The 72,089-nt window shown below is 45.2% G+C and overlaps 1 protein-coding gene across 2 annotated transcripts; it reads right to left on the bottom strand.

The window, feature by feature from the left end:
* Window positions 1–24,042: 24,042 nt before the first annotated feature.
* VSIG2 (V-set and immunoglobulin domain containing 2) lies at window positions 24,043–62,009 on the bottom strand. Of its 2 annotated transcripts, XM_030221276.1 has the most exons (7): window positions 61,923–62,009; window positions 52,638–52,801; window positions 45,736–45,943; window positions 42,877–43,032; window positions 39,082–39,201; window positions 28,172–28,319; window positions 24,043–25,466 (listed from the first exon to the last, which is right to left on the bottom strand). In XM_030221276.1, exons 1-7 carry the CDS (start codon window positions 61,987–61,989, stop codon window positions 25,322–25,324), a joined length of 1,008 nt encoding a protein of 335 aa, XP_030077136.1. In that variant the 5' UTR covers window positions 61,990–62,009; the 3' UTR covers window positions 24,043–25,321. The 2 variants fall into 2 exon arrangements, with proteins under 2 accessions (XP_030077136.1, XP_030077137.1); XM_030221277.1 differs by lacking the exon at window positions 24,043–25,466 and having other exon boundaries at window positions 28,202–28,319; window positions 39,074–39,201.
* Between the last annotated feature and the right edge of the window lie 10,080 nt (window positions 62,010–72,089).

The raw sequence follows: 72,089 nt of genomic DNA, 5'->3' as shown, positions 1-72,089 counted from the left end.
ACTTATGTCCATTGGGGTTGTTTCTTTTAATGGTGCAACTGGTGTGGAAATACCGGACAGCTGGTTCCGGTTCTGCAGTCATTAAAGAACGCCACCGCCATGTTGTAGGGTAAGAGAGAAGGAACACACAGACACTGCAGTCAGTAAGTTTGGAAGCCAGGAACATTTTCTGTAAGTAAATGAGGACGCGAGAAAGTGACATAGAGATTGATTGCATACTTTCCTTGTATTAGGGGTGTAAGAGCACACCAATACGAACAGATAAGTGTTGTGTGACTAGAAAGTTACTATGAAGTTGTAATTATACACAATTTGAAAAAGATAGTGGTAGGTGGGGGTAGAGTCAATGATTAAAACGTTTACACGAGCAGAGATTCACCGTGGAGTGAAATGAAAACAGCCATGTTAACTATATGAGACTCCACCTCACATAGGATATCTATAAGGCTAACTCATTTCATATCCTCTGCCATTTTGTATTTGTTTGGACTATTTCTAGGCTAAGCAGCATAAAATGTCTTGTACTGTTTTGGGATCTTGCCAGGTACTTGTAACCTGGTTTGTCCACTTTTGGAAACGGGATGCTAGGTTGATGGACCTTCGGTCTTTCCCAGTGTAATCTGCCTTGGGAAGCCTGATGTTATAAAGATGGAATATACTGAAATTAAATGGAAGTAAAATTAAACTCTCCTTTCACTGGAGCACATGGAATTCCCATCTGCATCTGGGAGAGGTGGGGCAAGGAAAGGAGCAGAAGATGGATGGGTCGGGGAGGCGTGGTGAGCAGAGGGAAGAGCAGGAGATGGATGGGACTGTGGGGGGGTGGGAGAGAGGAAGAAGCAGAATGTGAAATGAGGGATATGAGAAGAAGGGCAAGAAAAGGGGTTGATGTGGGGAAAGGCTGAGACATAATGTGAATGACATGGAAGACTGGAGAGAGAATAAGAGGCATTGAAAAGGGATTGGGGTACTGGTGAGGGATATAGGAGAAGGGGATGAGTCTCTGAAGGGGGTTGAGTTAGGGTGGAAAGGGGTTAAAAAGATGGCCAAAGAGAAGCTATTGAGCATGGGGTACAGGGTAACTGACAGAAGAGTGACCTTGGAGGCAAGGGAGGGAAGGAGACATGGATGGAGCTGGGACCGATAGAGTGATGAGATGCAGTGGAGGGTAGATGAGGGCAAAGAGGGTGAGTACAGAGTATGGGAATGGGAGACTAATGAAGTGGGTGAAAGATGGGAGAGGAATTTAGGAAACTGGGTAAGGGAGAGACAGAGTGGGGAATGGGAGTGCTGGAGAGAGAATGAGAGGGAGATGGTCAAAGCCAGTATGGGGATGGACTAAAGAGTGAGAGAAAAGTGAGAAAAAAATGTAAAATGAAAGATCAGTGCCAGACAGATGCAGAGAAGGACAAGAAGAAGACGAGAGAAGAGCGAAGAAATGGAAAAGCCAACCTGGAAAAGAATTTAGGAGAAGACTGACACATGGAAAGTGGAAAAGAGACTGGGACCAGCCCAACTAGAAAAATCGAATGCTCAGACAACAAAGGTAGAAAAGAAAATATTCTTTTTACTTAATGCTTTTTAAGGACTTAGGGGTCCTTTTACAAAGCCGCGTAAGCATCTGCGCTTGCCCAACGTGTGCCAAAATGGCGTTACCGCCTGACTACCATGTGGCTCTTGTGGTAATCTCATTTTGGTGTGCATCCACTATGCACATCTGAAAAATATTTTTTTATTTTCGGGTGCATGTAATGGACACGTGCCAAGTGGCATTTGGCACACATAGGTCACTACTGCCCCGTTACCACGTGAGTCTTTACCGCTAGGTCAATGGCTGGCAGTAAGGTCTCAGACCCAAAATGGACGTGCAGCAATTTTCATTTTGCCGCATGTCTATTTTTGGCAAAAAAGGCCTTTTTAACAGGCGCACTAAAAAATGGATCAGTGCGCGCCCAAAACCCACACCTACACTACCGCAAGCCATTTTTCAGCGCACTTTTGTAAAAGGACCCCTAAGATGTTGCTGCTTTGTGAAATGTACATTATTTTTCTATTGTATTTTGCAGAGTACAGGAGAAAATACATTTCTGTTTCTCTTTTACCAGTATTTGCACTGCTGACTGAGTCTGGCTTTCTTGAAGAGATCTATATTTCAGTTTTTGTGGGCATGTTTTTTGTGGTTCCCTATCTTGTATCACATGAGGGTCTGTCTGTGTTCTGCATATGTGACTGAGGTAACGGATTCTGCTAGCATGCAGTGTTTGTATAGGAATGTTTAACAGTCCGGCTCGTTCCAGTTTTCCACGAGCAGGTATATTGGTGCTCTAGGGTCCAGTGTAACATTTATAGCACTGTCTTTTCATAGGTGAGTTAGGGCTGTTGTGTGTTAAGTTTCCTGTGTAGGTTTTGAGTGTCTTTTTGTAGGGTTTTGTGTTATTTCATAAAGTGTCTGGCCCTATTGTTTTTGATATGCTGGCTTCATATTCAGCATTTTAGTCTGGTGCATGTGTTTGTTGTTTTTTTTTAACTAGCCATAATGAATATGTATGATATAGATAGATAGATATACAAATGAATATGGCTGTGTGGTCATATTTTTGAAAATTATGCCAGAGACGTTCATGTCCTTGTTTTTGTCATTCAAAAGTTGGAAGTTTCACTTTGGGAAAAATGGCTATTCATTTTGGATGTTTTCAGCGCAAACATGTCCATCTCACAGCCATAATCGAAAAGGAAATCTAGATGTTTTTCCTGTTTGATTAAGTTCAAAAAAACTCCCTATCCTGCTTAAAACATTAAAAACAGCTATCTCTTTTTTAAAAATGCCTCTGTCCATCTAGCCCAGTAATCTGATTCTGTCAGTGGCCAGTCCAGGTCACATGTCCCTGGCAGCGTTAAATCCTGCTTCTTCCACCAACTCTCTTCATGATCACGGACAAGTTCTTCAACTCTCTGTTGCCTCAAGTACAACTTCAATTGGAGATACCTTGGGTACCTGAACTTTGATTTGGAAAGGTGAGTTAATTCATTTTAAATCCATGTAAGCCACTACCAATACCTTCTCAATCATCTCTTCCTGGAGCTGAAAAGGCTTAAGGGAGCTGATATAGCATTTATCATTTTTGTTGTCCGTGAACTTACCTTTTCTAGTGCTGTTACGTTTTCTCTGAAATGTGGTAGCCAGTACTGCACACTGGCCACACCATGGTTTTGTGCACATGTATTCTATTTTCAGCTTTATTTCGTCTTCTTTTCTACATAAATTCCTAACATTCTAGTTGTGTTTTTAACTGTTATGCTCCACTAAGCTGAGGATGTCAATGTATTGCGACCAATGACTTCAAGGTCCTTTTTCTGAGTAGCAACAACTAATGTAAAACTCAGCATTTTGTGCATGATAGAGCTGGGATGGTTTTTCACACATGCATTACTTTGCCCCTGCCCAAATTACATTTCATTTGCTATCTAATTGCTAAATTTCATTTGCTATTTAATTGCTCAGTTCCCATCTAACAAGTTGCTTCTACAATCCCTCACGATTGCCATGTTTTAACTAAATCAGCAGCCTGAAGAGGAGACAGAGTATGAAAAAGATTTGCATGTAATGGAGGTGGTGTATGCAAATGAAGTTCATTCATATTCATTGTGGATATCTAAAAACCTGCCTGGAAAGGGGTATGGGTGACTCAGAGTCAGGTCGGTGAGGGACCGGATCCGGAGGGAGGGAGGAAGGAGGGAGGAGAGCTGGCTCACGCTTTTTAACAACTGGCTCGCAAGTTGGAAAAAGATTTAACAACCGGCTCTTGTGAGCCGGTGCAAGATGGCTCCAGCACACCACTGGGTACACTGCCCTAGACCACCAAGGATTCATAGAGAAGGGCCTGGGGTGGGGGGTGACCTATAGGAAATGTGAATCTTCTCAGAAAGGGGAGGTAGAACACTGTTCAACTTTTTGGAGTCAGACACAAGGAGTGAGGAACATCAGTAGTCCATTTATTAGGTTGCGGGGCTCAGCATCCCTGCCAGAAAAGGAATACCTAGCGCACCTGCATGGGGGGGGGATGCATTGCCCCCCAGTCCACCCCTGGATCTTCCCCCTCCCCCTTCAAATTGCAGGGCTGGCTGGGTTAACCTTTTCTTTATAACAGGCAGTGGTGTGCGGTAAATTTTTAACAACGGGCGTACTCAGCCCTGCAAGTTGAAGGGGGAGGAGGAAGATCCAGGGGTGGACTAGGGGGCAATGCATTCCTCCCCCCCCCCCCCCCCAATGCAGGTGTGCTAGGCTTCTTTCACTCTCTCTTACTGATGATCATTTCTTTGAGAGCTAGAATTCCATATGCAGTGAAACTCTTGATAACCTGGCTCCGGTTAAAAACAGACTGAAAGTCCATAGAAACTCAGAGAAATGGTTTGACCTGGATCTTATGCTACTGAATGATCCTGCAGGAGATTAGAACATTTGTGGAGACGTTCTCCCACTCCAGAAAACAAAAGTACCTGGCGATCTAAGATCCACGAATACATTTTATTTATTTATTGGGATTTATTGACCGCCTTTATGAAGAGATTCACCCAAGGTGGTGTACAGCAGGTACATTTTAACAATTTCGTTAACAGCAGGGGCGTAGCCAGACTTTGGTGGGAGGGGAGTCCAGAGCCTGAGGTGAGAGGGCACATTTTAGCCCCCCCCTGGTGCCAGCGCTGACCCCGCCGCCATTGCCGACACCCACCCCACCCTGCCCCGCCATTGCCGACTTTGCCCCCCTCTGCCGCCAACCCTCTCGACCCTCTCGTTGTACGTGCAGGATGTCAGAAACAAAAGGAAGCCTTTTGCGAGCAGAAGAGGACCTCGGCTGGCGGGGGTTGGGGTCCCCCGCCAGCAAAGGCAGGCGACGGCAACGGCAGGTCGACGGCGGGAGGGGGGTTGAGCAGGTCGTCGGCAGGGGGGGTCCAGGGTCAAATCTACGGGGGCCCTGGCCCCACTTAGCTAAGCCACTGGTTAACAGTATAGGAATAGTATTCCTGGGCCTAAGAATAAACCTGTTTCCAGATATTTCGAAGAAGACCCAGAAAAAGCGTAAACAATTTTAGTTATTAAAACCCGCTGTTCTCCAACTCAGAGGAGTATTTCATTTAAGGTTTCCTTGTAAATGTATCATTCAACTTAATTCATTTAAGTATGTTTTTATGGACCCTTCACATTTGTCATCATTTATAACCTCTAAAAGAACTGAAGGCGTTTAATTTAATTTAATTTATTATTGTCTGTCGTCTACTAGATGCTGATTAACCTTTGTAAATTTTCTTTTTAATTTCCTGTATTAGGAATCCTGGATCTACTTATTAGTGGACTTGAGTGTTAGAATTATGTTAATTATGTCCATTATATTTTTCTTGTTAAATGATGATTTATATTAACACTTTGCCGGATCAAGAGTATAACATTGAGACATATTGTAAAATTGCAAAAATAAAATAAAAAAACAGTATATGATTTACTTGGGGGAAAGAGCTCTAGAGCACTCGCTACTGTTTATAATTTACGAGCAGGTGCTGTATTTATAAGTTTTAGGATATTAATTTCTCCACCAATCACCAAAGGTGATAATTGCAATAAATTAAATAAATTAAGTATATATAAAAGATACCATATACTCAGAACACAAAGAGACCGTATTTTTAGCTTCAAAAAGGTTGATTTAATATACAAAAATTAGGAAAGAAAAAAGAGGTTCTGTTGATGGGAGATTTCAATCTGCCGGATGTAGATTGGAAGGTTCCGTCTGCCAAATCGGAAAGAAGTAGAGAGATCGTAGATGCTTTCCAAAGTGCTCTGCTCAGACAGATGGTGACGGAACCCACGAGGGAGGGAGCGATGCTGGATCTGGTGCTCACAAATGGGGATAGTGTGTCAAATGTGCGAGTGTGTGCACATCTGGGAAACAGTGACCATCAAACGGTTTGGTTTGATATAACAGCTGAAGTGGAGGGCGGCCACTCTAAACTCAAAGTCCTGGATTTCAAGCGTGCTGACTTTAGTAAAATGGGGGAATACCTGAGGAAGGAGATGATGGGCTGGGAGGACGAACAGGAAGTGGAAGGGCAGTGGTCCAGGCTGAAAGAAGCAATAAATAGGGCCACAGACCTTTATGTAAGGAGAGTAAATAAAAGCAAGAGGAAAAGGACACCAATATGGTTCTCCAAGCAAGTGGCTGAGAAAATAAAGGCTAAAGAGTTGGCGTTCCAGAAATATAGAAAATCTCAAGAAGAGGAACACGGGGAGGAATACCGGATGAAACTGAAAGAAGCCAAGAGAGAGGTACGTCTGGCGAAGGCGCAAGCGGAAGAACAAATGGCTAGAAATGTAAGGAGGGGCGACAAAAATTTCTTCAGGTATATTAGTGAAAGAAGAAGGACTAAAAAGGGAATTGTAAGACTAAAAGATACAGCGAACCGCTATGTAGATAATGATGAAGAAAAAGCCAATTTACTAAATAGATACTTTTGTTCGGTTTTCACTGAAGAAAATCCTGGAGAAGGACCGCGAGGGACTGGCAAAAGTACACCTGAGAATGGAATGGATATAGCACCGTTCATGGAAGAGAGTGTGTATCAACAACTTGGAAAGCTAAAGGTGGACAAAGCCATGGGACCGGACGGGATCCACCCCAGAATATTGAGGGAGCTCAGAGAGGTCCTGGCGGGTCCTCTTAAAGATTTGTTTAATAAATCCTTGGAGACTGGAGAGGTTCCAAGGGACTGGAGAACGGCGGAGGTGGTACCTCTTCACAAAAGTGGTGATAGGGAAGAAGCTGGAAACTACAGGCCGGTAAGCCTCACTTCGGTTATTGGAAAAGTAATGGAATCCATGCTGAAGGAAAGGATAGTGAATTTCCTGGAAGCCAACAAGCTGCAAGATCCGAGACAACATGGTTTTACCAGTGGGAAATCGTGCCAAACGAATCTCATTGAATTCTTTGATTGGGTAACTGGAGAATTGAATCATCGACGTGCTATAGACGTAATCTACTTAGATTTTAGCAAAGCTTTTGACACGGTTCCTCACAGGAGGCTCTTAAATAAACTAGATGGGCTGAAGATAGGTCCCGAAGTGGTGAACTGGATTAGGAACTGGTTGACGGATAGACGACAGAGGGTGGTGGTAAATGGAGTTCGCTCGGAGGAGGGAAAGGTGAGTAGTGGAGTGCCTCAGGGATCGGTGCTGGGGCCAATTCTGTTCAATATATTTGTGAGTGACATTGCCGAAGGTAAAGTTTGCCTATTTGCGGATGATACTAAGATTTGCAACAGAGTGGATGCCCGGGAGGGAGTGGAAAGCATGAAAAGGGATCTGAGGAAGCTAGAAGAATGGTCTGAGGTTTGGCAAATAAAATTCAATGCGAAGAAATGCAAAGTGATGCATTTAGGGAGTAGAAACCCACGAGAGACGTACAGTATGTGTTAGGCGGGGAGAGTCTGATAGGTACTGAGGGGGAGAGGGATCTTGGGGTGATAGTATCCGAGGATCTGAAGGCGACGAAACAGTGTTACAAGGCGGTGGCCGTAGCGAGAAGGTTGCTAGGCTGTATAGAGAGAGGTGTGATCAGCAGAAGAAAGGAAGTGTTGATGCCCCTGTACAAGTCATTGGTGAGGCCCCACCTGGAGTATTGTGTTCAGTTTTGGAGGCCGTACCTTGCGAAGGATGTTAAAAAAAAATGGAAGCGGTGCAAAGAAAAGCTACGAGAATGGTATGGGATTTGCATTCCAAGACGTATGACCAAAGACTTGCTGACCTGAACATGTATACCCTGGAGGAAAGGAGGAACAGGGGTATGCATAAAGGAATCCTGTGCAGCAGGAATGGATCCTCAGAAGCTTAGCTGAAATTGGGTGGCGGAGCAGGTGGGGGGAAGAGGGGTTGGTGGTTGGGAGGCTAGGATAGGGGAGGGCAGACTTATACGGTCTGTACCAGAGCCGGTGATGGGAGACGGGACTGGTGGTTGGGAGGCGGGAAATACTGCTGGGCAGACTTATACGGTCTGTGCCCTGAAAAAGACAGGTACAAATTCAAGATATGAGTTTATCTTGGGCAGACTAGATGGACCATGCAGGTCTTTTTCTGCCGTCATCTACTATGTTACTATGTATAGGAATAGTAAAATAACCAAGAATAAACATAAATATAATAAATGAGGTGAACTTGAAAACAGTAAATTGAAACCTAATAATAGAACTACATGAAACAGTATCAAAAATATACACATTTAACAGCACTGGAATTCAAATACCAGAGATATAATAATGCAATGTTAGCATAATACTAATTAATAAGCATTAGAACATTCAACTAACATAGATATGATTTACTAACTAAGGGCCCCGTTTACCAAGCTGTGGCAAAAGGGGGCCTGCATTGGCATTGACACGTTTTTTGACAGGTGCCGAGGCCTCCTTTTACGGCAGCAGGAACAAAAGGTAGCATTCTTTCCCAATAATGAGAAAATTGAGGAGTTTTAGAACATATTTGAGGCTTTCAGACTCCTGGACTACCTATAACCTAATATTAGCAGTTTGTTCAAAATCATTGATCCATCGTTTACAGCAGGGGCGTATCTGCGTGGGGCCTCAGGGGCCTGGGCCCCCGCAGATTTCGCCCTGGACCCCCCTACCGCTGCCAACCCTCCCCCTCCGTTGCTCGCCTACCTTCGCTGGCGGGGGACCCCAACCCCCGCCAGCCGAGGTCCGCGTCCGCCTGCCGCTGCCGGCTGCCTTTGGTCCTTTAATTCTTCCATTGAAGCTGGCGCCGACGAAAGTTTCTTTTGAGTCTGACGTCGCTGCACGTTGTACGTGCAGGACGTCAGACTCAGAAATTGTTTCTGAGTCTGACGTCCTGCACGTACAACGTGCAACGTGCAGCGACGTCAGATTCAAAAGAAACTTTTTTGTCGGCGCCAGCTTCAATGGAAGAATGAAAGGACCAAAGGCAGCCGGCAGCGGCAGGAGGACGCGGACCTCGGCTGGCGGGGGTTGGGGTCCCCCGCCAGCGAAGGTAGGCGAGCAACGGAGGGGGAGGGTTAGCAATGGCAGCGGCTGGGGGGAGGGGGATCGGCAATGGCGGCGGCGGCGGGGGGGGGGGCTATAATGTGCCCCCCCTCTCTGGCCCTGGCCCCCCCTACCGCCGCAGTTCAGATACGCCCCTGGTTTACAGTTAGTACAAAATTCCGCTGTCAGATTCATCTTTGGAATACCCCGATTTGAACCACTTCAACCGCACTACTCCAGGCTTCCTGTCACCAAGGGGCCCTGTTACTAAGCTGCGTAAGCGTCTACGCGCACCCAACGCGTGCCAAAATGGGGTTACTGCCTGATTACCACGTGGCTCTTGCAGTAATTTCATTTTTGGCGCATGTCCGATACGCACAGTTGAAAAATATTTTTTTATTTTCGGGTGCGTGTAACGGATGCGCGCCAAGTGCCATTTGACGCGTGTAGCTCATTACCGCCCGGATTCTTTACTGCTAGGTCAATGGCTGGTGGTAAGGTCTCAGACCCAAAATGGACAAGCGGCAATTTTGATTTTCTTTTTTTTAATTTAGAAGAAGTCTTTATTGATCAGAACAAAATTCCTTTACAAAAAGTACTGCTGGTTTTTTTTTTATTATTTATTTATTCAATTTTAATTATACAAGCGTATCAATCTTGTAACAGGAAAGAATGATCAAGAAAGAAAAATACTTCATAAAGCAAAACATTTTACATAGTAATTTCTTGTCTCAGTCAAAAGTCCACTAACAAAGTACTGCTGTTTTAACAACATTAGAAGTCAAACAGGATTTCCTCTACGCAAACTCCATGTAAGTACTTCTAATCACAGTAACAGCAGCTGGAATTCAGGTTCCATTGAAAGCTCATGGTTTGACCCCAACTTTTTATTTTTTTTTTTTTAATCATTTATTTATAATTTTTTCATTTTACAAGGATCACTTGCAAAACAGTAAAACAGAGATGATTGTACATTAAAACAATATTAGAAGAAAAAAACAATCTCAACAAGATAAATGGATTTTATACAATCTTTCTCTTTCTTAGACCACAAAATAAATAGGGAGAGTGAAACAAGACAAGGAGATCAATTTAAGCAACAGCAAACAAAGAAAACGTGGTATTAACCCGATTATCCCCAGTTTTTAAAGTTTTTATGTAACCAAACCCCCCCTACTGCCCTCCCCCACTCACACACCTCAAACAAGCTTCACACCCCCCTTCCCAAACTACCTCCCCTATTCCTCTTTCCCACCCCCATTATGTGCAGTGATTCAGAAAGGGCTCCCAGATTGCCTCCCATTTCGCCTCCGTGTGGCCTCACACAGCCCGAAGCCTCTCTATTTCACAGAGGAACCAGAGTTTGTTTAGCCATCTCGTCAAAGGTGGGACTTCTCTGGTTTTCCAATGCCCAGCAATCACAACTCTCGCCGCCACCATTGCTTGCCTGACCAGCAACACCTGTGACTTGGTAAGACCTGGAGGTTTCTTGGTAAATATTTTGATTTTGCCACACATCCATTTTCAGTAAAAAAAAAAAAAAAGGCCTTTTTTTACAGGCGTGCTAAAAAAATGGATCAGCGCGCGCCCAAAACCTGTACCTACACTACCTCATGCCTTTTTTCAGCGTGCCTTTGTAAAAGGACCCCTGAGCGAATACAGTTCAAGCTGGGCATTACTACTTTTGAAATTCTCAATGGGAAAATTCCAAATCAGGGGTGGACTGAGAATACTCTGGACCCCCAGGCAATGAGAGTGCTCTGGGCCCCCCTCCCCACCGCCATTGCTCCCCCCCCCCCCCCCCCCCCCCCACATATTACTGCAGCCCCTGCAGCCCTTACCTTGAAGGGGTGGTCTAGTGGCTTGTTCAGGGGCAGAGACACCAAGGGTGGTCCATCCCAATGCTGGAGATTTACCAGCACAATGCTTTAGCATATGTACATTCTTAAAACTGACATATTCTAATTAATAGGAAATAATTGTTTTTTATTCGAAAATTTACTACACAGTACTTCAAAGAGATTGACAAACAAACATCACAAAAGCTACACCAAACATTAACCTAAGGAACACAACAATATAACCTCTCTCCAGTAGCAGACGTATTATGAATTTATACAGAACCCTACAAAAGTCACTCGGGACCTGTATGACACGTCTCATCTTCCGCCAGGGTCGCTTTACTCATACTACCCCTCTCCTCAAGACCCTTCACTGGCTCCCTATCCGTTTTCGCATCCTGTTCAAACTTCTTCTACTAACCTATAAATGTATTCACTCTGCTGCTCCCCAGTATCTCTCCACACTCGTCCTTCCCTACACCCCTTCCCGTGCACTCCGCTCCATGGATAAATCCTTCTTATCTGTTCCCTTCTCCACTACTGCCAACTCCAGACTTCGCGCCTTCTATCTCGCTGCACCCTACGCCTGGAATAAACTTCCTGAGCCCCTACGTCTTGCCCCATCCTTGGCCACCTTTAAATCTAGACTGAAAACCCACCTCTTTAACATTGCTTTTGACTCGTAACCACTTGTAACCACTCGCCTCCACCTACCCTCCTCTCTTCCTTCCCGTTCACATTAATTGATTTGATTTGCTTACTTTATTTATTTTTTGTCTATTAGATTGTAAGCTCTTTGAGCAGGGACTGTCTTTCTTCTATGTTTGTACAGTGCTGCGTATGCCTTGTAGCGCTATAGAAATGCTAAATAGTAGTAGTAGTAGTAGTAAATCTACCCTTCCATAACAGCACCAACAAGGACCTGCCCAGAGCATCAATACACTTATTGGGAAAATTGAACAAGCTGGATTACTACTACTGCAACAGGTCACAACAATCAACACTAACAGAATATCTGGCCTCGGTCACACCTGCAAACACAAATACAGGATAAGTGACCACAAACTTAGGGGCTCTTTCACTAAAGTTTATTAAGTGCTAATGGAATTAGCAGCGCTAAATGCAAGTCTTATTTTATACCTATGGGCCACAGGGCACTTAGCGCCCCTAAGAGTAGAAATATGTAAACAACAATTAGCTTGAAAGCTCAAGACACCAGACTCTACATGTAGCACAACACCAGAGAAATAGAAAAAGTTGCATTTCCTCTGCTCCTTCTTATCTCTTAGATTGCTGTCCAGGGCCTCCTATCTTCTCTTCTCCTATCTTCTCAATTTCTTCCATTCATTGATTTTTTTTCATTGTCATCATGTCACTCTAATCTCCCTTTCCGCCATCCTCCATGCCCAGCATGACCCCCCCCCCCCCCATTTCCCCAACCACATTCCTCCATGCCCAGCATGTCCCATGATCTCCGCTTCCACCATGCCCCCCCTGATCTCCCTTTCCATCCCCTCCATACCCAGGCCAGAATGTTCCCCAATCTCTCTTCCCCCATTCCTCTGTGCCTAGCATGCCCCCTCAAACTCCCCTTCCACTTGAGAAATAATGGACTGCCTATGTGTGGTCCATCTGTAAAAACTGTTCCAGTTGGATAGGCAGTGTCTTAAAAGGTGGAGGACAAAAGAAATCTTTTAACTTATTTGACAGCTTTTTAAATCATTTGTAAGCTTCTTCCCATATCCTATATAATAAAAAGCACCTCCAATGTTCTGAAGCTGACTCCGTGGCAGTGAAAGTTTGAAGGGTTCGTGCTGTCTCTAACGCTGTATCCATCTCCTGAATTGACGTCACGCACTTCCGGGGTCGTCACAAACAGCACTGACCAACCACAGGATAGCAGCACGAGGCACAACCTCAACATCTATAGCCTTCCCTTTGAGTTTGTTCCCTCAGAGGTTAGCATATCTGGGTTTAAAAAGGTTTAGACAAGTTCCTGGAAGAAAAGCCATAGTCTGCTATTGAGATAGCAGTGGCGTAGCCACAGGTGGGCCTGAGTGGGCTGGGGCCCACCTACTTAGGGCTCAGGCCCACCCAACTGTAGTAGACATTTAGCAGTAGCTGGTGGAGATCCCAAGCTCCACCAGCTAAAGATTTCCCCCTGATGGTAACAAAAATGTTACTCTCCACAAATCTGGCACCTGTGCATGCTCAGTTTTCAGCGTATGCCTGCTGCAGACTGCCAAGGTGGAAAGAAGCGTTTTCCCACCAGCTGAGATATTATTTTGGTGGGGGGTGGAGAACACTTGGTGCCCACCCAGTTCTTGCCTAGGCCCACCCAAAATCTGTTGTCTGGCTATGCCCCTGTGAGATAGACATGGGGGAAGCCACTGCTTGCCCTGGGATCGGTAACATGGAATGATGCTACTATCTGGGTTTCTGCCAGGTATTTGTGACCTGGATTAGCCACTGTTGGAAGCAGGATATTGGGCTAGATGGTCCACTGGTCTGACCCAGTATGGCTATTTTTATGTTCTTATGTTATATTCAGATGAAGAGGGGGAGCCAGGAACATGTCAGTAGCAGTGAAAGTCTGTCAGGAGACAGAGGGGAGAGAGTGGGGCATCATCAATGCTAATGTGTTTGGGATGGGAGGACGGAGGGAACATATTTTGAAGTCACTTATGGTCCTGTTTATAAGAACAATAAGCCCTGAAATTTGCAGTCTTTCATGAGTCCAACAAAATCATAGTTCAGTGCTGAATATTTCATCTCATGTGCTTTGTCCTGTACTGTGAACTCTGGACCACGGTCAGGTCTTTTTGTATGAACTGGATAAAAATCTTAAAGCCTCTTAAATATCTTACATACCTTAGAAAATATACAGCAAATCCTGCAGATTAGGAACACAATGCCAAGCATTGTGTTGAAAGGCTCTCAGTAACCGCAGGCCAGACGACCCACTGAGCTCATTGTTCTGGATGGAAAAAGTGTGTTTGTGAGTGTGTCTGCGTGTGTAAGAGAAGGGGGTAGCCCAACACTGACAGTGAGTGGCATAATTGCAAAAGTAGGTGCTCTGCTTAGGAAACAATACAACTGCTTGAGAAGCTGTAAAAGAGCCTGCGTAGGAGTTGTTGATATAATGTTCCCTATACTAGATCATCTGGAATGTCTAATCAGATTTTCAGTGTAATAAATTAAAACCTTCTTGTGACAGAATTGACTGGGAAGCTTAATGTTATTTCTGTACACTGACATTTTACAACTCAGGGAGGTAAAAATGCAAGATTAGCTAGTTTAAAGCACTTAGCAATACACTTATTACACATCTAATAATATATAAAAATGATCCAAAACCATACATAGAAGATGAAGATGACCAAGTGCCATCAAGTTGTGGACTCCTTCTGGCAGCCAAATGGAATTGACAAGCACAGAAGAACAAAAGACCTCAGCACAAGTCAATACAAGCAAGGCAAACACAGCGAAGGTGACACAAAGGATGATGTGGAAAAACATCCGATGGACTCAATGAGTTCACAGCAGGATTTTAATTCAGAAATATGTAATGGACTCGACACGAATCGTGTTTCGGCCACAAGGGCCTGCCCCAGGAGTCCCTGTAGAGTGGACAAGTCGAACTTCTCTCGTTCTATGGCGTCTGAAAAAAAAGTGACCTAATATCTATTGTAGTGCTCCTGTGTTTGTTACATTCATCTCCAACTCAGTAGTGCACACTCTGGTGTTTGATGTCTTTGCCTGCTTGTATTAACCATGCAGATGGAGCACACTGGAGAAAGTCTATCTTCTGTTTGTTTCTGGAGTTACTCAATAGGATATTCATAGTCAATGTGATTGAATCAATCCATCTTGCTGCTGGTCTTTCAGTGCCTCTTTTGCCTTCAGCCACGCCAAGCATAATATTCTTCTCTATGGAATCAGGTCATCACATAGTCCCCTGGAGTCTATACATGGCGCTAGGATTTAGGCATTGAAATTTGCATGCAAATCAGAGATCAGCATACAAATTAATTAGCTTATAAGCCAATTAAGCACAATAAATTGATGTTAGCAATCAATTCTTGCAGTTTATTAGCATTATTTCAAATTTGTGCACATATCTGCCCACACCCTATCTAGAACCCTGCAGGCCTAAATCCTCTAGCACAACTCAAAAGGAGGTATGGTTTGGGGATGGGGTGAGGACATTCCAAAAAATTGCACGTGGAGTTATAGAATTCGGAGCGCCTTTATAGAATTGGGCTCCATGCCAATTTTTCCAGCAGCCAATCTTGGGCACCAATTACTGAATCCAGTCTAATATGTCCAAAATAATGTGGATTCAATCTGGTTATTTGGACCTCAGATGAGAGTTCAGGTTTGATCTGGTCCAGGAGCTTGAGAATCTGAAGGTACACAAAGCTATGGGGCCGGATGGGATACATCCCAGGATACTGAGAGGTCCTTGCGGGACCTCTTAAAGATTTATTTAATAGACCTCTAGAGATGGAAGAGGTTCTGAAGGATTGGAGATGAGCGGATGTGGACCCATAGGCGGTCGGTGGCCCCTGCACTCCCCTCCATCCTCCCAAGTCCAGCAACCCTCCTATCCCCCCTCCCCTCCCCTCCCCTCCATCCAGCAGCCCATGTCAACCATCTCCCTTCTGCCAGCCATTTCCTGCCTTCTTCCAGCCCCCCCCCCCCCCCGCTCCCCCTGTCATCAATCATCTCACGTCTGCCCTCAGCTGATAGCCCTCGTTCCCTTCCTGCCCTCGCCCTACCTTAAAATGTTGTAATTTTCCTCGAGGGGCGGCGCCGGCACTGCAAGCAGCAGTAGGCTCCAGCCTTCCCTCGCATGGTTCTGCCCTCGCGGAAACAGGAAATATGTCAGAGGGCGGAGCTATGCGAGGGAAGGCTGGAGCCTGCTGCTGCTTGCAATGCTGGCGCCGCCCGCTCGAGGAAAATTACAATATTTAAAGGTAGGGCGAGGGCAGGAAGGGAACGAGGGCTATCGGGCAGCTGAGGGCAGAGACGGGAGATGATTGGCGACTGGGGAGCAGGGAAGTCTGCAGCTCGCGGGGTGGGGGCAGTGGTTGGGTTCCAAGCCTCTTATACCGGGTGCCTATGTGTGGAAACAGGGAAGAAGTGGGAAACTACAAACCGGTAAGTCTCACTTCAGGTGGTAGAACAAATAATGGAGTCGCTGCTGAAAGAAAGGATAGTTAACTTTCTAGAAGCCAACGGGTTACAAGATCAGAGGCAATATAGTTTTACCAAAGGAAAATCCTGCCAACCAAATTTTATTGACGACTTTGGGTGACCAAAGAACTGGATGGAAGACGTGCACTAGATGTAATCTACTTGAATTTCAGCAAAGCCTTTGATATGGTCCCCCACAGAAGACTCGTGAATAAGCTAAGAGGGCTGAACTTAGGACCAAAAGAGGTGAACTGGATAGGAAACTGGTTGACCGATAGGTGGCAGAGGATGGTGGTAAATGGAAAAAGAAGGTGAGCAGTGGAGTTCCTCGGGGGTCGGTGCTAGGGTCAATTCTGTTTAATATATTTGTAAGAGATATTGCTGAAGGGTTGGAAGGAAAGATTTGCCTTTTTGTAGATGACATGAAGATAGCCAATAGAGTGAATACCCTGGAGGGAGTAGAAACAATGAGAAGGGATCTCCAAACGTTAGAAAAATGGTCAAGGGTCTGGCAGTTAAAATTTAATCTAGTAGGTATCCTGGGTTTTAAATAGTTCTTTGGTTTCTTAAACGGTAACCATAAGCTTTATATAGAAACCATTAATGTCAAGATAAAACATACATGAAAACTAAAAAAAGAACAAGAAAAAATAAATATCTATACAAATTATATGATTGTGCTCAGTTTTTTGGTGTATTATGTAGACCGGAGTCTTGAAATGTATAACATCACCATTCCACCATCATAGCACATCCTACCTCCACTACCTTAATGTCTTTCTCAAGTTGCAGATTATCAATCTTTGAGCAAATAGAAAACTACTTAACTTGAGTGGGGAGGGGAGGGCAGTATTCTTCCGGGCGTCCACCTTAGTGTCTTCAAGAGACAAATAATGTTGTTCGAATCCAATCCAGGTCAGTGTAATACTTTTTAAATTTCAAAAACACCTCCTATATACGTGACTTGCAGTGAGTCCTATGAAAATATGCAGTGTTCATTGTTCCCTACATGGGCCATGTTTCGCCAGAGAATTGGCGTCCTCAGGACTGAGAACCAAGGGGCCCATGTTCAAGTCTGACTTCAGCTCTTCACAAAGAAGTTGAACCTGTAAAGAGTGTGAGATTAAACTCTGGTCACCCTATTGGGCAGAGTGGGTGGACGATGCAGGACCTTATCTGCTGGCATTTAACAAACAAGTTTTTTTTTTTAATATTCCATGAAACTTTGCAGTTCGATGCAGATTACAAGATGAGAGACTTGACAAGCCAGGACATACATTACAATCAACTAAACAATAAAACACAATCAAATCCCCACAAATTTCTGAAACAAATAAGTCTTAAGACAATGTCTAAAATCTAAATACCCCCCCCCCCCCCCAACCCGCACCTGTAATATCAAAAGAGAAACCTCTTTACCTGACCTGGCTGCCTGAAAAGAAAGCAAGGAGTCTAAAAAGCTCATTCTTCTCTTGCCCCTTACAGAGGGAAAAGAAAACAAATGAATCGTTCTAGAAGGCCTTGCTGAGCTGGATAGTACAAAATAATTTTCTAAATAGTGTGGTGCCATCCCATAGGAAACTTTGTACAACAGACAAAAAAAAAAAAAGTTAAAAGGATTCTGGCAGATATAGGCAACCAGTGAAGCTTAACATAATAGGAGGAGTGTCGATCTGATCATTTCAAGGAAAAAGTCAGTCTTGGTGCTGAGTTGTCTGCAATCTTTTCAATGAAGACCAAGGACAGCTCAGATAAATAATGCTATAATAATCCAAAAGATTGAGGTGTCCTTTTACTAAGGTGTGCTGAAAAATGGCTTGCAGTAGTGTAGGTGTGGGTTTTGGGTGGGCGCCGATCCATTTTTTAGCACATCTGTAAAAAAGGTCTTTTTTAAATTTTTTGCCGAAAATGGACGTGTGGCAAAATCAAAATTGACCTTACCGCCAGCCATTGATCTAGTGATAAAATCTCTCACAGTAACCAGGCGGTAATGACCTACTCGCGTCAAATGCCAGTTGGAGCGCATCTGCTAAGCGCATCCAAAAATTGTTTTTCAGATGCGTGTATCGGATGCACGACAAAAATGGAATTATTGCAAGAGCCAAGTGGTGGCAATAACTCCATTTTGGCGCACTTTGCGCACGCATAGATGCTTACGTGGCTTAGTAAAAGGGCCCCTCAGTAACAATGCTTGAACAAGCAACCAAAACTGATGTTCCATAAAATACTGTGGAATGCAGCGTAACTTACACTTAAGGACAAAAGCCCGCCTGAAACTCCATAGAGCCTCTTGAATCCAGAAAAACTCCAAGATTCCCACCGATGAAGAAAAAGAATAAACCTGGCAGTTACTCTGTTAATATCAGTTATATTGGGATGCATGCCACAAAAACATAGTAACATAGTAGATGATGGCAGAAAAAGACCTGTATGGTCCATCCAGCCTGCCCAACAAGATAAACTCATTACATACATCATATGTATACCTATTATGATTTGTCCTGTCTTACTGTGGATTAAAAACTGGTTGAAAGATAGAAAACAGAGTAGGACTAAAAGGTCAATATTTGCAATGGAGAAGGGTAGTTAGCGGGATCCCTCAGGGATCGGTGCTGGGACCTCTGCTTTTTAACATATTCATAAATGACCTAGAGATGGGGGTAACTAGTGTGGTAATCAAATTTGCCGATGACACAAAGTTATTCAAAGTAGTCAAACAAGATTGTGAAAAACTACAAGAGGACCTTACGAGACTGGGAGACTGAGCATCTAAATGGCAGATGACGTTTAATGTGAACAAGTGCAAAGTGATGCATGTGGGAAAGAGGAACCCAAACTATAACTACATCATGCAAGGTTCAGCGTTGGGAGTCACGGACCGAGAAAGGGATCTAGGTGTCGTCGTTGATGATACGTTGAAAACGTCTGCTCAATGTGCTGCTGCGGCTAGGAAAGCAAATAGAATGTTGGGTATCATTAGGAAAGGGATGGACAACAAAAATAAGGATATTATTCTGCCGTTGTATCGCTCCATGGTGCCACCGCACCTCGAGTATTGTGTTCAATTCTGGTCGCCGCACCTCAAAAAAGACATAGAGGGGCATAATCGACCAGAAACGCCTATCTCCATGGGCGTTAATCTCCGAGAACGGGTCCGTGAAGGGGCGGAGTGAACCGTATTTTTTAAAAAAAATAGACGCCCATGCTTTATTCGCCAAGGTGTGAGCTGGGCGTTTTTGCTTTTCACCGATAATGGAAAATGAAATCGCCCAGCTCAAAAACGAATAAATGCAAGGCATTTGTTCGTGGGAGGGGCCAGGATTCATAGTGCACTGGTCCCCCTCACATGCCAGGACACCAACCGGGCACCCTAGGGGGCACTTTTACAAAAACAAAAAAAAAGGTAAAAGAGCTCCCAGGTGCATAGCACCCTTCCCTTGGGTGTTGAGCCCCCCAAATCCCCCTCAAAACCCACTGCCCACAAGTCTACACCAGTACTATAGCCCTAAGCGGTGAAGGGGGGCACCTACATGTGGGTACAGGGGGTTTGGGGGGGGGTTGGACGACTAGTAGCATTAAGCAGCACAATTGTAACAGGTAGGGGGGGGATGGGCCTGGGTCCACCTGCCTGACGTCCACTGCACCCCCTAACAACTGTTCCAGGGACCTGCATACTGCTGCTTGGGAGGAGGGTATGACATTTGAGGGTGAAAGTAAAAAGTTGTGAAACATCATTTGTTGTGGTGGGAGGGGGTTAGTGACCACTGGGGGAGTCAGGGGAGGTCATCCCCGACTCCCTCTGGGGGTCATCTGGTCATTTAGGGCACTTTTTGGGGCCTTATTCGTCAAAAAACAGGGTCCAGGAAAAGTGCCCTAAATTCTAGCTACAAACGCATCCATTATCGGCGAAGGGCGCCCATCTCTGTTCGGGTGATAACCACGCCCCAGTTCCGCCTTCACCACGCCTCCGACACTCCCCCGTCAACTTTGTCCGCATCCGCGACGGAGTGCAGTTGAAAGCGTCCAAAGTTCGGCTTTCGATTATGCCGCTTTATTTGTTTTTGTGAGAAGAACGCCCATCTCCCGATTTAGGTCGGAACTTGGGCGTTATTCTCGTTCGATTATAAGCAGGATAGTGGAATTGGAAAAGGTGTAGAGAAGGGCGACAAATATGATACAGGGGATGGGACGGCTTACCTATCAGGATAGGCTGAAGAGGCTGGGGCTCTTCAGCTTGGAGAAAAGGCGGCTGAGGGGAGATATGATAGAGGTCTATAAGATAATGAGTGGAATGGAACGGGTCGATGTGGAGCGTCTGTTTACGCTTTCCAAAAATACTAGGACAAGGTGGCATGCAATGAAGCTGCATTGTGGTAAATTTAAAACGAATCGGAGGAAATTTTTCTTCACTCAACGCATAGTTAAACTCTGGAATTCGCTGCCAGAAAAGGTGGTTAAGGCGGTTAACTTAGCGGACTTCAAAAAAGGGTTGGACGGCATCCTGGAGGAAAACGCCATAGAATGTTATTGAATGGACGAGGAAATACAGTATTTCTAGGATGGGCGGGACAAATTGGCCGCTGTCGGTGACAGGGTGCTGGGCTTGATGGACCCTTTGTCTGTCCCAACATGGCGATGCTTATGTACTTATGTACTTGCCATTTTCAGGGCATTGTGAGGAACCCCTGAGGGTCAGGGAATAAGGGATCCGGGAGAGGAGCAAGATGGGTAGGTTTCTTACCCGGGATTCCAACTACAAATCCCAGGATCCTAGGGGCTGGGAAGCCACGCCCCCATGGAGGCATAAGTTTCCCAAGAGCCAGAGAAGGGAGGAGGACTACAGTTCCCAAGAACCCCTGCAAAGCCCTGGGGGCAAGCAAAGGGAGCAGCAAGGGAACTACAAGTCCCAGGATCCCGAGGGAGAGGAGGGGGATTGGCTGAGGAGGAATAATCAAGAGGGAGAGGACCTAAAGGGGTAGGAGCCCATGGAATGGGAGGTGGAGAAAGAGGTCAGAGAGGAGATCCAAACCCAAGATGACTGGGAAAGTGAGCCCATGGAGACTGCTGCTTTAGCTCAGGTACAAGGGAAGAAGTTGAAAGGCTTCATAACAAACCTTCTTCAAGGCTGGGGAAAGCTTGGAGGAAAAGTTAAGCAGCTGTTCCACTCAAGGGGGAGAGAGGTGTCGTGCTGTAAAGCAGTGAATGATTTCAGCTGTGGCCAGAAGTCAGACCCGGCTGGAGAAACAGTGAGTGATTTGAACTATGTCCAGAAGTCACGCCATGCTGGGAGGCAGTGAGTGATTTGAACTGTGTCCAGAAGTCATGCCATGCTGGGGAAGCAGTGAGTGTTTTAAACTGTCCAGAAGCCATGCCATGCTAGGAAGCAGTGAGTTATTTAAACTGTGTCCAGAAGTGGTACCATGCTGGGGAAACAGTGAGTGACTTGAACTATGTTCAGAACACTGCCATGCTGATGAAACAGTGAGTGATTTAAAACTGTGTCCAGGAATCAGGCCATGCTGGGGAAGCAGTGAATGATTTAAACTGTATCCAGAAACAGTGGCCAGCAGGGGTGGGGGGGGGGGGGGGGGGGGGGGGGGAACAAGGGGTGATATGTGCTGTAACCAAGGACTGTGTCAGGAAGAGGAAATGTCTTGGCCTTGTTGATGGAATAAAGCGGTTTTAAGCATATTTTTGGAGTCTGCTTCTGGGAGTGCTGTGTCTAGGGAAGGGCCCTTCCAGGGTCAGCCGAGTTCATACCTGCAGGAAGGCCTGAAGGTAGTGGCCTGCTGACAGCATAGACCATAGAAGTCTGCCTGGCACAGTCCTTGTTCTAAAACTTCAGAAGTTATCATCAAAGCCCCTGAAAAGCTCCACACCAACCCATCCAAATCTATTCAGCCACGATCAGGGCACAGACTGTAGAAGTCTGCCCAGCACTGGCCTTCTTCTCCAACACAGTGTTTCTCAACTTTTCTGGTATACTTCCCAGACACAGGCTTCTTGTAGATTCCACAAACTTCCATGGTTTTGTTCCGTTGCATCTTGCAATCTGGCACATGTGTTGCTTGAAGCTCCCCCAGGCTTTTCTTGACCAACAGGTGCCTCCAGCCTCTGCTTTCTCAAGGAGACATGATGCTGTTGAAATTCCAAAGCTAACTGAAGGATAAACTTTCATGAACTTATTATTTATTGCATTTTTATCCCACATTCCCCCACCTATTTGCAGGCTCAATGTGACTTATCTTCTTGCTGGTAAAATTATTGTACAACATTGCTGCACTGATTGCAGCTAAATCGAGGACATTGTGGAAAATATGAAATTGCCATCTGCAACTTCTCGGTTTTGTAGAATACTTTCAAACCATTTGACTTAAAGCGTTGACCCTTGAATTTGCCTTATATAAGGCTACTGTCTGAACATCTTCTCCCTGTCAAGTCAAATGTGAATATCTGGATGGAGGGTGCAAGTGGCGTACCGCCCCGGGTGCACGCCGCTGGGGGGGGTGCCGTGCGCCTGTCGGCTCCGCTCGTTCCGTGCTCCCTCTGCCCCGGAACAGGTTACTTCCTGTTCCGGGGCAGAGGGAGCATGGAACTAGCAAAGCCGACAGGTGCGCGGCAGGGGCGTATCTGGACTCCGGTGGTAGGGGGGGCCAGAGCCAGAGGGAGGGGGCACATTTTAGCCCCCCCCCCCCCCGCCGCCGCCGCCGAGCCCCCACCGCCACCAATGACTCTCTCCACCCCCCTCCCGCCGCCAACCCTCCCCCGCTGCCGTTCTTACTTTTGCTGGCGGGGGACCCCAACCCCCGCCAGCCGAGGTCTGCTTCCACCTGCCGCTGCCGTAAAAACTTCTTCTTCAGCCGGCGGGGGACCCCAAACCCCCGCCAGCCGCCCCGCGGTGTTTAAAATTCATCTTCGGCCTCCGTGGCCGTGCTGCTGTGATAGGCGCTGTTGAAATCCACTTCGGAGTCTGACGTCGTTGTACGTGCTGCGACGTCAGACTCCGAAGTGGATTTCAACAGCGCCTATCACAGCAGCACGGCCACGGAGGCCGAAGATGAATTTTAAACACCGCGGGGCAGCTGGCAGGGGTTTGGGGTCCCCCGCCAGCAAAAGTAAGAACGGCAGCGGGGGAGGGTTGATGGCGGTAGGGGGGTCCAGGGCAAAATCTGCGGGGGCCCAGGCCCCTGAGGCCCCACGCAGATACGCCCCTGGTGCGCGGCACTCCCCCAGCAGGTAAAAATGCATCCGGGGGGGTGTCCTTTTGCCGGGGGGTGGGGGGGTCGCGCTGCACCAGGGGGGGGGGGCGCATCAGCGATCCGTCCCAGGTGTCAGCCACCCTAGGAACGCCACTGGAGGGTGCATAGTAGTAGAACATTTTTTCCAACATTTGGAAATCAGCTGTTAAACACTATAAGCTAGCAATTTTTGATGCTAAGAGATCCTATTATGCCATACAAATAGAGGGGCCCTGTTACTAAGCTGCGTAGGCATCTATACGCACCCAACATGTGCCAAAATGGAGTTACCGCCCAACTACCATGTGGCTCTTGCGGTAATTTCATTTTTGGTGTGCCGTGCGTCCGATACACGCGTCTGAAAATCATTTTTTATTTTCGGGCACGCATAACAGATGTAGGTCATTACTGCCTGGATTCTTTACCGCTAGGTCAATGGCTGGCGGTAAGGTCTCAGATCCAAAATGAACACGCGGCAATTTTGATTTTGCCTCACGTCCATTTTCAGCAAAAAAAAAAAAAAGGGCCTTTTTTACAGGCAAGCTAAAAAATGGATTGGCGCATGCCCAAAACCCATGCCTACACTACCGCAAGCCATTTTTCAGCGAGCCATTATAAAAGGACCCCTGAGAAAGGACTACCTCAGATCAGAAAAAATTGTTTGGAATTTATAGGAATTTAATGTCCCCCTGCTCAATACTCGAATGGTCAAGGTTTCCCTGCAGCTGAGACTTTAGCTGAGTATTTGCTGATAAGATATCAACAATTAGGTCCTCAATAACACCTAATTTAGAAGCTGTTATGGAATATTCTGCATCATTAATTACTTATACTTCAATTTCTCCTACTGGCAAAATTTGGACTTCTTTTCCTGAGATAGATAAGTCCAATATACAAAGAATATTAAGGAAATTATCTGCCTCCTCTTGTCTTTTAGATAGTTGTCCTTCCTACCTCATGATGGATCCACCCTTGCACATTATAGATTGGCTCACCTCTTTCCAAAATAATAGAGCTGGTCATTTTCTTACTTCTTTAAGGGGTGTCGGGAGAGAGGTCGGACCTGGGAGGTGCCACTAGACACCAGAGAACATTTTTTAAAGTTGAGGAGTCAGGTCAGAAAGGAGGGAGAGATGTCATTAGATACCAGGGATTCTTTAAAGTTGGGGAGAGGGAAGGAGGGGGTTGGTCATGTTGAGTGGTGGGAGCTGTCACTAGACAACAGGGAATTATTTTTTTGTTGGGGCAGGGGTGTGTCAGATCCTGGGGAAGGGAGAGGGTGCTGGTAAACACCAATGACTGATTGGGGGCAGATGGGTCGGGTTGGCGGGGAGGAGGAGGTGCTGCAAAACACCCACTCCTCTCAATCAACCCCATACCTCACAAAAGATTTCTTGCATTGTGTGCATATCAAAAGCCATTGTTTCCTTTACATTGCAGGGAAATAGGTAATGGCCTTTTTACCGTTCATTTTAAAGCTCTGTGTGGAAATGTTTAGCACTGGAATTAACACCCTCGCTTAACCCCTTTCTGCATTGCTCAGCTGGTAACCTGCATGTTAACCCTGAGATAACTGCATGGTTTGGCTCATCGTAGCTGCTTATCAGTTTTGGCGTTTCTCGCAGTTAAAGTTTGCTGAATACAGGACTGAAGGATTTGAACTGCTTAGAAGAGCGCTTTTTTTTAAATTTTCCAACCTTTGGCGAGATTATTATGCTTGCGGTATAATCAAAGCAGCACTACGTTAGTGAAAGGAGAATGCAGTATTGAATTTTAATTTCCCATATTTGCGTCTCTGCGATTTTCATCATTATTGAACTTTCTTGTGACCCCTGACGCAGGCGCTTGGTCGCTGAAACACGGCCTATGTCTCTCAATAAAGAGTTTCCTTTTGTTCTGTTCCTGGAGGTCTATTTGTGCTTTTTGGCTTGTCGTTGTAGCTTTTTGCATCAGCTCCAGGGTTAGTCTAATATGTTTATATAGGCATGTTGAGTCTGGATTTTATTGGCTTTCTCCTAGACGCTGAAGGAACTGGGACTCAGAAAGGTCATCTCTTGGGTATTTCTGGTTTTCTCCTGGGTGCTGAAGGAGCTGGGACTCAGAAGGGTCATCTCTCAGATGCATTCCTGGGGCAACGGCATCCTCCCTCAAAAAGCAAAACAAAGAAATTTGGTAAATAAACAGTGTTGCCGTTTCTAAAAGTCATTGTGTGCATACCAAGCAAAATGCTTATTTGTGAGCCTCACTAGAGATAGATATTAAACATCAACACCTTCTGGTTATCACAGGGTTCCATAGCACAATGTAATCGCAATCTCATTTCAAATTGTGATCCACCTATATGTAACACTTTATTTTTGGAATCAATCAATATTGCATTTTACAAACCTGAAAGGAGTAGGATATAAAAAGATATTCATATTATCCTTTTCTCTCTTATATTGATTATTGAAATAGTGTATATATGGGTCTACCGAGACATCTTTGAAATTGGTGGGCTCCAGAACCCCGCTGCCTGCATAATTGTTGGGGTCCAGTATTATGATCATGTAACACCTTTGCCAGTTTGTCTGCAGTGTGTTCAAGTCACAAGGGGGCATGATTTGGGTGTTCCCAAAACTTGGAAGTTTCTCTGCCGTAATGGAACAAAACAAAAACGTCCAGGGCTACAATTTAGACTTTTTGGTCCAGACCTGTTTTTATCATGACTAAGTCAGGAAAAGGTGCCCTAAATGACCATATGAGCACTGGAGGGATTAAGGCATGACCCCCCCCCCCCCCTTACTCCTCCAGTAGTCACTAACCCCCTTCCACCCCCCAAAGATGTAAATGAAACAGTACATACCAAGCTCTATGACATCTTCAGATGTTATGGCCAGTCCTATTAGAGCAACAAGCAGGTCCCTGGAGTCGTCTAGTGGTCAGTGCAGAGCACTGTAGAGAAGGGGACGCAGGCCCATAACCCACTCTAAGTGTTACACTTGTGGTGGAAAGTGTGAGCCCTCCAAAACTCACTAAAAATCTACTGCACCCACATGTAGGTGACACCTGCAGCCATAAGGGCTATTGTAGTGGTGTACAGTTGGGTACATTAGGTTTTTGGTGGGTTTTGGAGGGCTCACCATAAAATATAAGGGGGTAACGGTGAGATGTTACTTGAGACCTTTTACATGAAGTCTACTGTAGTGCCCCCTAGGATGTCCCACTGCTCTGTTGGGATGTTTGTGTGGCCAGTCTACTAAGAATGATGGCCCCCCCTTAAGTACCAATGGCTTGATTTTATGCATTTTTCACTTGGACTCTTTTTTTTTTTTTATGGGCCAAAAAGATAGATGAACTGAGCACAACAATGTCTACCAAATGGCCATTTTCAAAACAAAAACAGAGACTTTTTTTCCTGTTTTGAAAATGGCCATGTTTGCTACTGGAGTTTTGGATGTTTTCTGCAAAATGTCCAAAGTCAGATGTTAAATCGAAAATGCCCCTCTATACCACCTTAACTAACTTTGCAGGACAAAGAGGGGCATTTTTGAATGGGGACACCCATCTCTAAGGGCGCCCATCTCTGAGGACGTCCCTGTGAAGGGGCGGGGCATCCCGTATTATCGAAACAAGATGGGTGTCTATCTTTCATTTCGATAATACTGTCGGGGACGCCCAAATCTCAACATTTAGGTCGACCTAAGAGATGGTTGACCTTAGAGATGTACGACCTCGGTTTTCGCCAATAATGGAAACCGAGGACGCCCATCTAAAAAATGACCAAATGCAAGCCCTTTGGTCGTGGGAGGAGCCAACATTCGTAATGCACTGGACCCCTCACATGCCAGGACACCAACCGGGGGCACTGCAGTGGACTTCACAAATTGCTCCCAGGTGCCTAGCTTCCTTACCTTTGGTGCTGAGCCCCCCAACCCCCCTCTCAAACCCACTCCCTACAACTGTATACCACTACCATAGTGCTAAGGGCTGAAGGGGGGGCACCTACATGTGGGTACAGTGGGTTTTGGATGGGTTTTGGAGGGCTCACATTTACCACCACAAGTGTAACAGGTGTGGGGGGGGGGATGGGCCTGGGTCCACCTGCCTGAAGTGCACTGCACCCACTAAAAACTGCTCCAGAGACCTGCATACTGTTGTGATGGAGCTGAGTATGACATTTGAGGCTAGCATAGAGGCTGGAAAAAATGTTTTTTAATTTTTTGGGGGGGGTGGGAGGGGGTTGGTTACCACTGGGGGAGTAAGGGGAGGTCATCCCCCTTTCCCTCCGGTGGTCATCTGGTCAGTTCGGGCACCTTTTTGAGGCTTGGTTGTGAAAAAAATTGGACCAAGTAAAGTCGGCCAAATGTTTGTCAGAGACGCCCTTCTTTTTTCCATTATCGGCCGAGGACGCCCATCTCTTAACCACGCCCGAGTCCCGCCTTCGGTACACTGCCGCCACGCCCCCATGAACTTTGGTCGTCCCCGTGACGGAAAGCAGTTGAGGATGCCCAAAATCGTCTTTCGATTATGCCGATTTGGGCGACCCTGAGAGAAGGACGCCCATCTCCCGATTTGAGTCACAAGATGGGCGTCCTTCTCTCTCAATTATGCCGCTGAAAGTGATTCACATACTAATAAAAACATAAAAGAAAGGAAGTACTGTAATCGATGGCACACACTTAGTCCAGACTCAAGATAAACAGACCAGATTCAGGGGAAGGTGCCCAAGCCAACCAAACATCAGCCACAGTAGGAGCCATAGGCTTGCTGAAACAGTTTTAAAACATTTTAGGGAAACATTAAAATCTCCTTTGGCTTTCATTGCTTTTCAAACTAGTGGAAAATAACTTTGATCTTCTGGTTTCTGACCTTATTTCATTTCCAGGATACTGTGTCTGAATACGTTTTTCTCTTTTTCTTCTGGTGAATACCATATATGCAGCAATTGCACCCAAGAGCAGTAGAAACAACAGAACTCCAATCACAGCTCCAGCAATCACACCAGCTTCTGCAGTCCCTGAAAGACAGAACAATAGTCCAAAAGACAGTTTCAAAATACAGTGTGCAATCTTCAATAATCACGGAAAAAAAGGAATACTGAGATAAAACGATTATGGAAAACATGTAGTCCCCGTAATAAACAATGACTTGCTACACTTATAGGTAACAATCAGGGCCGCCGAGAGGGGGGGACAGGGGGGACAAAATTCCCCAGGCCCGGGCCTCTGGGGGGAGCCCGGGCCGCAGTCCAGCCCAGCCGCCCTCTGTCGCTCCCTGGCATTGAATTTAAGCGCCTCACCTTCGAAAGCGCAGCAAGCAGCGGCAGACCACTCCTTCCTTCCGTGTCCCGCTCTCGCCTGACGTAACCCGCGAGGGTGGGACACGGAAGGAAGGAGTGGTCTCTTTCGCTGCTTGCTGCGCTTTCGAAGGTGAGGCGCTTAAGGTCTGTGCAGAGGGCCCGGGGGTGGAGAGAGGGCCCAGTGGCAGGTGGAGGGGGGGGGGGCGGCGGCCTTGTCCCGGGCAGTCTCTCGGCGGCCCTAGTAACAATCATTGGAGGATGAACAGTAACAGAACTTGTGTAGGTCCTGGGTGCTTTGTACTGAGAGGAGGCAGCCATACCCCGAAGCACCAGGAATGACGCAAAGCAGGAGCACCCTAAAACCAGGGAATGGAGAAAAGAAGCAAAAATGGTGGCATGAACACTCAGCTAGGGTGACAATGGAAAGAGCAGGAGACGATGACCAAACAAATTCGCTTTATTGTGATATCCAAGACTCGACATGAGTCGTGTTTCAGCCTAAAAGGCCTTCTTCAGGAGTCTTCTGTGGGTGTGTCTTGATACTTAGCTAGGCTAAAATGGAATGCAGATGATGTCTGATATCTGGTGACCTTTACGTAGAAAAAAAACTTTCTAAATGCTTGAACTCTCTGGAGTACAAACAGGTCCTGGGGTAAAGCAGGAGCACCCCAAAACCAAGGGAACGGAGAAAAGACGCAGAAATGGTGGCATGAACACTCAAGCACAGAGAGAGCTGTAAATCATCCCCCCCCCCCCAAAAAAAAAAATTCCCAAAACTATTGGGTAAAGAACACCAACACTTGGTAGGAGCACCCAAGGCATAGGGAGAGTGGTAAAACAGGAACATCGCTACGTCTTGCTCCATCCTTGACCATCTTTAAATCTAGACTGAAAGCCCACCTCTTTAACATTGCTTTTGACTCATAATCACTTATATCCACTCGCCTCCACCTGCCCTCCTCTCCTCTTTCCTCTCGCCTCCACCTACCCTCCTCTCCTCTTTCCTCTACACATTAATTGATTTGTTTACTTTATTTTTTGTCTACTAGACTGTAAGCTCTTTGAGCAGGGACTGTCTTTCTTCTATGTTTGTGCAGCGCTGCGTATGCTTTGTAGCGCTTTAAAAATGCTAAATAGTAGTAGTAGTAACATCTCAAACCACTAAGAGGTCCTTTTTCTTAAATGCATTACATTTTGCAGTTCCTACCCCTTAAAGCAAGAATTTAAATGCAACACCTAGTAGGGGCATGCCCAGCATTACTTCTGCAGTCGCACATTAAAATGTTCACTAACACATGGTACGCTGGTCAATTAGTGCTTCCTATTTAGGAAGTAGTAAGTGGACCTATGTTAATTGCAATATTGTCAGTAGTTTATTTATTTCTTTATTTGTTGCATTTGTATCCCACGTTTTCCCACCAATTTGCAGGCTCAATGTGGCTTACATTACGCCGTAATGGCGATCGCCATTTCCGGATAGAGAATTACAAGTGGTATTGCATTGAGGCGCATAAATGGTAGAGTACAAGGTGGTATTGCACTGAACTTCCTGAATGATAGAGTGAATTGTAAAATAAGTTAATTAGCTATAGAATAAGTTAATCAACTATAGAAAGTTCATTTCCGGCATGAGAAATAAAGTTACTGTGTGCTATCTGCAATATACTCTCCACACCCTTTCTCTGCTCATGCCCCACTTAGTTATGCATTTTAATACAAAATGCTCTTGGCGTGTGCTAATTGTAAAAATAATGCAAAACCCTCTTCACCACCAGATACTTTGAAAGCCTGTCTCACTGCTGTTTCCACCTGGTTAAGAGATAATGGTCTCTACCTAAATAAAACAAAGTGTGAAACTATTGTTTTTACTAACCTTAACTCTAGATGGTACACAGCTATGTTACAGTGATTCTGTTAGAGTCCAAGGTGTTGTATTCAACTCTAAAATCACTTTCAAGACGCAGATATATAATGTGACTAAATCCTCCTTTTTTTCTCTGTACCATATACGTTCAGTTCGGCCCTTTCTGTCAACCCAATCCATCCGTTCCCTCATTCTGGCACTTGTTAAAACCCAGATAGATTATTGCAAGTCTCTGTACACAGGCCTCCCACTTCTTCCGTTAATCCAGTCAACAGCAGTTTACTTATTCATCATGCACATCGCTTCGATCGTGTTACCCCTCTCCTTTGTTTAGAACACTGGCTTACAGTCTTTTCACATATTCGGTACAAGCTTCTTATGCTACTCTTTAAAGCTCGGGTTTCCACTGCTCCTTCTTGTATTTATTGATGTTATGGTTTTATTGACTCGTATGTATGTATTTATTAAATTTTATGAAGCCCTTGACATAGTAAAACATAGTAACATAGTAAATGATGGCAGATAAAGACCTGTACGGTCCATCCAGTCTGCCCAACAAGATAAACTCATTTACATGGTAAAGGACACAGCCTTTGATAGGACGAAATTATGGGCGTGTCAGGCATCTAAGTTTTACATGTGTGCTTTTATATGGTGAATAAAATTGCATCCTTCTTGCTATCAATCTGCTGGCTTATGGCACTTTTTATATAATTTGTACTCTAACTGTAATATTCCCAAGTGATTATCTTGGTTTTTTGCTAATTATAAATTGCTTAGAACCTTGAGGTATTACTTGTTATAGAAATAAATATTAATAATAATAACAATTACAGAGAAGACTTCCACAAAGTTGAAATCATTGTCTGTTGTTCTAACAGTTTTTCTTATGATGACAAATTCTGTTTGAATATCTTCAAGAACTGATGCAAGAATGTCAAACGTGTGGAAACTCTTTAGTCTTAAAGCCAGACAACCAGACTTCCTCTCTAAAGAAAATAGGGAATGGTGAGTGACGACAGGCAGTCAGGAAGGCCAAACAAGATGGCCTTAAAAGCGAGTAACAGTGTCTTGTAGATGAGTAGCTGCTCTACTGGGAGCCAGTGGTGTTTACAGAGTAACGGAGAGACGTGACTATATCGGTGGGCATAACATAGGAGGTGTATGGCGGTGTTCTGAAGAATTTGTAACTTTCTTAAACGTGAATGAGGGCAGCCTAGATAAATGTTCTGTTCGGTTTGACTGGAGACCAGTAACCAAAGCAACAAACAGGCAATTTCACTGTTCTCATAGGCTGTATTCCGTGAACAGCAAAATTTAAGATGAGATGATCCAATGTTTGCATGATGAGGTTTGCAATGGCAAAATCCTGTTCCCGGTTTTGCTGTTTCATTTGGTTTATCGTTTACATCTCACTTCTGCTTTTACTTTTTTTAACTGCAAGCATCAGAAGTAACTAGGTAAAAGTAGTAAAAATTGGTGAAATTATTACTTTGGTAAAAGTAAAAATAACAAATGTTTCCTGTGCTTCTTTACAAGTAAAAGTGAAACGACTTTTACTTAAGTACAGTAACTAGTTATATTTACTTACTATACACTGGAATAGGCTAACAGACTGCATAAAGGGCTAAGATTCTATATATGGTGCCTGAAAAATCCGTATGGAAAAACTGGTAGTTGGGAGGCGGGGCTAGTGCTGGGCAGACTTATACGGTCTGTGCCAGAGCCGGTGGTGGGAGGCGGGACTGGTGGTTGGGAGGCGGGGATAGTGCTGGGCAGACTTATACGGTCTGTGCCCTGAAGAGGACAGTACAAATAAAAAAGTAGCACATAGGAATTTATCTTCTTGGGCAGACTGGATGGACCGTGCAGGTCTTTTTCTGCCGTCATCTACTATGTTACTATGTAAATACGCCTAGGCGTATTCTGTAAATTTTATAGAATTGGCTTAAATTTCAAAGCACTATATAGAATATGCGGAGTGCCTCTCCACACAACCTCCATTTAGGACAAGCTTTATTTGGCCTAAATTCTGATGCCTAACTTAGGTGCTGAGCAGGTGTATTCTATAATAATACACATAGATTTTAGAAATGCCCATGACACACCCATTCCACGCCCCTTTTGAACAATGCGACTTGGAATTTACACACATCACGTTACAGAATACACTTAGGGCTATGTTTACTAAGTGGCACTATGGGCGTGTTAGTGTTTTTAATGCGCTTAAATGGTGTATGCACGTTAAACGCTAACGCACACATAGAAATGTATAGGCGTGTTAGCATTTAACATGCCTTAAATTTACAGGCGCGTTAAAAACGCTAACACACCTTAGTAAACATACCTCTTAGCGAGTTGTGTATGTAAATGTTAATTAATGTCAATTAGTGCTGATAATTGCTTAACATCCAATTAACAGCGCTGATTAGCTAGTTAACCAATTAAGTTGCGCACATTGTTGTATAATACCTTTCGATTTCTGTGCGGAAAGTAAGGTGCGATATTGGGATGAGGTGGGAATCTAAATTATGCATTCAGTAATAGACTTGCTCCCATTATGCCAAGCATTAATAAGTAGGGACCTAAATTAATTCTTTGTTTCAGTCTTTACTGAACAGGATGTTGAGGAGATACCCACACTGCAATCTTTCTTTGTAAGTGATGAGTCAGAGGAAGTGATGCGAATCAATGTGAAACTGGAGGTTGTTATTAGGGTAAAATTACAAGCTAAATAGCAGCAAATCATCAGTACTTGGATACAAAATTGCAGACCTGCTACTAGTAATCCATAACATATTATTAAAATCTGACACTGTACACGATGATTAGAGGGTAGCCAAAGCAAAACTAATTTATAAACAGGACTCCAGGAAGTATCCTGGGGAGATTCTTGTAAAAGGAATAAGAACGTAAGAATAGCCATACTGGGTCAGACCAATGGTCCATCTAGCCCAGTATCCTGTTTCCAACAGTGGCCAATCCAGGTCACAAGTACCTGGCAGAACCCAAATAGTAGCAACATTTCACCCTACTAATCCCAAGGCAAGTAATGGCTTCCCCATGTCTCTCTCAATAGCAGACTATGGACTTTTCCTCCAGGAACTTATCCAAACTTTTTAAAAACCCGGATACACTAACTGCTGTTACTACATCCTCCGGCAATGAGATCCAGAACTTAACTATTCGTTGAGTGAAAAAATATTTCCATGTAACTTCATTGAGTGTCCCCTAGTCTTTGTACTTTTTTGAAAGAGTAAAAAATCAATTCACTTTAACCTGTTCTACACCACTCAGAATTTTGTAGACCTCAATCATATCTCCCCTCAGCCATATCTTTTCCAAGCTGAAGAGCCCTAACCTCTTTAGCCTTTCCTCATATAAGAGGAGTACCATCCCCTTTATCATAAGACATAAGCATCACCACACTGGGACAGACCAAAGGTCCATCTAGCCCAGCACCCTGTCTCCGACAGTGGCCAATCCAGGTCACAATCACCTGACAAGATCCAAGGAGCTAAGCATTTTGTACTGCTTGTCCCAGGAATAGTGGATTTTTCCCTACATCCATTCAATAACATTCTATGGCCTATCATTTTGGTCGATCTTTGAACCTTTTCTAATTTTGTTGTATCTTTTTTAACATAAGTGCTAAATGTTGGCAACCATATAAGTGCTGACTCTGCCCCTGGAATACCCACAAAATAGCTGGTTTTGGCTTAGGCACCAACTGGGTATATTCAGTTGCACTACCAGATTAAGTTAACCCTGGACAGGTGACTTAGGGGTCCTTTTACAAGGGCGCACTGAAAAATGGACTGCGGTAGCATAGGCGCATGTTATGGACGCGTGTAGATCCATTTTTCAGCGCACCTGGAAAAAAAAGGCCTTTTTTAAAATTTTTGCCGAAAATGGACATGCGACAAAATTAAAATTGGCGCGCGTCCATTTTGGGTGTGAGATCTTACCGCCAGTCATTGACTTAGTGGTAAGGTCTCTTGCATTAATAATGCAGTAATCACCTATGTGCATCAAGTCGGAGTTACCACCTGATTTTCGGCACGCACCAGAAAATAAAATATATTTTCTGGCATGCGTAGCGGACGCATGTAAAAAATGAAATTACCGCACGGGCCACGCGGTAGCTGGGTGGTAACTCCGAATTGGCACGTGTTGGGTGCGCCTAGGCACCTAAGCGGCTTAGTAAAAGGGCCCCTTAAACGGCCAGGAGCCTCTCCTGGCTATTTAAATCACCATATCCACAATCTAACTTGTTAATATTAGGAGTAAAAGGCCTCGAGAAGCCCCCAGACATATAGTACATCTATGGGGAGCTGGACTTCCTCATCATCCACAATTTCGGGAATAACATGTATAGAATGTTTGTACGTTTGGGAAGCTGCCAGGTGCCCTTGACCTGGATTGGCCGCTGTTGGGGACAGGATGCTGGGCTTGATGGGCCTTTGGTCTTTTCGCAGTATGGCATTACTTATCATTGGCCAAAAAAACCCTCCATATATATTTAGCCTTAAGCTTTAAATTCAGCTAAACAAGTAATTCAACTTAGCTTTCTTTTGGTAGAGCTCTGCGTCTTTCTCTCAAACTTTTGACCGTGATCAACGGTGGCCAGCGTTTCGAATCAACACTTTCTGCTTCAGGATCACTGGGCAAATGATCGTTTCTGGCTTTCTTTTCCTTTGGAGACCTTTCACCCAGAAATCTCAGCCTGAGACCTGCTTTGGACATGCAGGGAACAGGATTCTCTAGCCCTGGACGTTAGCTATTCATTGCTCCTGCTTTAAATCACCATCCCATAAATACTAGCTCTATACTGACTTTGACAGTTTTGTGTTCTGCAGCCTCATAAATTTAAAAAATATATATACAGTCCACCCTCACTACTGACTGCATAAGATCTTGGTCTTCATTCCCAGTTCTTGAGGAAGATCTCAAAATGAAGAAGAATAGATGAAGGTGAAAGAGGATAGGAATAATTTAAGAAAATAATTATTTAAGGAAAGGGTAATGGAAGCATGACAATGCCTCCTAGTGGAGGTGGCAGAGAGGACAACCTTATCTAAACTCAAGAAAACATGGGACAAAACAGTGGCTCTCTAAGGTAGAGTAGATGGGATAGGCAACCTAGATAGGCCATATGGTCTATCTGCCATCATTTTCTCTGTTTTGATGTTATGTGTCTACAGATTGGCCGGTATAACGCTAGCGACTTTTTGCACTGGCAGCGTCTATTTCCACAGACTTCAGTGGCATTATATTTGTGCTTTCCTAGCACGCACATGCGATTATACGTTCTGCAGAGGATCTAGCGACCCCTGAGGAAGGCTTTTTGCTGAAACACGGACCGTATTGGGTCCCAATAAACTTTGTATGGAGCTCTCACCGTTGTGTTTTGCTGGTCACTTGGATTTGTTTTTTCCTCCACTCTGTGTTGTTTTCTGCTTGCGTGATTGTGGAAGGAGTAGCGCCAATATCGGCTTAACCTGTTAACTTTTCAGCAGTTAAAAAAAAAACCCCGGATATTGAATGCTGGTCACTGGAAATGGTCCAGCATTGACTATTTGGATTTATTGCCGTCAGCAGAAGTGCTGCCTGACATCGGCCGAATGTCGGGACATATGTTCCTATAGGGCTAATTTTCAAAACAGAAAAACATCCAAAAAACAGCACAAAGCGGCAGATGGACGTTTTCCTTGCAAAATCGCCCAAGTTTCTAAACACATTTTAAGATGTTTTTCTATGCAGTTCATCTGCAATGTGTCCATATCAAAAGGGGGCATGTTGGGGAGGGATTCGGGCATTCCCACGATTTGGGTGTTTTTCTGTTATAATAGAACAAATTCAATAAACCCGGTGTTTGAAGTTCGAATTCAAAATCTAATGTCTCTAATGCAAACTATGAAATTCCACACAATCTTTTATTAAGAGGTAAAAGACTTCAGATACCCAGTGCAAATTCACTCTGTTTTGAACAGCACCGCTCTGCTCTGCCGCTGGTTCGTTAGTTAGTTAGAAACAGAAGCCTGCCCTTGCAGATCAGCAATGCGTCCGTGCCAGAGAAGAGGACTTCGGCTGGCTGGGGTTGGAGACTCCCGCCAGCAAAGGTACCCAACGGCGGTGGGGGAGGGTTGGCGGTGGCAGGAAGAGGGGGTCGAAAGGGTTTGCGCTGGGGGGGGGTCAAAGGTGGTGGTGGCGGGGAGGTAAAAAAATGGCAGGGGGGGGTCGGCAGCACCAGGGGGGGCTAAAATGTGCTCCCTCAATTCGGGCTCTGGACCCTCCTCCCGCCGAAGTCTGGCTACGCCCCTGGAAACAAAGTTATTCAAAGTTGATAAATCTGCCCTGACAAACTCTCAATATGAAGCGATGCGCCAGTGTAGCAGGGACCAAAAGAATGGAACACTCTTCTCTAAATTTAAGACTTCAAGAGGAGATGAAGAGATTTAAGAAACTACTGAAAGGGCATTTTTTTGTGATGGCATTTGGAATCTATTACCCAATAGACTTAAAGCAGTAAATTATTATGACTCATTCCACAAATCTTTGAAAACTTTGCCCAGCTTTTGATTTCTTAAACCGCACTGAGCTCCATTGGGGATACTGGGGGTATATAAAAATTGTAATGTAATGGGATGGGATGGCTAATGACAATTTGTTCACATGGATTGGGAAGTAAGGAAGTAAAATTTGAATTGTACGAATGGGCCTCCGAATATTCAGCTGCAGTTGACCACGGCACCTGGTCGGTTAAATGCGGGATAACCAGCTATCCACTGATATTCAGCAGTATCAAGTGATATAACCGGCTATCCGCAAATTTTTTAAGTCAGACCAGCCAAGTTTTGTGGCCATATTTGGTCACGTGAAACCCTGAAATATCTTTGGCCGGTCTGACTTTAACCAGCAGGGGCTGAATATCGGTTTGGCTGGTTAACCCTTTAGTGTTCAATGTTCCCATCAATCTGTTCTCATATGGCTTATTATAGGAACATTGGACACTAAATTAATGTCTGACCGGCCAAAGTTAAAACGGATATTCAATGCCAGTCACTGGAAACAGCCCGGCATTGAATATCAGCTCTTAGTGCTGACCGCAGGAGTTAGCCAGTTTAACTCTTGCGGTCTGAAAATCAGCCTTGGGATGTTTATATTGGATTTTGTTATATGTTATTTGTCTGTTTTATTATGAATATTTTTATTCCTTGGATAAACGTGGAATAGAAAAGAATGAATGAATCAATAACTAAGTAAGTAAGTAAGTAAGTATATCCATGCTCTGGTCACACCTCAAAGAAGATATAGCAGGACAACAAAAAAATTACAGAGATAAGCACCAAAAGTGATAATGAGGATAGATCAGCTTCCAAATAAAGAAACACTAAATAGATTAGGGCTCTTCAGCTTAGAAAAAAAAGACAACTGAAAGGGCAGATGATAGAAATGATGAGACCATTTATGAAACTGCATTAGCTAACAGTTAATGCAACACCTTAATATTCTGTCCCTCTCCTCTTCTCAGCTTTATCTACGCATAGTTTTGCCTGTGTAACCATATGGGTGGATAGACAAAGGCAAATGAATGGACAGACAGACAAACAGACCCTCCCCAACGGGAGGCATCATTTGAGTGAAACATACTACTTAAAAATGAGTGGGATAAACACACAAGATCCCTAAATGGCAAGAGAAACTGTGTATTGAGCACTTCAGCAAATGAGAGCAGTGAAATGACTTTTGCACATCTTAAGAAGCGGGAAGTATTTTTTCACGGAGAGAGTAGTGGATGCTTGGAATGCCCTCCCGCGGGAGGTGGTGGAAATGAAAACGGTAACGGAATTCAAACATGCGTGGGATAAACATAAAGGAATCCTGTGCAGAAGGAATGGATCCTCAGGAGCTTAGCCGAGATTGGGTGCCAGAGCCGGTGGTGGGAGGCGGGGCTGGTGGTTGGGAGGCGGGGATAGTGCTGGGCAGACTTATACGGTCTGTGCCAGAGCCGGTGGTGGGAGGCGGGGCTGGTGGTTGGGAGGCGGGGATAGTGCTGGGCAGACTTATACGGTCTGTGCCAAAGCCGGTGGTGGGAGGAGGGGTTGGTGGTTGGGAGGCGGGGATAGTGCTGGGCAGACTTACATGGTCTGTGCCCTGAAAAGGACAGGCACAAATCAAGGTAAGGTATACATAAAAAGTAGCACATGTGAGTTTATCTTGTTGGGCAGACTGGATGGACCGTGCATGTCTTTTTTTGCCGTCATCTACTATGTTACTATGTAAGAAGCGGGTAATATAAACAGAGTGGCAGTTAAGAGTCTGAAACAAAGGCATGTGTGCAGCAATTACATCCTTAGCTGTTATATTTTTTAAATCACTAAAATTTTATTTGAAAGGAAATCTTTGCTCCTAGGTGAAGATTTTAAATATTAATAGAGTGGTATTGCAATCAGGGTACAACTGGAGGAGACCAGAAAATGAGACCACCACACACATCAAAGTCAGACCATGCAAGTTCACATCCTCCTCCTTATTAGGAGAAAGACCTCCTTCCCCCAATGTTTCCAACATACACCACACACATCTAAGCGGACACATAGAAAACCTGGTTACTTGTTACTGTCACTGTCAAGTCACAGGTTGCTTTGCCGAGCTCATTGGATGCCTCACACCGGTAAGTGCCCGAGGATGCCAGTGACAGGTTTGTCAGAACGAGATTCCCACTTCTTTCATCTGTAAAGAGAAATGTGAGAATAAAGGACTAGATTCAGTACATGGGCAAGAGAATGACACGGGGCCTGGGAACCGCAGTAACCGCGGGGATGGGGATGGGGACAGAGCTCGCAGGGACGGGGCGGGGACAGAGCCCACAGGGATGGGGACAAACTTTGTCCCTGTGTCATTTTCTACTTTGAAGCCTGTTAATGAACTGGACTGTTATTTATGTTTAAGTGATGCCCACAAAGATATTTTGATTTTTTGGAAAAACAAGCGAACATACTGGCCACAACTACAAAATTTACATGGGGGATCCTGTACATCCTGCTACCTTCTAAGAAGACAACTTCTATGCCAGGAGGGACTATGGAAGACAGGAGAGCTAGATTGAATCCTGAGATTGTTGTTGACTTCTTATTTATCCACAGATTAAAAAACAATAACAGTGCTTCATAGGGCATATTTTTCCCCTCTAGGGCATATAGAAAGGGTTGTATTTTATACTCCTGGACATTTTAAAACTATGAATTAGGATTCTTTAGTGTAGTAGAAATCACCTATTGTTGGGGTTAGAAGGGTAGAGGGTGGTGGTGGGAAGGAGGGTTATTATAGCTGCTCATTGTTGTTATTGTTCTCTATTTGTAATTTATACACAACAGCCCCCTAGTCCTAGTATTTTTGGAAAGCGTGAACAGACGCTTCACATCTACCCGTTCAACTCCATTCATTATTTTATAGACCTCTATCATATCTCCCCTCAGCCGCCTTTTCTCCAAGCTGAAGAGCCCTAGCCACTTTAGCCTTTCCTCAAAGGGTAGTCGTCCCATCCCCTTTATCATTTCTGTCGCCCTTCTCTGCACCTTTTCTAATTCCACTATATCTTTTTTGAGATGCGGCGACCAGAATTGAACACAGTATTCGAGGTACGATCGCACCATGGAGCGATACAAAGGCATTATAACATCCTCATTTTTTGTTTTCCATTCATTTCCTAATAATACCTAACATTCTATTTGCTTTCTTAGCCGCAGCAGCACACTGAGCAGAAGGTTTCAACGTATCATCAACGACGACACCTAGATCCCTTTCTTGGTCGGTGACTCCTAACGTGGAACCTTGCATGATGTAGCTATAATTCAGGTTTGTCTTTCCCACATGCATCACTTTGCATTTGCTCACCTTAAACGTCATAGGCCATTTAGACACCCAGTCTCCCAGTTTTCTAAGTTCCTCTTGTAATTTTTCACAATCCTCCCGCGATTTAACAACTTTGAATAACTTTGTGTCATCAGCAAATTTAATTACCTCACTAGTTACTTCCATCTCTAGGTCATTTATAAATATGTTAAAAAGCAGCGGTCCCAGCACAGAGCCCTGGGGAACCCCATAACTACCCTTCTCCATTGAGAATACTGACCATTTAACCCTACTCTCTGCTTTCTATCCTTTAATCAGTTTTTAATCCATAATAGAACACTACCTCCTATCCCATGACTCTTCAATTTCCTCTGGAGTCTTTCATGAGGTACTTTGTCAAACGCCTTCTGAAAATCCAGATACACAATATCAACCGACTCCGCTTTATCCACATGTTTGTTCACTCCTTCAAAGAAATGTAGTAGATTGGTGAGGCAAGATTTCCCTTCACTAAATCCATGTTGACTTTGCCTCATTAATCCATGCTTTTGAATATGCTCTGTAATTTTGTTCTTAATAATAGTCTGTACCATTTTGCCCGGCACCGACATCAGACTCACCAGTCTATAATTTCCTGGATCTCCTCTGGAACCTTTTTTAAAAATTGGCGTTACATTGGCCACCCTCCAATCTTCCGGTACCATGCTTGATTTTAAGGATAAATTACATATGTCTAACAATAGCTCCGCAAGCTCATTTTTCAGTTCTATCAGTATTCTGGGATGAATACCATCCGGTCCAGGAGATTTGCTACTCTTCAGTTTGTAGAACTGCCCCATTACATCTTCCAGGTTTACAAAGAATTCATTAAGTTTCTCCGACTCGTCAGCTTCGAATACCATTTCCGGCACCGGTATCCCACCCAAATCTTCGTCGGTGAACACCGAAGCAAAGAATTCATTTAATCTCTCCGCTACGGCTTTGTCTTCCCTGATCGCCCCTTTTACTCCTTGGTCATCTAGCGGTCCAACTGATTCTTTTGCCGGCTTCCTGCTTTTAATATACCTTTAAAAACGTTTTACTGTGTGTTTTTGCCTCCAACGCCATCTTTTTTTCGAAGTCCCTCTTAGCTTTCCTTATCAGCGCTTTGCATTTGACTTGACATTCCTTATGTCATTTCTTATTATTTTCAGTCGGTTCCTTCTTCCATTTTCTGAAGGATTTTCTTTTAGCTCTAATAGCTTCCTTCACCTCACTAATTAACCACGCCGGCTGTTGTTTGGTCTTCCGTCCTCCTTTTTTAATACGTGGAATATATTTGGCCTGGGCTTCCAGGATGGTGTTTTTGAACAGCATCCACGCCTGATGAAAATTTTTGACCCTCGCAGTCGCTCCTCTAAGTTTTCTTTTCACCGTTCTTCTCATTTTATCATAGTCTCCTTTTTTAAAGTTAAACGCTAACATATTTGATTTCCTATGTATACTTACTTCAAAGCTAATATCAAATCCAATCATATTATGATCACTGTTATCAAGCGGCCCCAGCACCATTACCTCCCGCACTAGATCATGCGCTCCACTAAGGACTAGGTCTAGAATTTTTCCTTCTCTCGTCGGTTCCTGTACCAGCTGCTCCATAAAGCTGTCCTTGATTTCATCAAGGAAATTTACGTCCATAGCGTGTCCCGATGTTACATTTACCCAGTCAATATCAGGGTAATTGAAATCACCCATTATTATTGGTTTGCCCAGTTTGTTTGCGTCCCTAATTTCCTTTAACATTTCTGCATCCGTCTGTTCATCCTGGCCAGGCGGACGGTAGTACACTCCTATCATTATCCTTTTCCCCTTTACACATGGAATTTCAATCCACAGTGATTCCAAGAAGTGTTTTGTTTCCTGCAGAATTTTCAATCTATTTGATTATTGTATTATGTCCAATAAAAAAGGTATCATCTTATTTTCTTTTCCATGTTTTATTTCGTTTTATTTCTATTGATTACCACAATGAATATGCATGAGATAGATTTGTATACAATGAATCTCCAAAATATGCAGGTTTTATGCATATTTGTTGTGGTAAGCCTGAAATTTTGACTGGCTATGTGTGCCCCCTGGAGAGGGTTGAAAAGCACTGATCTAACCCATAGAGTTGAAGCATATTGCCCTGGGCTTAAGTTCAGCTATAGTTATCCAGGGCTCTATTCCAGTAAATAATTTTTTCCATTGATAAAGCTGGCACTGAAAATGAGCATTTTCTAAGTTTGTGGCCTGTCTGCGCTGATCTCTGATGCACAAAATCAGCATAGCTGGGTTGCATGTCTCAAATACACTCAGTCGTGATGCCAGCATTGTACAGAAGAGACTAGCAGCATGTGCTGGTTTGATTATGCCAACATAGCCCAACCGCAAGGGGGATTTCCCCTCCACACATACACAGAAGTGGCTCAATTCCACATGGAATTCTTCATTCTTTCCTTAGGGGCAACCTGACTATGTGGGGAAAACACTCTTCCATTCCCAAAGCTTGATTTTGCAGGATTCCCATCATACCTTCCAAGCTTCCAGCAGGCAGGTTTAGCTGAGATCCCACCAGAGACCAACTGTACACTGGGGTGGGCACCCCACTGGAAGAGCTACAGGCCAGTATGACGTTATTTCCTGTATGGGTTTGTCCATTTAATAGACAGCTTGGAGTAGATGGAGGCACTAAAGGTAAGAAAAAGTTATTGATTAGCAGTAAAATTCTCTACTTGGCATCACAGCTTGAATCCCATTGTATACACTCTCCCACTACCTTGGGAAATGCCCCTATACATAGAGCCATTTGCATTTTAAAATATTCACCTTAGTTTAGTTAATCATTTTTATATACTACTTTGTATTCTGGAAAAGATGGGGTTGCTCTTTTCATTCTGTTAAAATGCCATCCAAAACTTTTGTAATGCTATGCATCCATGTTTGTTGACTCCCTTTTAACCCAACTCAATTTCCCTTTCAACATTTCTTGTTTACCACACACCTCCAAATGTGTCGCACCTCCCTCAATGAGCTCTTTGAACTTATCTCTGATTTTGCGTTATACTGTGGTCCACTATTTTGCTAGGAGACTTTAACGTTCATGCCGATGTCCCTTCTTTTCATCTTGAAATAGAGTTCCCTACCTTTCTCTTGTCTACTGGTGTTTCTTTACTTTCATTGTCCCCAATGCACAAAGCTGGCCACTGTCTAAATATTATTGAGTTTAGAGGCTTTGTATTCAATACTATTCTAACACCCCTCCCAGTCCCCTAGTTGGCTCACTTCTTGGTCAAATGCACATATGTACAATCTTACTCCATGATGATTCCAATCCCTTCGGAGTACTGGCTTTGGACAAAGACCACTTTAGCCAGCATTTGCTTGTCCCTTTTCCCAGAAATTTGTTCCTTCTCTCCAGATTAAACATCTGTTATGCTTTCTTCACATCTAAGAAAGGTTATTTATACACCAGTCCCTTATCAACATGCTATTCTGACTCACATGGCTGATGGTTTTCTAGGACACTGAGAAAAGAGAGAAAGGAACTTTGATGCCAAGAATGTCATTGGAGGAAGACAAAATCACCAGCTGATTTCTCCAGATATTATTCTCTTCAATCACTTTATAAATTAGTATCCTACAGGCTAAGTCTCACATCTCCCAACAGATTGCAGTGGCTGCTAATTATGAAAAGCAGTTTGGACTGTGGATTTTTCATGCTGTGAGAATCAGAGAAACCACAGATCCCAGAATGCATGGCGGAAGAGGGAAAAGCCAGGGCAGAAAAACTACAGATCCCAGAATGCATTGCGGAGGAGGGAAGACAAGACCAGAACTACAGATCCCAGAATGCATTGCAGGGGAGGGAAGACAAGACCAGAACAACTACAGAACCCAGAATGCACTGCGGGAGGGGAGGAGGCAGGAACATAGAGAACACAGATTTCAGACTGCCTGGAAGAATAAGAGGGGTCATGACAATCGAGAACCTGAGTTGCAGGAGAAGGAAAGAGAGGGGGTTGATTGGGAAATGGAATCAGCTGAGGAGAGGGTGGAACACCTGAGTGAGGGGGCGGAGAATGAGAAGATGGAATGGGAGGAGTTGGAGCACGTAGAAGGAGAAGGGGTGGAAAAGGAGATGGAGGTGGGAGAGGATCTGTAGTTGTTCTGGTCTTGTCTTGCCCTCCCCGCAATGCATTCTGGGATCTGTAGTTTTTCTGCTCTGGCTGTTCCCTCTTCCGCCATGCATTCTGGGATCTGTGGTTTCTCTGATTCTCACAATGCTCAGGCCATGCTAGGGCAACACCAGCCTCAGAATTCTTGGCTGACTATTTTGGTTTCTTTCTTATGGACAAACTGGTTTCAGTCCAAGGCCTTTCAATTCAAACAGTTAGCACTGTTTCACTTCTTCCCTTTTATTTAGTACCTTTAGTTACTCATTTAAGGTTTATTCCCATAGAGGGAGTGTCATAGCTCCCCCCGTTTTCTATTTCTGTTGATGGCTCTCTCATTCTCCCTGTCTCCTCAGCTCGAAACCTTGGGGTCATCTTTGACTCTTCTCTCTCCTTCTCTGCTCATATCCAGCAGATTGCCAAGACCTGTCGTTTCTTTCTTTACAACATTCGTAAAATCCGCCCCTTTCTTTCCGAGCACTCTACCAAAACCCTCATCCACACCCTTGTCACCTCTCGTTTAGACTACTGCAATCTGCTTCTTGCTGGCCTCCCACTTAGTCACCTCTCCCCTCTCCAGTCGGTTCAAAACTCTGCTGCCCGTCTCATCTTCCGCCAGGGTCGCTTTACTCATACCACCCCTCTCCTCAAGACCCTTCACTGGCTCCCTATCCGTTTTCGCATCCTGTTCAAACTTCTTCTACTAACCTATAAATGTATTCACTCTGCTGCTCCCCAGTATCTCTCCACACTCGTCCTTCCCTACACCCCTTCCCGTGCACTCCGCTCCATGGATAAATTCTTCTTATCTGTTCCCTTCTCCACTACTGCCAACTCCAGACTTCGCGCCTTCTGTCTCGCTGCACCCTACGCCTGGAATAAACTTCCTGAACCCCTACGTCTTGCCCCATCCTTGGCCACCTTTAAATCTAAACTGAAAGCCCACCTCTTTAACATTGCTTTTGACCCATAACCACTTGTAACCACTCGCCCCCACCTACCCTCCTCTCTTCCTTCCCGTTCACATTAATTGATTTGCTTACTTTATTTATTTTTTGTCTATTAGATTGTAAGCTCTTTGAGCAGGGACTGTCTTTCTTCTATGTTTGTGCAGCGCTGCGTATGCCTTGTAGCGCTATAGAAATGCTAAATAGTAGTAGTAGTAGTAGTAATCTTCACAGCTCCATCCAAATACAGAGCTGTTCACTTTTTGGCTTACCTAGCACAGTGAGGTTCACAAGGCCGTAGCCAATGCCAGAAAAGTCGGGTGGATTGTTCACCTCACAGGTATAGAACCCAGCATCTGTGACCTGAAGCTCACTTAATTGCAGGGTGGCAGATCCTTTGGTGGGAGGATTCTGAAGACTACTTAGTCGCTCTGATTGGGACCCAGGTTTGTATATTTCTCCATTTGCATAGTAAAATATCTGAAAGCAAACAAAGGTTTATAGGTGAATAGGCATCAGGTGCGGGACCAGATTAAAGCATAGGCAAACTGGGCCCATAGGTAAGGCTCAAATGTTTAGGGGGAATGCTGTCAGGTGTGCTCAGGACTCAGGAAGCTAGGATCGCCAGCTGTCTAGATCTCTCAGGACTGTACAGATTTTGCATTAGCAGCAAAATTTTTCAGCTCTCCAATCCTTGTTCCAGTGTGAGTGAGCCTGTCCTACCTGCTTTCAATGTCACTAGCAGCAGAGACGATAGAATACAACCAATGGCTAGGCCTAGGGAACTGTGAATTGGAAGGCAGCTCTGGTCACAGGGAGGAAGGGAGCCAAGGGGAAGTTCTTTTGCTGTGCAAGTAAGTCCTCTGCATAAGGTGGGACTGAGTTCTGCAGAAGGGAAAGAGTCGGGGGGGGGGGGGGGGGGCTGCTGAGAAGAGGTAAGAATGGGAGTGGGATGCCAGGTGTTGTTTGAGGGGGCAAATACCCAAATAACCCAAACTAATCCTATGAACCCATTTACCGAACACATATCCAGGAGTCAACGACAACGATACAGACTACATCTACCAGCTAAATTTCCTATGCCTATCCCGTGTCCCCTCCCGCCTACATTACCCCTCCTCCTATGCCCACCTACCCCATGCTTATACCTCTCCTACTCCCTTCACTCTTACCTCTCCCTATCTACCAATCTCTCCAGAGCCGTGCCAACACGGTAAGCGAGGTAAGCATGGCAGGAGGGCGCCATCCTCTGGGGGGCGCCCCGCCGCACCATGCTTACCTCGCCCTCTTCTCCCCAGATCCTTTTCCTTTTTTTTTTTGTTTTGTTTAAATTTACCTCTGTCCGGCGGCAGCGTAGCGTCAGTGAGAAGGAGGCGGCGCTCCCCCGCCCCGACGTGTCTACTAGTCTTCCCTTCGCTGTGTTCCGCCTTCTTCTGACGTCAGAAATGACTGATGCTACGCTGCCGCCGGACAGAGGTAAATTTAAACGAAAAAAAAAAGGATCTGGGGAGAAGAGGGCGGGCAGTGTAGCGATCGTTTTTGGGGGGGAGCGCCGGAGACCCTAGGCACGGCCCTGAATCTCTCTTATTATTCTACTATACTTCACTTATATTTTCTCTATCCCAATTACTATGTAAGCCGCATTGAACCTGCTTTAGTGGGAAAGCGCGGGGTACAAATGTAATAATAAATAAGAACGTAACATAAGAGTAACCATCTAGTCCAGTATCCTGTTTTCCAAAAAGTGGCCAAGGCAGGTCACAAGTACCTGGCAGAAATCCAAATCATGGCAACACTCCATACTACAAATCCCAGGGCAAGCCGTTGCTTCCCATGTCTGTCTCAGGCTGAGGAAAAGAGCTGGTGGCAACAACAAATGTTTAAATGATAGACAGATCCTGTTGGGGTGACATTCACTGAGTAAGCACATGAGCAGGAGGCATGAGCATATATCTAAACAGAGAGAGACAGTGGGTGAGTGGGTGCAGGGCCGCCGAGAGGGGGAGGACAGGGGGGACAAAATTCCCCGGACCAGGGCCTCCGGGAGGGGGGGGGGTCTGGCGCCGCCGCCACAGTCCGGCCCGCCCGCCCTCTGTCGCTCCCTGGCATTGAACTTAAGCACCTCACCTTCGAAAGCGCAGCAAGCAGCGGCAGACCACTCCTTCCTTCCGTGTCCCGCCCTCGCCTGATGTAACTTCCGCGAGGGCGGGACACGGAAAGAAGGAGTGGTCTGCCGCTGCTTGTTGCTGCACTTTCGAAGGTGAGGCGCTTAAGGTCAGTGCAGAGGGCCCTGGGGTGGAGAGAGGAGCGGGTGGAGGGAGGGCCCGGCGACCTCGGGTGGGGGGGCCCCAGGGGCGGCCTTGTCCCTGGCCTGGCCCAGTCTCTCGGCGGCCCTGAGTGGGTGTGCATGTGTGTTTCTGAAGAGTGAGAAACTCTGTGTGTGTGTGTGTGTGCGTGTGTGCGCAGAGATGTCATAGGAAGCAATTTTTGTGAGGGAGTTTTTAACACAAGCTTCAGCCCTTCTCACTCCACCTCAACCCCATGATCATTATAGAAAATACCTTATTTACACTGTTGGCAACAGGGATGGGTAGGATCTCGAGAAATACCATTTCCTCTAGTCTTCTTGTCATCTCCTCTCTTGACTCCGATATTAACTTAGCTTCCCTATCAGTTATGTTCATTGTCTTAGGATATAGGAGAACACTGTAAATATTGCATCAGGTTCTAGAACGTCAGTACAGCTGCTACTGGGAAACTAAAGCTTAGTAAAAGGACCTAATTCAATTGATCTTTATTACAAATATTCCAAAAAATAAAAACAACTGCGATGCTAGAACATAAGAATAGCCATACTGGGTCAAACCAATAGTCCATCTAGCCCAGTAACCCAGTGGCATAGCCAGACTGCCAATTTTGGGTGGGCCTAACCCAAAGTGGGTGGGCACAAAGTTTTCTCTCTACCCCCCTCCCCCAGCAAAATCTAGTCACACTAATCAGATGCATTTGTCACACAGGGGTAAAGTGCTGCTTTTCAATGCATCAGATTTCAGAAAATAATTTAATAGCCTAACACCCTTTTCAGTGAGCTTTCAGAGGCCAAAACCTCCTGCCTCAGGTCAGTATAATGCTTTATGGTATCCTCTCCTGACCTAAGGAAGGGAAGTATTGGTCTCTGAAACGTTATTAACACAGGTACCATATTACTTGATCCTAAATTAAAAATAAAATTATTTTCTTTACCTTTGTTGTATGGCCATTTACTTTTTCTCATTGTGTTGCTTCCAGTCTCTAAATTCTGCTTTCCTTCGTTTTCGCTTAACTCTTCTGCGCCATTTCTCATTTTTCTCTCCTTTTTCTTTGCTTTCTTCAATATTTTTCAGCCTCTCTCTCTGTCCAGATTTAATTCATTCTTACTATCCATTCTTTAATTTCCTTCATCTACTTATGGCTTTTCATCTTTTTATCACCCTTGTTCTCCCCATGCCCCTTCCTCTTATTCTCCAGTCTTTCTCTACTGCCCTTTTCCATCCAGCAGCTCTCCTCTTTCTCTCCCCATCCTTCCAGTGTCTCCCCTCTTTCTCTCCCCATCCTTCCAATGTCTCCCCTCTTTCTTTCTGCATCCTTCCATCCAGTGTCTCCTCTTTCTCCCTACCCTTCCATCCAGCGTCTTCCCTCTTTCTCTCCCCATCCTTCCACCCATCTATCCTCTCTCCTGATCCTTCCATCTAATGTCTCTCTCCCCCTCCTTCTATCCAGTGTCTCTCTATCTCTCTACCCTTTTCTGTTCAGTGTCCCTTCTCTCTCCACATCCTTCCAGTCTCTCTCCTTTTTCTCCCCATCCTTCCATCGTGTCTTTCTCTCCCCATCCTTCCATCTGTTTTCCCTCTTTCTCTCCCCATCCTTCCATCCATCTATCCCCCTCTCCCGATTCTTCCATTCAGTGACTCTCTCTCTCTATCCGCTTCTTTCCATCCAGGCCCGCCCACCCAACACAGACCTGCCAAGTCTCCCATAAAACACGCTGCGCCAGCTCCCATTTCAGGCCACTGCTGCTTCTCCTGTTGAGCAGCAGCGGCCGCTACAAAAACAAAGAGAGCTAATTAAACAACCAAAAATGTTTTTAAAAAGCAAGCGCGGCACCGCAGGCAGCCATCAGGCATTGGCTGTCGGCTCTGCAGCCGCTCCTCTCGCCTCTCACGTCGCTGCGCTCCTCCGGGGTTCTGCTCCAGGGGCAGTGGCGCCGCGTGTTTAGCGGGAGACTTGGCAGGTCTGTGTTGGGTGGGCGGGCCTAGAGGGAAAGTGGCTGGGTCTGGGCCTGTCCCGGCCCGCCCGTGGCTACGCGGCCACCCCCCTGCAGTAAGCTGCTTCCAACAGTAGCCAATCTAGGTCACAAGTACCTGGCAGAAACTCAAATAGTAGCAACATTCCATGCTACCAATCCCAGGGCAAGCAGTGGCTTCCCCCATATCTATCTCAATAGCAGACTATGGATGTTTTCTCCAGAAACTTGTCAAACCTTTTTTAAACCCAGATACGCTAACCACTGATGCTACATCTTCTGGCAATGAGTTCCAGAGCTTAACTATTCATTGAATGAAAAAATATTGTACTTTTGGAAAGAGTAAAATATCTAGTCACTTCTACTCATTCTGCAACACTCAGGACTTTGTAGATCTCAATCATATCTCTCCTCAGCCCAGTGGCGTACCAAGGGGGGGGGGGCGGCGGTGGCGGTCCGCCCCGGGTGCACGCCGCTGGGGGGGGTGCCGTGCACCTGTCGGCTCTTCGTTTTCATGCTCCCTCTGCCCTGGAACAGGTTACTTCCTGTTCCGGGGCAGAGGGAGCATGGAAACGAAGAGCCGACAGGTGCGCGGCACCCCCCCCCCCCCCAGCAGCGTGCACCCGGGGGGGGGGTTATTTCGCCGGGGGGTCGCGCTGCACCCGGGGGGTTATTTCGCCGGGGGGTCGCGCTGTTCCGGGGGGGGGGGGGGCGCATCGGTGATCCGCCCCGGGTGTCAGCGCCCCTAGGAACGCCACTGCCTCAGCCATCTCTTTTCCAAGCTGAGGAGACCTAACCTCTTTAGCTTTTCCTCATATGAGAGGAGTTCCATCCCTTTTATCATTTTGGTTGCTATTCTGTGAACCTTTTCTAATTCCGCTATATCTTTTTTGAGATACGGTGACCAGAACTGAACACAATACTCAAGGTGAGGTCGCACCCTAGATTGACACAGAGGCATTATAGTATTCTTGGTCTTATTTACCATCCCTTTCCTAATAATTCCTAGCATCCTCTTTGCTTTCTTGGTAGCTGCCACACACTGGGCTAAAGATTTCAGCGTATTGTCTACAACAACACCTAGATCTTTTTATTGAGTGCTAACCCTCAATGTGAATCCTAGCATCAGCTAACTATGATTCAGATTATTCTTCCCAATGTGCATCACTTTGCATTTGTCCAAATTAAATTTCATCTGCCATTTGGATACCCAGTCTTCCAATTTCCTATGGTCTTCCTGCAATTTTTCACAGTCCACATGTGTTTGACAACCTTGAATAGCTTTGTGTCATCTGTAAATTTAATCACCTCACTCGTCATTCCAATTTCCAGATCATTTATAAATATTTTAAATAGCACTGGTCCCAGTACAGATCACTGCGACACTCCACTATTCACCCTCCTCCACTGAGAAATGGCCATTTAACCCTACGCTTTCTGTTCAATAACCAATTCCTAATCCACAACAGAACATTGCCTCCTAACCCAGAACTCTTTAATTTTCTCAGGAGTCTCTCATGAGGCTTTTTCAAAAGCTTTCTGAAAATCTAGATACACTGCATCAATTGTCTCGGCTTTACAGTATATCCACATATTTATTCACATCTTCATAGAAATGAAGCAAATTGGTGAAACAAGATTTCCCTTGACTGAAACCACACTGTCTCTGTCCCATTAAACCATGTTTTTTATGGGTTCTGTAATTTTATTCTTTATAATAGTTTCCACTATTTTACCCGGAACTGATGTCAGGCTTACCAGGCTTATTTACACTGTTGGCTACAGGTATGGGTGGGATCTCGAGAAAACAGTTTCCTCTATTCTTCTTGTCATCTCCTCTCACGACTCCGATTTTAACTTAGCTTCCCTATCAGTTATTTCCCCCGATTACCCCTGGAACCCTTTTTAAAAATTGGTGCCACATTGGCCACCCTCCAATCTTCAGGTATTACGAACGACTTTAACGACAGATTATGGATTACTAACAGATCAGCAATTTCATGTTTGAGTTCTTTCAGTACCCTAGGGTGGAGAGAGGGGTGAGTGGAGGGAGGGCCCAGCGACCTCGGGTGGGGAGGCCCCAGGGGCGGCCTTGTCCCTGGCCTGGCCAAGTCTCTCGGCGGCCCTGAGTGGGTGTGCATGTGTGTTTCTGAAGAGTGAGAAACTCTGTGTGTGTGCGCAGAGATGTCATAGGAAGCAATTTTTGAGAGGGAGTTTTTAACACAAGCTCCAGCCCTTCTCACTCCTCCTCCCACCTCAACCCCATGATCATTATAGAAAATACCGTGCCATGAGGTCCAGGTGATGTGGAGGGGCATTTTCGACAGGGACGTCCAAGTTTCGATTTGGACTTCCTCGCAAAACATCCAAATCCAGGGGCAGGGAAAACCATATTTTCAAAACAAGATGGAAGTCCATCTTTCATTTCAAAAATACCATCAGAGACATCCAAATCCAAGGACGTCCTTAGATTTGGACGTCCCTAGATATGGACATTTCTGACTTTCGGCAATTTTCGAAATTCTTATCATTGCATAAAAAAATACTCCATCACAAAACTTAATTAAAAGGAGAATAAACAGTGAAAATCCATCCCGAGCAGTCACTCAAATTGTGCACCAGGAAAACCACTTATCTGTTCCATCTCTTCCATCTATTTTCAATATGAAATTATTTGTAGCAAAACTCCAGGAACAGTCCCAGGTCAACTCCACTTGTATATTTACCACCCTCAAATCATTGGTACAGTTTACTCCCGACAAGGATCCCTGTTTCGCCAGACACTCTGGCTGCTCTAGGGGAAATTCTTCCAACAGGCGCACTTCTGGACAAAATGAACCTATTTGGTGACTTTGGCCCCAGAGACTCCAGTAAGTAATGAATATTACGCACCTGTTTCGCTTTCACTGCAGTGGAAGATTTTGGTGCAAACCTCCATTCCACGTTAAAGTTGTTGTTGATAGCAGTGTTATAGAGACAAGGCAGTTCCACACTGGAGCCAGCTCTGCCAACAACCAGCCCTTGGGGTATAGTTACTTCTACAGCAAGTACCATAGCTGTGTACAAAAGAAATGCAATCTTAAATGTGTACAGAAAAATAATTCTCAGGCAGCCACAGTGACAGTAAGTGGAGGAGTGGCCTAGTGGTTAGAGCACCGGTCTTGCAATCCAGAGGTGGCCAGTTCACATCCCACTGCTGCTCCTTGTGATCTTGGGCAAGTCACTTAACCCTCCATTGCCTCAGGTACAAACTTAGATTGTGAGCCCAACAGAGAAATATCCAGAGTACCTGAATGTAACTCACCTTGAGCTACTACTGAAAAAGGTTTGAGCAAAATCTGAATAAATAATAAATGTTCCTTTGATATAGCAGGAGAGAACAGATTCTTGTCCACACAGAAGCAGGTAAAGAAGAGCTAAAGTGAATATTCAAATACTTTCATCTTGTATTTCATATCTGGCAAGGTAGACAAAGATTGACATTATTTTCCTCAGATTCCCTTTGGTGTCCCACGTTTGTGAGTCTGACTCAATGCCTGGTGTTCCCATCGCTAAAATAAATACCATTTCTTATGAGGTCTGCCTATCTGAATGGCTCTACTGAATGCTGTCGTTTTAATTATGCGTCTTGGCTCTGCCCTGAGAAGCTCACTGTGCATGTCGCTACTGAACGATTAAATTACCACATAGCTATTAGCAACAACACTTAAGCAGTAGGGTCCCCCAGATATCATTTTGTTTATTTTAAGGGCTTTCCGCTCCCTCCTTCCCTCTGAGAATCTTACGTCTATATTTCATCATTTTCCCCCTAATATGGTTTCTTTTTTACTCTGTTTTCCTGTATTTACCTATGTGTAGAAACATTTGGGTCAGTATTCAAAGAAATTAAAACAGCTCCTGGTTGCTTAAATTGCTTTTAATATTGACCCAAATGTTTCTACACATAGGTAAACATGGTAAAGCACGTGGACATGGTTTACATTTATTATAAATATCAATGGCTATTCCTCTGTGTATTTACTTGTGGAACCTCCAAACAATTTCCAAAACCACACAGCCGGTTCCCAAGTGCATAGTTATTATGTCATCCACGTTTGTTAGTCAATTTATTTCATCGATATATTCTCTATTTCTTAGTGACCTCAGCGGTGCTGATAGCCAACCAACTTTCATAGCAATGGATCTAGCACCCACCTCTTCATCGGTCTCCTTTAACATTCTTATTCTTATTTTTAGTTTCTATTTTTAATTCTTATTTAACCAGTATATCAACCCCACAACCATAAACACCCCAGACCACACCCTCCCTATTTCAGATAGTCTCAAAATACTAGGCGTTACAGTTGACCACAATCTTACATTTGAGAGCCAAGTAAACTCCACCATAAAGAAAATGTTTCATTCAATGTGGAAACTTAAACGTGTAAAACCTTTCTTCCCGAGGGAAATATTCCATAACCTAATACAATCAATGGTATTAAGCCACGCAGACTACTGCATTGGAATCTATGCTGGATGTAGAGAACAACTCACGAAGAAAATTCAGACAGCCCAAAACACAGCAACCAGGCTGACATTTGGTAAAACACGATTTCAAAGTGCCAAACCCCTCCGAGAAAAACTACACTGGCTCCCAATCAAAGAACGTATCACCTTCAAAATCTGCACCTTGGTCCACAAGATTTATCTACGGTGTAGTCCCAGGATACATGACTGACCTGATTGATCTCCCAACCAGAAACAGAACCGGTTCATCATGAACTTACCTGAATCTCCACTACCCAAACTGCAAAGGTCTCAAATACAAAACAACCTACGCATCCAACTTCTCCTATATAAGCACACGACTATGGAACGCACTGCCTAAAGCTGTGAAAACGATCTATGACCATCTAAACTTCATGAAATCACTAAAGACCTACCTGTTCGGAAAGTCATACCCTACCGACCCAACATAAATGCCTCAACTCAGCAACACAGCAAAACCAAAGATCATACTGGACACTATTTATCCCCCCTATCTTTGACCCCTAATGTGCCTGTAACTTACCTTATTCGACCTTAACATCTAATTGTATTTGTTCCTCTACCGAACCTGGCGATTGCCTTTTCGGTATTATGTAAGCCACATTGAGCCTGCAAATAGGTGGGAAAATGTGGGATACAAATGTAACAAACAAAAAAACAAACTGATACTCATCTTTTTTAGATGTGTCAGACCAGGGGATTACTAGCGTCCGACATGCATGTTTCACCCTTGCCCTGGGCTGTCTCAAGGACTGACCCCTATAAAAATGTTAATAAGAATGTTTTAGGAGACACTATAAACATAGGGAACCAATGAAGAGGTGGGTGCTAGATCCAGTGCTATGAAAGTTGGTTGGCAATCAGCACTGCTGAGGTCACTAAGAAATAGAGAATATATCGATGAAATAAATTGACTAACAAACGTGGATGACATAATAGCTACATACTTGGGAACTGGCTGTGTGGTTTTACATTTATTTTATGCATGTGCTTTCTCTGGCCCTAATGGGCACACCATCTTTGTACCTGGGGCAATTTTATTTATTTGGATTTTGCTCACACCTTTTTCAGTAGTAGCTCAAGGTGAGTTACATTCAGGTACTCTGGATATTTCTCTGTCCCAGGAGGGCTCACAATTTAAGTGTGTACCTGAGGCAATGGAGGGTTAAGTGATCACAAGGAGTAGCAATGGGATTTGAACCGGCCACCTCTGGATTGTAAGACCAGTGCTCTAAACACTAGGCCACTCCTCCACTCCTCTAATAGGTGGTTAAGGGGCCATTTTACTAAAAGGTTGGTGCACAACAACAGGCTTGTATGCGCCAATCCGGAACTACTGCCAGGCTACCACAGGAGCCCAGTGGCATTTCCCATTTCTAGTGCAACAAATATTTTCTACTTTTCTAGCGCCAGTGCTTATTCAGTGGTAGCGCAGGAGCCCTTACCGGCATGTCAATGGATGGCAAAGTAAGTGCTCCCCCCCCCCCCCACCGCACACACATGAAATCACCACATGGCCAGTAGTTCACTTACTGCACACCATTTTTTTTCCAGAAAAAAAGAGACAGCCTTTTACCCCTGTGGAAAATGGAGACCTCAGCACGCGTCAAAAATGCACGCTGATGCTAGCGCAGGCCCCCTTTCCCCGTAGCTTAGTAAAAGAACCCCTAAGTAACTTGCCCAGGAACACAAGGAGCTGCGTTGGGAATTGAACCCAGCTTCCCAGCCCTCTGCACTAACCATCGGGCTACTGCTCCACTTCTAAGGCCAACTTTGCATAAGCATTTATATGAAAAAAAGGGACAGCCACACCAGAATCTTCACAATTTGCAGTGTATTTTACACTGAAAATAGAACCTTTTGTAAATTTTGCACATAGCCACCGGGAAAACCCACATATTTGGCAGCACAAACAGAAAGAACAACTATGCAAAACAGGAGCAGCATCAACTGGGGCTCTGAACAGCTACAATGCAGATCTTGCACATTAGGAAGTAGATTTTCACATACCTTATACACAAAGAATCGCATGTACTGCATCGGTGCCTTCTGCATACTGATTTCAGTGCACCATTACCCAACATCATTTAAATAAGACACATGGCGCCCGCTGGCCCAATGAGATTGCTATAACGCTGTGACATCATCAATATAGATTTCATAGCTGTGGTCATAGTAACATAGTAATATAGTAAATGACGGCAGATAAAGACACGGTCCATCCAGTCTGCCCAACAAGATAAACTCATTTTATATGGTATGTGATATTTTATACCTCAGTTTGATTTGTCCTTGCCTTTCTCAGGGCACAGACCGTAGAAGTCTGCCCAGCACTCTTCTGAAACTAACATCGAAGCCCCTTAAAATTTACACTCCGGCCCATCCCTATCTATTCAGTCACGATCAGGGCATAGACCACAGAAGTCTGCCCAGCACCGGTTTTGTTTCCCAATTACGGGCGTCACCACCAGGGCTGTGCCGACACGGTAAGCGAGGTAAGCATGGCAGGAGAGCGCCATCCCCTGGGGGGCGCCCCGCCGCACCATGCTTACCTCGCCCTCTTCTCCCCAGGTCCTTTTTTTTTTGTTTAAATTTACCTCTCCGGCGCGCGGCAGCGTAGGCAGCGTTAGTGAGAAGGAGGCGGCGCTCCCCCGGCCGCCCCGACATGTCTTCCCTTCGCTCGGTTCCGCCTTCTTCTGAAGTCATTTCTGATGTCAGAAGAAGGCGGGACACAGCGAAGGCAAGACACGTCGGGGCGGGGGAGCGCCGCTTCCTTCTCACTAACGCTGCCACGCGCCGGAGAGGTAAATTTAAACAAACAAAAAAAAAAGGATCTGGGGAGAAGAGCGCGGGTAGTGTAGCGCTCGTTTTCGGGCCGGGGGGGCGCCGGAGACCCTAGGCACGGCCCTGGTCACCATCTAATCTCCGCTAAGATTCTGCGGAACCATTCCTTCTAAACAGGATTCCTTTGTGCTTATCCCACGCATGTTTGAATGCCATTACCGTTTTCATCTCCACCACCTCCCGGGGACACAGTACCCAATGTAAAGATCCACCATTGTTCTTTATAATTAAGTAAGCTATCAATGTCTCCTTCCTCTTTACCCATTTCTATCTGATTTGGAATCTGCATGTGTATGTGATAGCACAGTGCTTCCCAATCTTTTTGTGGCTGTGACCCCCTTGATTGCGGCCAAATAAAATCGTGTGATTCCCTGGAGGTGCAGAATGATGATGGAGCCCACCTAGGCTGTGACCCGAAAGACAGGTATTGTGACCCCACTTGGGGTCCTGACCCACAATTTAGGGAGCTATGTGTTAGCATTTGCACATGTAAATAGATTTGGCAAACCTATATACATCAAACAGTTAAGGAGCTGAGCTTTATGAAGTGCTTTTGAACACCAGAGAGGTAAACACAATTCCTCCCCCAGTCTTTCCTTCAAGCTCAGGTCTAAATGAGCAGTTAGCTAACAGTTATGTGTGTATGGGAGTTGGTGTAAATGACAACGCTGACATGTTTTGAAGTAAAGAAAAAGCAGAGGCTGGCTGGCACCATAGAACACGGAAAGCAAATAACAACAATGAAAAGAACAGCACCAAAGATACAAAAAAAAAAAACCCAACCCTATATTTATTGAGTGCAATGGAGATTCATGTAAAGAATCCAAAATAATGAAAATATGATGAAAACGTCTACCATAAACTATAGTTTTAACAACATGAAATATAGAAGAGATTTTTTAGAACCACGTTAACTGCTCAGGTACTGTATGAAGACAGATCACAAGACATTTATTAATTATTGTCAGTAATCCAAATTCGAATGCCCACAATTCCTTCCTAGCTGAATAAATCAGATAGTAACGGGGTGGTGATGTGTCTCATCATGTGCTCTAATCAATAGTCAAAGCTTGACTAGACACCTTAAAAATCTAAACTAAAATCCACCAGTAACATGCGTCACAGATATTAATGTTTATATTTATTTAAATGCTTGATATACCGCCATTTCTGATTTACAGGTCATAGCGGTTAACATTGAACTAATTCAAAAACACATTAAAGGAAAAGGATATCATTGATATTAGGATAAAACTCATTTGTACCACAGCGGATGACAAATCAGAGTTAAAAATATACATAAAGCATAAAATTGTAAACGTAGTGTAACGGTAAGCAGCCCATATCACCTCAATCAGTGGCAGGAAGCAACACCCCAAATGAATGCTGAAAAATGGATTTTAAGAAAAGCTTTAAATTTGGTAAAAGAGAGTTCTAACCATATAGGCAGAGGTAAATCAGTCCATAATTCTGGGGTTAGGAAAAAAAAGCAGAATTTCTGGTTGATTCACAGAAACAGAAAAATGTGATAAAGACCATCAGGCTTATTTTTGGAACAGAAGGGCGCCCATCTTTCGACACAAAACAGAAGATGGGCGTCCTTCTCACAGGGTCACCCAAATCGGCATAATCGAAAGCTGATTTTGGGCGACCTCAACTGCTTTCCGTCGCGGAGATGACCAAAGTTCACGGGGGCGTGTTGGAAGCAGAGTGAAGGCAGGACTGGGGCGTGCTTAACACATGGGTGTCCTCGGCCGATAATGGAATAAAGAAGTGTGTCCCTGATAAACACTTGGACGACTTTACTTGGTCCCTTTTTTTTTTTTTACAACCAAGCCACAAAAATGTGCCCTAAATGACCAGATGACCACCGGAGGGAATCGGGGATGACCTCCCCTTACTCCTCCAGTGGGCACTAACCCCCTCACACCCTAAAAAAAAATTAAATATTTTTCCAGCCTCTATGCCAGCCTCAAATATCATACCCAGCTCCATGACAGCAGTATGCAGGTCCCTGGAGCAGTTTTAGTGAGTACTGCAGTGCACTTCAGGCAGGCGGACCCAGGCCCATCCCCCCTACCTATTACACTTGTGGTGGTAAATGTTTGCCCTCCAAAACCCACCACAAACCCACTGCACCCACATGTAGGTGCCCCCACAAGGTAAGGAAGCTATGCACCTGGGAGCTTTTCCTTGTCCACTGCAGTGCCCCCTAGGGTACCCGGTTGGCACAGGAGCCGACTCTGTGGGTGCTTGAGCACCCCCAATATTGAGAAAATTCCATGTATGTGTCCAGGGAGGGTTTATTTCCACTGGTCTTAGCACCCCCAATCATTTTGAAAAGTTGGCTCCTATGCCGGTTGGTGTCCTGGCATGTGAGGGGGATCAGTGCACTACGAATGCTTGCTCCTCCTATGACCAAATGGCTTGGATTTTGTCGTTTCTGAGATGGGCGTCCTCGGTTTCCATTATCGCTGAAAATCGGAGACAACCATCTCTAAGGTTGACCTAAATGTTGAGATTTGGGTGTCCCCGACCGTATTATCGAAACGAAAGATGGACGCCCATCTTGTTTCGATAATATGGGTTTCCCCGCCCCTTCGCAGGGACGTCCTACGAGGACGTCCTCAGGAAAACATGGGCGCCCCGTTCGATCATGCCCCTCCATATGGCCTATCCAGTCTGCCCATCCATTCCATCTACTCTCTCTATCACTCCCTTAGAGATCCTATGTACTTGTCCCAAACTCTCTTAAATTCAGATACTGATTCATCTTCACCAGTTCCAACAGGAGGCCGTTCTGTGAATTCACCACCCTTTCCGTGAAGAAGTATTTCCTCAGGTTACTTCTGAGTCTGTCCCCTTTCACCAGCATCCTATGCCTCCTCATTCGTAGTGAGCTTTTTTCCGAGGAAGAACTGAAAGGTACAAATCAGAGGAATGGAGGACATGGCTTGGTGTGTAAGGGATAGTAATGGAAGGTAAGTATAGAGGGATACCTAAATGAAGTGCTTTATGAGTGATGCAAAGAATCCTGAATCTGATATGAAAATTTATTGGTAACCAATCCTGTCCAGTCTTCTTGCAATTTCTTGTAATCCTCAATTGTTATTCCTGTTTTCAGGTCATTTATAAATATGTTAAAAAGCAGCAGTTCCAGCACAGATCCATAGGAAACCCCACTATTTACCCTTCTCCAATGAGAATATTGTCCATTTAACCCCAACTCTCTGTTTTCTATCTTTAAACCATCTGTCTATCTCCTATCCCATGACTCTCTCCAATTTCCTCAGGAGTCTTTCATGAGGTACTTTGTCAAACGCCTTCTGAAAATCCAGATACACAATATCAACCGGCTCCGCTTTATCCACATGTTTGTTCACCCCTTCAAAGAAATGTAGTAGATTGATGAGGCAAGATTTCCCTAGACTAACTCCATGTTGGGTTTGTCCTATTAATCATTGCCTATGTATATTTTCAAACCTTTTTTTAAACCCAGATACGCTAACTGCTGTTACTAAACCCTCCGGCAATGAGTCACAGAGCTTAACTGTTCAATGAAAGAAAAAATATTTTCTTCTATTTGTTTTAAAAGTATCACCCTGTAACTGCATTAACTGTTAGCGCACACCAGGGGCGTAGCCAGACCGGAGAGAGGGGGATCCAGAGCCCGAGGTGAGGTGGCACATTTTAGCCCCCCCCCCCCCCCGGTGCCGCCGATCCCCCCACCACCATTGCTACCCCCCCCCCCCCCGCCGCCGCCGCCGCCGCCACCACCACCAACAACAACTTTGACCCCCCCCCCCCCCCCCCCTGCCGACAACCCTCTCGACCCCTGTGCAGGACGTCAGATTCACAGCCTGCAAGGGCAGGCTTCTACATGGAATGTTGCTAGCAGAATAGCAACATTCCATGTAGAATCTCAAATAGTAGCAACAGAATCTCAAATAATTTATTGGGATTTTGCTCACACCTTTTTCAGTAGTAGCTCAAGGTGAGTTACATTCAGGTACACTGGATATTTCTCTGTCCCAGGAGGGCTCACAATCTAAATTTGTACCTGAGGCAATGGAGGATTAGGTGACTTGCCCAAGATCACAAGGAGCAGCAGTGGGATTTGAACCGGCCACCTCTGGATTGCAAAACCAGTGCTTTAACCACTAGGCCACTCCGCCATATGAAGTTGGGCACGCAAATCCAAATTGTTGCCAATTAACACCAACTAATAATTGTTAGCATCAGTGGTGTTCCTGGCCTGGATGGCACCCCGGGGCGGAGCCCCAATGCGCCCCCCTCCCCCCCACTAGATGACACCTCCCCCCCTTCGGCGAAATGACACCCCCCCCGGGTGCACGCCGCTGGGGGGGGGGGTGCCGTGGCGCGCACCTGCTCCTCCGAGTTTGCTAAACTTTCTTCGTTCGCTGCAGCTCCCTCTGCCCCGGAACAGGAAGTAACCTGTTCCGGGGCAGAGGGAGCTGCAGCGAACGAACGAAGTTTAGCGAACTCGGAGGAACAGGCATGCGCCGCGGCACCCCCCAGCGGCGTGCACTCGGGGCGGACCACCCCCACCGCCCCTCCCTTGGTACGCCACTGGTTAGCATCCAATAATTGGTGCTAATTGGCTCGCTAGCCAATTAAGTTGCACGCACATCTCAGGTAGCATACAATTTTGCATGCCATTTATAGAACCTGGAGGTTGGTACATTTCCCTTCCTACTTGTAAGAACTAAATTTCACTGGTAAAGTCCTAGAGGACAGATGCTATTCTGAGTTTCACTAGTGTGAAGAGAACAAAGTGTTACTCACGGTAATAAGAGATGATGAGAAGGATCAGAGGGAAACAGAAAGTCTGCAGATTATGGAGAGTCTTCATGGTCTTGCCGTTTCTCTTTGGAGCAGAAATGGAGACTGAATCACACCAGCAGCTTATCGGCCACTAACAGTGAAAACAAACCACTCCTAGAAAAGCCCCGGCATGCCTCTGCAATAGAAAAACACAATTTTAAAATGATTTACCAAATTTCATTTAAAATAATAGAGTGTAGATTTGTTTTTCCTGCCAAAACACTATTATAATTATGCGTATAAATATCACATTGTATCATATAGATTTATTTTTTTTCTTGGCTAAATAGAAACTTGTGCGGAATTTAATCATTAACTCCCAGTACCTCACAGAACAGTTGGTACTTAATTATCAGTGAAACTGAAGGATTGGCCACCGGCCTGTATCTTGATTTCTGAGCAAACCAGCAGCAAAGCAGGTCTTAGATTAAGTTTTGGTATCAAATGAATAATGAACCACAATTTGTTTTGTGCTAGCAAAGGCCATTCACAAATGCAAGTCACCTTTACCTAGACACCTACTAACTCAGCAGCCCAGGAAATATAGGCTAAAGTCTCATGAATGGTGCACACTTTTTACCAATGATCCATTTTTGAACATAAAATCTATTGCTCCAAATAAATACCCATTTTCTGGGGGTTTGGGGGGCCTGGAGACCCACTGGATCTCCAGCCCTCCCTGAACCTGGGTGGGGGGGATCATCGAGGGACCGGAAGTCCGCCGGACCACCAGCCCTGTTGTTCGGAGCAGGGGTAGTCAGGGCCTGGTGGTCCCATGGACCTCCAGCCCCTGTGTTTGACAGGTTTGGGCTTTGGACAGCCCAGACCTGTCAAACAAGTGCGGGAGGATTGTGCTGAGCGCATGCTCAGGCACAATTCGCCCGCACTTCTACCCCATGATCAGAGATAATTGCACTGCTTAAATTTGCATGCATTATCTCTGATCATAGGTCTAATAGCGCCCCGCGCTGTTTGGAACAGCGCGGGGCTTTTGATCATCTGCCTGCCAATGAGGGAATTTACAAAGGGCCTAATACTCAAAGGATTTATGCCTCTAACTTTAGCCTCCTTTTACAAAGTCATGCTAGCGATTCTGCCGCATCAAATGCGATGTAGCCCATTCATTTCCTGTAGGCTTTGTCGCATTTGCCGCGTGGGAACCGCTAGCGTGGCTTTGTAAAAGGAGCCCTTAGAGAGTTATGTTCATAAATTGGTCACTTTGAAAATTTACTAGGGCTGAGTGCAAAAATGTTTATTCAGAATTTCATTAAACTCTTACTCCCTGTTTACTAAGCTGCGCAGCAATGCCAACACAGCCCATTCAAAGTGAACGGGTTGTGTCGGTATTACTGCACAGCAGTCGCTAGCATAGCTTAATAAACAGGGGGGGTTAAATTTAGGAACATAAAAAGTGGATTATTATTATTATTTGTTACATTTATACCCCACATTTTCCCACCAATTTGCAGGCTCAATGTGGCTTACATAGTATCGTAAAGCGTTTGCCAAGACCGGTAGAGAAAAGTACAAGGTGATACTGTGGTAAACTAAAAGTACATTTGATTCAGTCACAATGGGGGTCGAAGAGAGGGAAGGTTATGTAATGTCCAGTACGATCGTTGGGTATGCTGTGTTGCAGAGTGTAGACATCTATGTAGGGTCAGTAGGTTAGGTCTTTTTGAACAGGTAAGTTTTTAATGATTTCCTGAAGTTTAGGTGGTCGTAGATTGTTTTCACTGCTTTCTGCAGTGCGTTCCATAGTTGTGTGCTTATATAGGAGAAGCTGGATGCATAGGTTGCTTTGTATTTGAGTCCTTTGCAGTTTGGGTAATGGAGGTTTAGGTATGTTCGAGATGATCCGGTTCTGTTTCTGTTTGGTAGATCTATAAGATCTATCATGTATCCTGGGACTGCACCGTAGATAATTTTATGGATCAGGGTGCAAATTTTGAAGGTAATGCGTTCATTAATTGAGAGCCAATGCAGTTTTTCTCAGAAGGGTTTAGCACTTTCGAATCGTGTTTTACCGAATATCAGCCTGGCTGCTGTGTTCTGGGCGGTCTAGAGCTTCTTTGTGAGTTGTTGTTTACATCCAGCGTAGATTCCGTTGCAGTAATCTGCATGGCTTAGTACCATTGATTGTATTAATTTACGAAATGGTTCCCTCGGGAAGAAAGGTTTTAGGCATTTAAGTTTCCACATTGAATGGAACATTTTCTTTGTTGTGGAGTTTACTTGGCTCTCAAGACTAAGGTTGCGGTTGATTATGACGTCGAGTATTTTTAAGCTGTCAGAGACAGGGAGGGTGTGGTCTGGGATGTTTATGGTTGTGGGATTGTATTTATTGTATTGTGATGAGAGGATGAGGCAGTGGGTTTTTTCAGTGTTCAGTTTCAGTTGGAATGAATTTGCCCATGAGTCCATGGTGTTCAAGCCGAGCTTGATTTCGTTGATGATTTCTGTCAGGTCGTGTCTGAAGGGAATGTAGATTGTGGCATCGTCTGCGTAAATGAACAGGTAGAGGTCATGGTTGGATAAGGCTTTGGCCAGTGGGATCATCATTCTGTTGAAGAGTATTAGAGATAGTGGTGAACCTTGAGGTACACCGTAGTCTGCTTTCCACGGCGGTGATATGTTTGAATTTGATTTTACTTGGTATGCTCTGGTGGTTAGGAAACCCTTGATCCAGTTAAGTATTTTACCACTAATCCCGAAGTGGTCTAGGAGTAGTATATTGTGGTTTACCATATCAAAAGCGCTCGACATGTCAAATTGCAGGAGAAGTATGCTTTTACCTGTGGCTATTTCCTGCTTGAATTTGGCCAGGAGAGTGACTAGCACAGTTTCAGTACTGTGGAGGGGGTGGAAGCCTGATTGTGATACGTGTAGTAGTGAGAATTTGTCCAGATAATCAGTGAGTTGTTTGGTTACCAGGCTCTCCATCAGTTTGACTATTAGTGGGATGGATGCAACTGGGTGGATGTCAACAGGGGTGGATTTAGGGCGGGAAAAAGATGTTAAGAGCTTAGCTCTTAAGCTTGGAGAAGAGACGGCTGAGTGGAGATATGATAGAGGTCTATAAAATAATGAGTGGAACGGAATGGGTGGACATGAATCGCTTGTTTACTCTTTCCAAAAATACAAGGACTAGGGTGCACGCAATGAATCTAATAAGTAGTAAATTGAAAACAAATCGGAGAAAAAATATTTCTTCACTCAATGTGTAATTGAACTCTGGAATTCATTGCCAGAGAATATGGTAAATGCAGTTAGCTTAGCAGGGTTTAAAAAAGGTTTGGATAACTTCCTACAAGAAAAGTCCATAAGCCATTATTAAATTAGACTTGGGGAAAATCCACTGCTTATTCCTAGGGTAAGTGTTCTGCCCCCGGCAGCCTTACACTAATTTTATAGTGTAGTCCTATAGTTTAATGCCTTTACTGTTATTCTCACTTCTATGGATTTCACTGCTGCCATCACTCCCTGCAAAGGTATATGAGCAACGCATTGTGTGTAATGTAGTCCCACATGTACTGCAGCCAGGGGTGTGCTGGTAAATTTTTAACAACAGGCTCTTTCTCCAGACGTAGCCAGCTCTGCAGTTGGAAGGGTCAGCGGTGGGCTGGGTGGGGGTGGGAGAACAACACTTGCCTCTGTCTCCTCCCTCCCTTCGTACGGGCATGCTAGGCATACCTTTGCTGGCAGCCAATAAATGGACTGCCACCACTCCCAATGTCTTGCTCTGAGCAGCATGCTGGAACTTCTCTCACATGCTTGAGAAGTCCCAGCCTGCTGCCCAGAGCTGGAAACAAGGAGCGGGGAGCAGCAGTAGTCTATTTACTTGGCTGGCAGGGCTCAGCATCCCCACCAGCAAAATAAAAGAGAATTCAGCAGGGGGCCCAAGCCCACATTTTGGGAGCCAGTTGTTAAAGTAGCCATGGAGGGCCCTACTTTAACAACCGGCTCCCAAAATTCTTAAAAACTTAACAACCGGCTCTTGCGAGCCTGTGAGAGCCTGCTCCAGCACACCACTGACCGCAGCCACCCCTGCTTGTTGTATAAAGTTAATTGTTAGTGGCCTATTCTCCTGCAAAGGCCTCCTCCCTTTCTCTACTGAGCTTGATTCCTTTGTTTACCTACTGTTATTTCCGGACTGTTTCTACTATCTCTGTCCTGATAGCTCAGCTTGGGTATGACCTTTCTCTCCAATCGTGGACTGCCATATGGGACCACCTCTGTTACCTGATAGTAAGTTCTGTCCCTACTGGTCCCTTTACTGCTCCCTCCCTAGGCATTTGTGGGGCTTTTCCTGACCTCCCTGTCTCCATGAGGAACATTCTCCTCCTTCCCATGGGCAGCACATGTTCTTCTGCTCCCCTGAAGACAACTCACCATTTTACCTCATTCATTCTTTCGCACAAGATATTGCACAAATCCAGCCCCCGTCTCTGAACTGCTTTCATTTATTTAATCATCCTCCCATCTCTGCCACAAGCTTCCTCTCTTCAGATTTTCATCTCCATCCTCCGAAACAGCTCTCAGACCTACAAAGTCCCTTGCCTCGGAGCATGAACTTCTGAATATCTGCTAACTGTGAGTAAATTATCTACATTTACTGAATAAATTTCAGAAAAAGAAGAGATACTTCTGGGTGTGCTGATGTGCTGAGGTTACACTTCTCGGATATTAAAGCTTTAAGAATATTATGCTTTAAGAGGCCTTGACAATAAGCAGCATAAAAACTATTTTACTGTTTTGGGATCTTGCCAGGTACTTGTAACCTGGATTGGCCACTGTTGGAAACAGGATACTGGGCTTGATGGACCTTCGTTCTGTCCCAGTATGGCAACACTTATGTTCTTATGTTCAGCACTAAATTGATCTATTAGGCTCATAAATTTAGGCAAAGTGTCACGGTTGTGGCCGTGCCCTTATGTTCAGACCTACTGTTTCTCTGTATCTAGCTCTATGACCTCTCCAGTCTGACTTTTCCCCTATTGTTGTTCTTCCTGTTAGCCAAGCCTCGCTTTGGTCTCCCTGCTTCTGCTTCATTTCCTACTTCTGACATCAGCAGCCTACTCCTTTATAAGGACCCAGGGAACACTGTTTATTTCTTCCAACTCTGCAAGAGGCAGTTCTTCAAACATTTATTAAGCAGTCCAAACAGCATATGAACTCCAACTTAGATCCAATCCTTCTGCTCATTTTCAAAGCACATAAACTTACAAAGTTACATAGAGGGGCATAATCGAACGGGGCAAGGGCGTAGCCAGACTTGCGTGGGAGGGGGGTCCACAGCTCGAGGGGAGGGGGTACATTTTAGCCCCCCCCTGCTGCCGCCCCCCTCCCGCCGCCATTGTCACCCCCCATCTCTGCCGACCCCCCTCCCGCCGCAAACCCGCCCCCGCCGCCACCTATCTTCCGTTTTGCTGGTGGGGGAACCCACTCCCCACCAGCCGACGTCCTCTCCCGTAGAACGCAGCGGCACGTTGTATGTGCACGTTGTATGTGCAGGACGTCAGACTCAGAACAGAATGTTCTGTTCTCTGAGTCTGACGTCCTGAAGTCAGTATGCAAGGAAGAAGACTTTTCTCTGCCAGTGCCGCTGCGTTCTACGGGAGAGGACGTCGGCTGGCAAGGAGTGGGGTCCCCCACCAGCAAAACGGAAGGTAGGCGGCGGCGGGGGCGGGTTCGCTGGGAGGGGGGTCCCCACTGAAATCTACGGCGGCCCAGGCCCCCTCAGGCCCCACGTAGCTACGCCACTGGAACGGGGACACCCATCTCTAAGGACGGCGCCATGAAGGGGCGGGGAAACCCGTATTATCGAAACAAGATGGGCATCCATCTTTTGTTTCAATAATACGGTCGGGGACGCCCAAATCTCAACATTTAGGTTGACCTTAGAGATGGTCGACCTAAATGTTGAGATCACCGACCTTAGAGATGGGCGACCTCTGTTTTTGCCAATAATGGAAACCGAGGATGCCCATCTCAAAAACGACCAAATCCAAGGCATTTGGTCATGGGAGGAGCCAGCATTCGTACTGCACTGGTCCCCCTCACATGCCAGGACACCAACCGGACATCCTAGGGGGGCACTGCAGTGGATTTCCTAAATTGCTCCCAAGTGCATAGCTCCCTTCACTTCTGTGCTGAGCCCCCCCAAAAAACTCCAAAACCTACTCCCCACCAATGGTACACCACTACCATAGCCCTTATGGATGAAGGGGGGCACCTACATGTGGGTACAGTGGGTTTTGGGGGGGTTTGGAGGGCTCAACATTTACCACCACAAGTGTAAAAAGGTAGGGAGGGGAATGGGCCTGGGTCCATCTGCCTGAAGTGCACTGCACCCACTAAAAACTGCTCCAGGGACCTGCATACTACTGTGATGGAGCTGGGTATGACATTTGAGGCTGGCATAGAGGCTGGCAAAAAATGTTTTTTATTTTTTTGTTTTAGGGTGGGAGGGGGTTGGTGACCACTGGGGGAGTAAGGGAGGTCATCCCTGATTCCCTCCGTTGGTCATCTGGTCAGTTCGGGCACCTTTTCGAGGCTTGGTCTTGAAAAAAAATGGACCAAGTAAAGTCGGCCAAATGCTCGTCAGGGACGCCCTTCTTTTTTCCATTATCGGCCCATCTCTTAATCACGCCCCAGTCCCGCCTTCTGTACGGTGCCGACACGCCCCCGTGAACTTTGGTCGTCCCCACGATGGAAAGCAGTTGAGGACTCCCAAAATCGGCTTTCGATTATGCCGATTTGGGCGACCCTGAGAGAAGGACGCCCATCTCCCGATTTGTGTCGGAAGATGGGTGCCCTTCTCTTTTGAAAATTCACCTGATAGTAACCTATGTAACTTTGTAAGTCTGTGCTTTGCTTTGTAAATGAGCCTCCACATTGACAGATGCATCTGGAATAGACACACAGGCTCATAATATTCATAAAGAGGAAGTTATCAGTGTGGGCTACCGCTAAGGCATGTGATTTTACTATTCATCCCAGTTATTAGTAACTATGTCTCATTTAATAAAGTAAGACCTGTGCTAAAACAGCACAAGTTAACAACACATCTTAATGGTAGCCCATGTTGATAATTAAACAGCCCAAAGAGAGGGTTATGATCAACAACTTCAGAGTGAACAGGGAGGCCAGAGTGACTGAAGATGCTGGTGAAATCCCTAGAGTGAGAAACACGGCACTGGGGGGGGGGGGGGGGGGGGGTCTAGGCTAAAAGCCCACCTTTTTGATGCTGCTTTTAACTCCTAACTCCTATTCACTTGTACTGCCTTTACTAGACCAGTAGATCAAAGCGGTTTACAAACTAATAAAATTTGAAAAGGAACAGCATTCTGTACAGATAGGAAAGAAAACACTCATCCAGTAGATAAAAACTAACATTCATTGAAGGAGTGAAGAGGTAAGACTGTTCCCAGCCCCACATTCATCCCTCGGGAGGATGGTATCCATCTAAAGGCTGCCTCATGCCACAAAGGAGGGGAGTCAAAAAAAAAGAAAGAAGGCAGAGGGGTGGGTGGACGTATGTGCCTGAGCAGGCGCCAGAAGCCCCAGACAATGCGAGTCAAGGGACCTAAGGGGATGGTCAAGCTAGAAAGGTAAGAGGGATGTCCAAGATGGAGAGTCTTTTGAGTGTGTGTGAATGTGTGCGTGTATGAAGACAGGACTCTTTCCCCAGGATACTTCCAAGCAGTTTGGTCTGGTTGAAGAACTGAAGCTCCAACAGCTGTTCCTATCATAGCTAAACCTAATGTGACAAGGGCGTCACTCTGTGGAATGTTCATCGAAGCAACTTTCACTTCTACAGACAAAGGGGAGGCTAAGATGACACGGTCAACAATAGAAAGGAACTCAAGCAAAGGGCTTTGTTTATAACAATGTAACCTCAACTGATAAACGTCCATTATTGTCTTTCATTACAGAAGCAAAATCTGTTTTTACAACATAATACATATATTTTTTATAATTACTTCTGCCAAATGGTGGACCATCAAATACATTTCCCATATTTGAAAACATATATAGTCATATATTAAAATAAGAAACTAGCAATATTACATTTTTGTTAACAAATTACGTGTTAAAATGGTCTAGTTAAATATATAACAACCCAAAGTGGATGCTAATACCAAACTGGGAAAGGAAAGAAAAGAAAGGGAAAAGCCTCAGAGGCCCATGGTAATACAACACTCTAGCGGACCAGTCTGCGAATCGCTCTTTAATGCTTCATTAAAACTTACTCAGGACTATTCACACTGGACTTCAATCTATCATCGGCAAAAACCCTTTCATCAATATTCATTCTTTTCACATCTTTTATTTTACCAAAAAATTATTATTTTTATGTTTCCTTTACATATAAAATGCAGGGGGCCCGTTTCACCCTCTGGCTTCATCAGGGATATAGTGCTGCAAAGTAACAACAGGTAATATAATATCCCATTCCACTACCACATTCAGTCCCCTTGGTTCTAGAGAATCCAATCTATGGATCCAACGTTGTTCACTCCATTTTAAAGACTTGTCCCTATCTTCCCCTCATATACGTTCAAAATCATCAAAACTGTGCTTACATTTTCCAGAAAGCATCACCAATGGTGCTGTCATTTTCTGATTTAACATACAAGAACTCAACCTGATGTTTAGCTTTCTTGTGGTTTTGCCTATATACGATTTCCTACACGGGCATTTTTTTTGTTACATTTGTACCCCGCACTTTCCCACTCATGGCAGGCTCAATGGGGCTTACATGGGGCAATGGAGGGTTAAGTGACTTGCCCAGAGTCACAAGGAGCTGCCTGTGCCAGGAATCGAACTCAGTTCCTCAGGACCAAAGTCCACCACCGGCCCTTGCAGATCACCAAGGTAGCCGCGCAGGCTTCTACATGGAATGTTGCTAGTGGAATAGCAACATTCCATGTAGAATCTCCAATAGTAGCAACATTCCATGTAGAATCTCCAACAGTATCTATTTTATTTTTGTTACATTTGTACCCCGCGCTTTCTCACTCATGGCAGGCTCAATGGGGCTTACATGGGGCAATGGAGGGTTAAGTGACTTGCCCAGAGTCACAAGGAGCTGCCTGTGCCAGGAATCGAACTCAGTTCCTCAGGACCAAAGTCCACCACCGGCCCTTGCAGATCACCAATGTGGCCGCGCAGGCTTCTGCTTCTGTGAGTCTGACGTCCTGCACGTACGTGCAGGACGTCAGACTCACAGAAACAGAAGCCTGCGCAGCCTTCTACATGGAATGTTGCTAGTGGAATAGCAACATTCCATGTAGAATCTCCAATAGTAGCAACAGAATCTCAATAGTAGCAACATTCCACGTAGAATCTCCAATAGTAGCAACATTCCATGTAGAATCTCCAACAGTATCTATTTTATTTTTGTTACATTTGTACCCCGCGCTTTCCCACTCATGGCAGGCTCAATGCGGCTTACATGTGGCAATGGAGGGTTAAGTGACTTGCCCAGAGTCACAAGGAGCTGCCTGTGCCAGGAATCGAACTCAGTTCCTCAGGACCAAAGTCCACCACCGGCCCTTGCAGATCACCAATGTGGCTGCGCAGGCTTCTGTTTCTGTGAGTCTGACGTCCTGCACGTACATGTCTCTCGAGGCTAGTGGAATAGCAACATTCCATGTAGAATCTCCAATAGTAGCAACAGAATCTCAATAGTAGCAACATTCCACGTAGAATCTCCAATAGTAGCAACATTCCATGTAGAATCCCCAATAGTAGCAACATTCCATGTAGAATCTCCAACAGTATCTATTTTATTTTTGTTACATTTGTACCCCGCGCTTTCCCACTCATGGCAGGCTCAATGCGGCTTACATGGGGCAATGGAGGGTTAAGTGACTTGCCCAGAGTCACAAGGAGCTGCCTGTGCCTGAAGTGGGAATTGAACTCAGTTCCTTTCCCCAGGACCAAAGTCCACCACCCTAACCACTAGGCCACTCCTCCATTGTTGCTACTATCTGAGCTATTCCACTAGCAACATTCCATGTAGAAGTCGGCCCTTGCAGATCACCAATGTGGCCGCGCAGGCTTCTGCTTTTGTGAGTCTGACGTCCTGCACGTACGTGCAGGACGTCAGACTCACAGAAA

The sequence above is a fragment of the Microcaecilia unicolor genome, chromosome 12 (genome assembly GCF_901765095.1).
Source record: "Microcaecilia unicolor chromosome 12, aMicUni1.1, whole genome shotgun sequence".
In the NCBI taxonomy this organism is placed as follows: Eukaryota; Metazoa; Chordata; class Amphibia; order Gymnophiona; family Siphonopidae; genus Microcaecilia; species Microcaecilia unicolor.
Note: the sequence above shows the minus strand (reverse complement) of the source record. Positions and strands in the feature narration are given on the sequence as shown.

Coding starts and splice junctions, on each gene's coding strand:
- VSIG2 (XM_030221276.1), bottom strand. CDS start 61,989: ATGAAGACTCTCCATAATCTGCAGACTTTCTGTTTCCCTCTGATCCTT. Junction 43,033..45,735: donor TGTGAACCTCACTGTGCTAG/GTAAGCCAAAAA, acceptor TCTTACCTTTAG/TGCCTCCATCTACTCCAAGC. Junction 39,202..42,876: donor GCCTGCTGGAAGCTTGGAAG/GTATGATGGGAA, acceptor TTCTCTTTACAG/ATGAAAGAAGTGGGAATCTC.